The sequence below is a fragment of the Arachis ipaensis genome, chromosome B5 (assembly GCF_059453495.1).
Source record: "Arachis ipaensis isolate K30076 ecotype BB chromosome B5, ASM5945349v1, whole genome shotgun sequence".
In the NCBI taxonomy this organism is placed as follows: domain Eukaryota; kingdom Viridiplantae; phylum Streptophyta; class Magnoliopsida; order Fabales; family Fabaceae; genus Arachis; species Arachis ipaensis.
Window position 1 is genome coordinate 11352211 of NC_142440.1, and position 62475 is coordinate 11414685.

At 34.7% G+C, this 62475-nt stretch overlaps 3 protein-coding genes across 5 annotated transcripts; 2 read left to right on the top strand and 1 right to left on the bottom strand.

Moving 5' to 3' along the window:
* Positions 1-1771: 1771 nt before the first annotated feature.
* Positions 1772-2874, bottom strand: LOC148563377 (uncharacterized). Its single transcript, XM_088487668.1, has 3 exons — positions 2517-2874; positions 1928-1991; positions 1772-1841 (listed from the first exon to the last, which is right to left on the bottom strand). The coding sequence occupies exons 1-3, from the start codon at positions 2872-2874 to the stop codon at positions 1772-1774; spliced, it is 492 nt and encodes a 163-aa protein (XP_088343794.1).
* Positions 2875-9335: 6461 nt separating this feature from the next.
* On the top strand, positions 9336-10916 carry LOC110271753 (uncharacterized). Its single transcript, XM_088486279.1, has 4 exons — positions 9336-9515; positions 9739-9888; positions 10171-10331; positions 10731-10916. Exons 1-4 carry the CDS (start codon positions 9336-9338, stop codon positions 10852-10854), a joined length of 615 nt encoding a protein of 204 aa, XP_088342405.1. The 3' UTR covers positions 10855-10916.
* Positions 10917-55659: 44743 nt separating this feature from the next.
* Positions 55660-60669, top strand: LOC107642885 (ARM repeat superfamily protein). 3 transcript variants are annotated; one of them, XM_021123024.2, is made up of 7 exons: positions 55771-56256; positions 56364-56519; positions 56895-57011; positions 57156-57341; positions 57576-57683; positions 57938-59100; positions 59483-60669. In XM_021123024.2, exons 3-7 carry the CDS (start codon positions 56955-56957, stop codon positions 60222-60224), a joined length of 2256 nt encoding a protein of 751 aa, XP_020978683.1. In that variant the 5' UTR covers positions 55771-56256; positions 56364-56519; positions 56895-56954; the 3' UTR covers positions 60225-60669. The 3 variants fall into 3 exon arrangements, with proteins under 3 accessions (XP_016201867.1, XP_020978683.1, XP_088344460.1); XM_088488334.1 differs by having other exon boundaries at positions 55855-56256; positions 56364-56499; XM_016346381.3 differs by lacking the exon at positions 56364-56519 and having other exon boundaries at positions 55660-56256.
* Positions 60670-62475: the final 1806 nt, after the last annotated feature.

Consider the following 62475-nt stretch of genomic DNA (forward strand, 5'->3'; position numbering starts at 1 on the left):
ATTGCCAAATTTGACGGAAACTCGCCGCTAACATCCGACAGTAAATCTGAAGCTACTCAATGTTTTTCTTGTAGTGATTTAATAGAAATCAATAGCCAAGTATAAATAAGCTTTCAAAGTTTTGATTTTCAATATACTAAAATTATTTTATAATTCTTGTCCAATCAGAATTATTATTTAGCCTAAAATAAGAATTTAATAGATTTTAATTAAAAAATAAAAAAATTTCTATTAGAATTAGGAGTAACAAATCAAAATAATAACTGATAGGAATATAACTATTAAAAATGTAATTATTTATTTATGTGTCTTCTTCTATCAATTTAAACTTTTGAAAGAAGTGATATTATGATATGTATAATTCAAAACTTTGGAGGAAAATCTATGAAAAAAATAACATAAAACAAAATAAAAAAAATCTATGAAAAAAATCAAGAAAACTAAAAAAAAAAATTGAGGAAGCATATTAAAAATATAATTATTAATGTGTATTTTTTCGACCATGCTCATGTGAGTAAAGGACAAACATATATCTTCTCAATAATTTAACATAGATCGTCCTAGAGTTAAAAAATTTAAAGAATTTCAAAACAATCTATATTTATTCCAAAAGAAAGAATTCGAACATGCATGCTAACAGAATGATTTCTGAGCGTATGTATCGGAGAACATGGACCACATTGCATCTAGACATCATGCATGCTCCTAGAAATAAACACAAGTAGTTGTTTCCGCTGTACTATCATGTTTGTCAAGATTCTATCATGAACATAATACAGAGTAGCAGATAGAGAAATTAAAAGAAGTACGAAAGAATTAATTTGGAATTTATTGATCTAGATTGTTGAATGAATACATATTGCAGATCAGAGTTACAGTACAATGGAGAGCTACCAGCTGCTTATTATACAGTATGCCGAAAGTGTTAGAATAGCCTAACAGAATCTGACATGGCAAGTAACTAAAACTAACCAACTTTCCTATATCATAAATCATAACTAACATAACCGTTTTTATCGCCTTTTGTTACATTAGTGTTACTAGTAGGGGTGTTCGCGGTGCGGTTTGGTTTGGTTTAGTTTTTGAGAGAAAAGTCATCCGATCCAATCGTTTAATTAAATTGCGGTTCGGTTTGGTTCGGTTTTTTATCGAAGTCATCCGAACCAAATCAAACCAATTAAAATCGGTTTGGTTTGGTTCGGTTTTTTCGATTTTTTCAATCAATTCAAAAAAGATACTACCATACTATTTTACAAAATCATAATATTGAAATCGACAAACACAGATATATAATAACTAAGAAAATCTTGATCCAATGAAATTTAACGACAAAAGGAATTCAAATACAACAATTAAATAAGTTTAAAAGTTAAATAGTCAACACAACTGAAAATAAATATAAATTTTCATCAAAAGATAGCCAAGTTGTGGTGTCTTCTCTAACAAAACAGTATAGACCATTAGAAAGCTGTATAGAAAAGTTCAGTATAGAACATTAGAAATTAAAACTGTATAGAAAAGTAACCAACATCTACAACTACTCTTAGATACATGTTACTTGTGTAAAATCATATAACCACAATCCAAAAGTTAAATGAATAGATTAAAAAACAAATCACATAACGAAACATCATAACTAAAATTAATTTGACCTTGAAACAAACTACATAGAATTCCAACTTTCAAGATAAACCGGAGGAACAGGAGTAACAAAACACAAAAATATTAAATCAAAATTAGTATCTCATAATATTAACTAACTTGTGCTATACTAGATAAAAGAACTTACAAACAAACAAATCTTTTTCTGCGTCATGAACCGTCCATTAGGTGTAGTCATGCTACAATATAGAAAGTACACACTGAGTCAATATCATGATAAAACACATTTGAAAATGAGAATTGACAAGCATACAAGAAGGATCACCTGATTCCAGGAGGCTTATATGGATATTCCGGAGGAAACTTGATTTTTCCATAGTAATATCCACCTAACAAGAGGAGGAAAACATAAATAGGAATTGATAGCAATACATAACCTTGGACATTTTAGAAATAACAATCCCAAATAGAACTAAATAGTTGAAATGCAATAATCACAATTTGCTAAATTGACAAATCTGCAAAAGGTGTTCCTTTGCTTCCCTCCAACCAACAATAAAATAATTCAACAATATCCAGTTTCTTATGACATATACTAAATCATTAGATACACTGACAGAGATAATCTAATACTTCAAACATGTTTCCATTATCTCATTATTCAAATTTATCTTTTATTATACTGATTTCAATAAACCGAACAATGAATCAATAATCAGTAACAATACCAACAATAAAATAATTCAACAATACCAACATTACTTGACAAACAGCAACAATGACAATAAATAGCAATTGGTAAATAATAAATCAACAAACATCAAGTCAGCAACAATGAATCAACAAACAACAATACCAACAAACCGCAACAATAAATCAATAATTATTGAACAGAAATTAGTTAATTTGCATACCTAACTCGGTGGTTCGGGATCCATATCTGACTTGAATCTGTGGCTGGGTGGGAGACTGGGAGGTGCTGTGTTGTGAGTGGCCAGAAATGCTGCTGGGTGGTGGCGTAGTGCTGTGCTGGGTCAGTGGGTGGTGGCCAGAAACGATGCTCTCTGCTCTGTCCGCTGGGTGGTATTGGGTGAGTGGGTGGTGGCGTGGTGCTGCGCTACTGCTGGGTGCGAGCCTGTGAGGATGGTGCTGGCTGTGGCTGGGGCTTCGTGGACTTCGTGGGGCTTTGTGGGGCTTCGGCGTTGGGAGGAAGGCTTCAAGGTGGTGGGAGGAACGGTCTCTCGCCGGCGCTGGTAGGTGCTGCAAGAACATGGGTTCGTCGCCGGCCTCGAGACTCAAGAACGTGGGTGCACCAGTGCAAAGGCCAGAGAGTGAGACTGTGAGAAGAGAGTGCTAGGTTTCGATAGAAGTGGGGGGCGTGGGGTTAGGTCGCGCTCATTTGGGGAATTGGGAGTGGGGGTGGGTTGGTTTTTTTAGGGTTTTCAACTCACCGGTTCGGTTGGGATTTTCATGATCAAAATCGAAAACCGAACTAAACTGCAAAAAAACAACAAAACTTTTTTTTTTTAGTTTTTTCAGTTTTCGATTTTTCAGTTCGGTTAGTCGATTTAGTTCGGTCTAAATCGATTTTGAACACCCCTAGTTACTAGTATTTATCAGCGCTACTGTTCCAACTTGGGTCCACGTGCTAATATATTTATTTTGGTTTTATTTGCACCATCAAATAAATGTCTTAATAAATGATCCGTTTTTCTAAGGCTGTATATTAATTCCATTCGTGAGTATTCAATTTGACTAAATTTATTTAAATAGGATTCTCAATTTGATTTATAGTGGGTTGGGTTGATAGTAAAAAAGAATAAATTCTTTTAATTTTTTTTTTATTTGAAGAGATAAATTGTGATCTTTTACTATTAATTTTATAAGTAAAATTAAAAAAATATATAAAAAAAATTATTAAAGAGTTAAAAATCACATTTTATTTCCTCAATTGAAAAAAATTAAGAAAATATATTCCCTTAAGTGAATTGCATTGAAAGTAGAATTGGATAAACATTTAAACTTAACCCTACCTTCATCCTTAATATTATATGTAATTAAAAATTATTATACATATATCATGTAATTGATAGAGATCAAGTTCACATCTTTTTTTTGTAATTTTAGCATGGAGTTTACTGTAATTGTATTGCTTTTAATTTTAATATAGACTTAATTTTATATTTTTTATTTTATTAATATATTTATGAACTAAAAAATAATTAATTAAATATTGTGATTGATGGAAAAAATTTGATTATTTGCATATGAGCTTGGATCAGTGTGAAATTTTTAGGTGTGGGTAGAATTAGAGTTCAAAAATTCTCAAATTGCGAATAATGTGAAGTTGAATTTTAGAGAGAATTTAAATTCACAAATAAAATTAGAGTGAAATTTAAATCCTATACTATTCTATCTATTATCAGTCTTATATTTCTCCATACACTCAATATTACAAAAAAAAAATACTAATCATAAATATTATCATTTAATTTGGGTCAAATACTCTATAAGTTACTGATTTTATTTCTATTAATAAATAATTAAAGTTTAGGAAGAATTTTAAATATTTTTAAAACACTGGTGATGTTTTAATGTTTTTAATTATTAATCTCAATTATAAAAATAATAATATTAGAGAGATAAAAAACAGTTAGAATTTATTTTATTTAATATTATTTTATTATCGAAATATATTAATTAAATTAACTCTTAAAATTATTAAAATATGAGTATTTTAAGAGTAGTTAAACATTTTCTTACAGTTTAAACAGTTAAACAAGAACCGTGTTTACAATATGTACACGTAATGCATATTCAACAATCAATATATATAAGCAATCGATCGGATTCTGATTTATATATATTCTATGGGAAGGTACTCTAAATTATACTATAATATAACCAAATAGCCATATATATAATAAAAGAATAATGTGATACTATATACTTCGACAATCGACATGTATATTATATTGAAGTAGAATTATGAAGGAATAATCTTTAAAAAAAAATTTAGAAAGTCAATTATAATATAAATTAATTTAAGTTAATTTTTTTATTTTTAATTTTAAAATTTTAAAAATTAAAATAATATAAAGTTATTATTTTTTATAATAAATTTATTTTTTAATTAATTGATTCTAATTGGCTATATTTTTAATTGATTTCTAACGGAACTCATAACCTTATTATGTTTCTGTCAAATATGCTACTCCAGCGTCATGCATCAAATAAATTTGTTTTATTCTCACATTAATTGCTGCTTTTTCCCTCTTCTTTTGGAACAGTACGGCTCTTTTATATTTCATACCGAGACATTTGATATCTTTGTTCGTAAAGAGACATTAGATATGGGTATATTCTATGCCTCGAAAATTCTTGATTTGCTAGATTTTATTATTATATTTTTTATTTTTTTTTTATGCTAGAAGTAGCTAGCGTTTATTCCAAGTACATATAGTATAAAAAGTAAAAACTAAAAAGAAAGGGGGCAGGGGGAAAGGAGAGAAGAAATCAGTATATTTTTTTGGTGGCTACTCCAATGAAGATTTAATGATTATCATCATGTGAAGATACATCATTTTGACCATTAGATGATAGATTGTAGGACTTGATTTGATTTGAAGTAAAAGTGTTACTTTTATTTAAAATATTGCTAAATAAATAAGTTACACTTTTTGAATAAAGATCATCATGAGAAGATGTTTTTGCCATCTTCATAAGAGTAGTTGCCTATTTTTTTTGTGAAATAAATAGTCAAGTAGGAGAACTTGCAATATTATATTGGTGGATATATACTAGTTTCCACTCAAGAAGCAACTTGGCTGCCTCAAGGTCCTTCCGTAATTGGAAGGGCAATATTATACACTTATTTCAGTAATAATTAATGAACGCAAACAAAAGTAAAATAAAACAAGTTATTAGGGCTATCTTTAGCTCTATACTTTGACCTCCAAATATTTTTGTTAATTAATAGTTATCAATCAATCTTTCATATATGAAAGGTAACAATTCAGAAAAAGGCTTTGCATGTTTGTTGGATCAAATTTAATACTTATTTTTTAAACAATTATATCAAGATATTTTCATATCATTAGAAGTCGTATTACAAAAATTTTAAAAGTTAAAAGTAAGTAGTTATAATTACTTTCGAAACATATCTTAAATATACTCCAGACAGATATATTAGTGTGATCATGTAGTTTAGTATATTTAGAGTCTCTCTAGTCTCTTAATTATTGAGAATCAAATAATACTCTCCTACTTATCTAAGTTAGTTACTTCGTATAAGATAAATTGAACTTTTTCCTTGAATGAAGTTTTTTAATACATCATCATTTAGCTTTCAAATTATATGATTATTAACAAGTCTTGAAGTATACGTACGAACCAGTTTGATTTGAACTCATCTGCTGGTACAAAACTTATTAATAATTTCCTTAGTTTAATCTGCAACGATTTTATTTCATATATGTGTATATATTTAATTTCCTCAGATAATGCTATTATTCTCATTATATTCTTTATGGCAAAACACTAGCACTTAATGCATGGCCTCCAATTGGTCTAAGAAGAACAAATTAAATATTAATTAGGGTTTTGGTTTCAGATGCGCCATATGATTTTGTCGCACACGCACTCTCTTCTACCAGAATCTGGAATCACTTAGGTAATAATTCAAAATTTTATATAATATAATACGCAATAACGCATAGTCATATCCATACATAACCATGAAAAAGAGAAGAGTGTTCCATATGTGTATGCAACGTAAGCTTTCGTCACCATTACCACCAATTAATTATTCTTCTGTTTGTTATTATCGCCAATAATCCTTTTAATTTGGAGAAAAGGATAAATAGGTCCCTGACCTTTTGCCCCGCAGACATTTTCGTCTCTGAACATTGAAAAAATACTTTTAAGTCCCTGACCTTCACAAAATTTGGACGGATCAGTCCCTCCGTCCAAATGCTTCCGTCAGGGACTGATCCGTCCAAATGCCTCCGTCAGGGACTGATCCGTCCAAGTTTTGTGAAAATCAGGGACTTAAAAGTATTTTTCAATGGTCAGGAACGAAAATGTCCGCGGAACAAAAGATCAGGGACCTATTTGTCCTTTTCTCTTTAATTTGTTATAGCCTTCTCTAGAATTTGCTTCGTTCATCTTCTCTTTCTTTCGTTTCTCCTTTTGTTCTAGCGCTGATTCTCTTCACAGGACATGACTAGGGCCGGAAGTGAGGTGAGTTGAGGTCGAATTAGATTAAATTTAAATTCGGCTCACAAAAATTGAGTTTGGCTCACGACTCGACTCATTAACAATTGAGCCTATTTCTTAAGTTCAAGTTCAGTTTATCGAAAGTTTACGAACTAGCTCGAGTTCACGAGTTGGAAGAACATAATCTATGATTCTATATCAATAAATTATAACTTATATATTTTAAAAATAATTAAAAAGATCAATTTTATATATTGTTTATCTATCAATAAATTATAACTTTTTATTTATGTCCTACATTAAAATTATGGTGAATTCTACCCAACCGTCCCTAAAATAACATGTAAATTACCCTCTATGATGTGGCACATTATAATTGGATGCTTATTTTTAATTTGAGTTAATTTAACCTAACGAGAGTAGATCCACATTTTCCCTTCCCGAATCTCCGAGTTTCCATGGCGAAGCAGAAGCATGTGGCTCCTCTAGAAGACTCTGACCGTGAAGAAGAAGAAAATTAAACCATTTTTAAAAGTTTCTAGCCGATTACTTTAATAATAGATGTGGCAGTGTGGTCATATTAGCATTAGCAGACATTTTTGCTGGCATTTTTTTGCACAATTTGGCACTTAAATTTGTTCAAACATTCACAGAATCTGAGGTTGATCTTGACTCCTATGCATATAATGTGGCAATCTATGCATATGGTTATTGCACTACTAGAAAAATAGTTATTACAGACGGATATTTCCGACGGATTTTATCCCACGGAAATACAAACGGAATTTCAGAAGAATTTTTTGTCGGAAAACAAAAAAAATGAATTAGCATAAATTACAGACGGAAAAGAGAATCCGTCGATAATTTCGTCGGAAAAATTAATTTTTTTTTCCGTGAGAAATGGTTACAGACGGAAAATCCGTCTGTAATTAAATAGGCAAAAACGCTGCGTTTTATTAAATTATTACAGACGGAAAAATCCGTCTGTAATTTAAAATTTTCTGTCGAAAAATTTTAATTTAAACCTAAATTCACCCCTCTCTATCGAACCCCTTTCACACACACAAAATCACAGAACAAACCAATTGTTCCTCTCTCCTTCAACGAGCTTCTCTGTCGCACGAGCTGCTTCTTCTTCTTTCCTCACTCACAGCGCCACCACCGCCACCCTAACCACCGCAGCTACCTTCTCCTTCTTCTCCTCTCTTTTAAACACTGAACCAGTAGAACACAGCCCCTGTCTCTCTCGTTCTTTCTCGTTTGCAGAACAAATCAAGCTCAAGCTCATGTTCTCTTCGTCTCAGGTGAGCTCCAGCACGCCGGCGCCACTTGTAGCAGCGTCTGTCCCCACCACCGCCGCGCCTCTCTCTCTCTTTTTATCCCCACTCAGTTCTGACTCGCATATCTTCTCAGCGCCGCAGCCATCATCTCCTCCAGTCAATGCTTCCAGGTTTTAGTTTCAAAATTCTTTTAATTTCTGTTAAGTTTAATTAATTTTGTTTAGTTAGTTTGATTTTAGTAATTAGTTTAGTTAGATTTATTTTCTGATTAGTGAATTTTTAGGTTTTGATTAGATTAGGTTTAGTTAGATTTGTTTTTTTTCTGATTTTAGTAATTTGTTTGATTTAAAATTTGTTGTTGAAACTTTTTTCCTCATGGTTTTTCAATTTTTGGTGTTTCCTTTCACTGCATTATCTTTTTTCTTTTGCTACTGCTTCTTGTTGCAGTGTGATAGCGATCCTTCTACTTGGAGCTACATCAATGATCATGTTCATTTTCATATAGGACAGTAAGTTTGACTTGCTTCAGTAATAGCATATTCTGGTTGTTTAATAATGTAGAACATATGAATCTAGATTCTTTAAACTTTCTTACTTTTCATTGTTATAGGTGGTATGCTTCACTTGGAATATATGATGTGGCTGTCAAGCATAAGATGGAAATCTTGGCCTGCAGTCACCAGTCCAAGGCAACACAGGAATTATTCCTTAGTGACTTTCTTCAAACTGTGAAGGTGATAGTGACTTTATTTCCTTTTCAGATCTCATGCTTAGAACCAGATTGTTAAAATACTGAACTGCCAATAGTTTGATTTAATGTAATTCCTGAAGTAGTGTGCTTTGTAGAATAGGTTGGGGATGTAGGACCCATTATTGATTTGATGGCTGTGGTTTTAGAGAATATTTCTATTTCTACCCTTCTAGCCAAAACAACAATTTCTGCTGTCTATCAAACCACAAAATTAATCAGTTCGGTCCCTAATGTGTCATATCAGAAGAAGGCAAGCATTTCTACATAGACTGGAAATAACATTTCTACCTATTCAGCTTTATTCGTTTATCTAAAGACATAGGGTGTTTTCTGGACTTATTCCAGGTTTTTCCTGATGCCTTGTTCCATCAATTGCTTGTGGCCATGGCTCATCCGGACGTAAAACACAAATTGGAGCACATAGTGTCTTCTCTATGGTGCTTATGCCATCAATGGTTTCTCCTTAGTTGGACCAGAAAACAAAGATGGCTATGAAGGTACAGAGTAATAGCTTCCATATTCAGCATGATAGTTTCTCTGAAGCAGAACACTTAAATGGGAAACTGCTAGAAGGAAACACGGTTGCAGGAGTTACTGGGGATAAAAATGTTGTTCATCCATATCGTGATTATAGCTTTACTCGTGCACTAACTGATGGAAAAGAGGTATGATATTTTCTACTTATCGGTATTAATTGTATTATCTTAATAGTGCCATAGTGGGAGCATATGATATGATGGAGTTCGTGTCGATCATATTTAAATTTTATTGATTCTTCTTGGATTCAATTTTATAACATACATCTATCAGTTAGTTTGGTCATTTATTTTTTATTGTCCAACAATGGAGACCCTTGGTTGTTCCTAACCATGGGGTTATTCTTTTCAGGATTTAGGTTCTCTTAGATTGAGCAGTCACCAAGTGAGTCTGTTGCTTTCTTCCATCTGGGTCCAAGCAACCTCTGTAGAAAATAGCCCTGCAAATTTTGAGGCAATGGCACACATTTTTAGCATCTCTTTATTGTTTACTCGTTCTAAGGTGAGATTGATGTATATCAAGTGTCATGATTGGTTTTAAATATCTGTGATCTGTGAAAACAACAAAGCAATGACTTTGCCATTTTGTTCATCATTCATATATTGTCTAAATTTTGAATTATATGTTTTCTAGTAGCTGGGTTGCTTTTTTTTTTTAAATTTATTTTGCAGATATATTGGTTACCATAAATCCTCCAAGTTCCAATTTATTATGGACTTGATGGACTTGATAGAACTGGATTTTTTAATCATTTTTGCCATGCTCTGCTTTTAATCAAGATAGGTTCTGATTTTGAGTAAAAATTTTTGGATTTTGAGCTCGGCAGTGGCACATGGTTGGGCTCCACCAGAGATGGAAGGGTGGCTTTCCTCACCAATTTCAGGGAAGTTGAAAGCCTTCCGGAACCCAAGACCAGGGGAGACTTGCCCCTCCGATTCCTTCAGGTCACACACTCGCTCCATCTATTTGTTACTTTGTTTCTTAAGATCTTGTTGCTTTGCAAATTTATGTGACTATTTTCAAAAATTGATATATATACAAAAATTGATACTAACTCTTTATACAATAAATTTAAGTCATATTATTTTCTCTAATGATGTCATGTCACAATTCTAAATCACATATAATTTAATCATATATCTTTTGTTATTTTAGTTAAGGAGGAGGAATTGCAGCTTCTATGAAACAATTCCCTATTGTGATGGATCATTGTGTAATCAGTTAAAGCTATAACTTAGAGCATGATATGTTTCATTCACAAAAGAAATTATTGATAACAGTTAAAACCTCCTTGTCTTTTTATTATTCCTTTGCTGCTTTTTATAACTCGAGTTTTTGTGCAGGGGTGTGAGAGAGAGGTTGCTGAGGCTGGGAAGCAATCCGATGAGTTCTTGCAGGAGTGTCTCCTGTAATTATCGTGGGCTCTTGTTCACTCAAAATGATCGCAAGATGTACAACGTGGGATAGCAATGCTTGAAGGTGGCTCCAAATTTTACTACCTTTTGAGTTAAGTTTTCTTCTCTCTAACATTCTTCTCTCCAAATTTTGTTGCTTTATTCTAATTATTTGAATGTGTTCTTGTTTGACAGTTGACTGAACAAAAATTGACGAGAAGGAAGGTATAAGCTTTTCTTGTTTGAGGTTACTTGCTAAGATTAGAACCTCGCTATCTTTCACTTAAAATTTCTGAAGGTTTTGATAAATTTTACCACCAATAGAAGCAATTTCAATTTCCCTGTTAATTGTGTTGTTATTGTTGTTGGAGGAACATGCTTGAGAGATTGTCTCACTTCAGTATTGTTATGCTTGCCATGTGTTTGATGAATTTCCTGAGAGAGATGGAAAAGAGCGAAACTTGTTTTCTGTGCTTCCTTTTCCCAATTCACAAGATTTAGGTACTTTTCCTCTTGGATTGCTTATGAAATTGGGTGTAAGTTTTTTCATGTTTTGCATTTGTGATTGGTAGTATTTTTCCTAGCTTGAAGCTGTTAGTTATTATTAAACCATGTAAAACCATCAAAGGAAATGCTTAAAAGGACTATGGCACGTAATATTATTATATCATGGCATTGCATGCAAAACATGGATAAACTTTGTTGGACAGCTTTCCTTTGTCTCTCTGGTTTTCCATGTACTGCTTAAATTGGTCGGATTATTGAGTGGTTGGGAAGTGGAAATTGAGCTACTTTGCATACTCATTTTAGCTGCAAGCTTTCAGTCAGTCTCTATTTATTAATTCCTTATTTCGTTCTCATTTGTTTAAACTATACTGAAGAGTAATGTAGTGCTTTCATGGTATGAAGTGTTAGAATTCTTTTGATTGCAAATATTCACAATGTGATCAGTCAAATAATAAGGTGGTACTGATGTATCAGATTAACAATACAGTATATCAAAATTTTACTGTTCTTTTACTTTTTTTTCTCCCTTTTCCCTGTATATAGGATTAATAAATCATTATACTGTGGTGTTGATATTGATTTGCTTTAAACTTTGTAGGTTGGATCATACCATGCCTCTTCTTTACTGGTGGCATCCAGACCTCCAACTCCTGGAGTTCTAAGTCGAGGAATTGGTTTGGAAGGTCTTACAAGTGTCTTGGCTGGTCTCTGGGGAACTGGAACTGGGTCGACAACTATAACTGAAAATGTCCACACAATTGCTGTGACTAAAATGGGAAGCCGCAGGGCAGTTCAACTGGGAGCTTGCTTTTTAATAGTGTTGTCTCTTGTGGGTAAGTCTTTTATCATTTTGTTCTTGGATCTAACCTTCACGAAATGTACATTAAGCCATCTCAGAGGCTATTGGTTCTGCATATAAATAGCCTTTTCAGAATAATGTTCTTTGAGAAGCTAATCTTCGAGACTGTAACTATATATATTTTACTCAGGAAAGCAGTTTGTTTTAGTTTGAAATATTCAATGTATCATGTTTGAAATGATGTGCATATAAATATATAATATTTTTTGTTCTGCCACTTGTAGAACTTTTTTTCATGCAATCTGTGTTTACCTATGCTTATGCTATACAACAGGTAAGGTTGGAGGTTTCATTGCTTTACACTCTAAATTATAGTAACTAGATCTCTTTCTCTGTATGTTTCCTTCACTTTTCCAGTTTAGGAAAGACCCATCCTTACAGTTGCATCATTACAACTAGTTCTCCTGGAATTTGGTGAATCTCGTGAAGCGTTGACAAAATGTTATGCCACTAAATGAATGCTACATTTATCTGGTTTTGTTCATATGCATGGTTGTTCTGTTAGCATGGTTTTGATGATAAGCTTGATAGAGATTGTATTTTAGTATTTTACTCTCTTTGTGATCTTTTGGTTTATTTGCTCTCATTCCCTAAGAATTGGATCTTACTCAATCTAACAAATAACTTGTATGCATGTTTGTTTTTATGCATTCTGTGCATGACCATGATTGAAAAGCATGCAAGCATCTCTCTTAAATGTGAGTGTTCCTGTAAAACAAATTAAATGTGCTTCAAGAGCATGCAAGTATCTCTCTCTCTTGCAGTTCTGTTTTAAAGTTGTGTTTTTGTTATCCTCCTTCACTTTTTCTTAATCCTATAAAATATTTCTAGGCTTCTAAAATCTATCCATGTCCTATTTTTTGACACCAGGGAACTGCATATGCTCAGTCCAATGCAAACAAATTAAAGAAGAAGAACTAGATGAACAAATACTTTCAAGTTTCAGCCACACAAGAGTCTATCATGGGGTGAAGAATCATGTAACTCAGATTAGATTGGAGAGTTTAAACTTTAAAGAGAGCATGAGGAAATAGTTTTATAATTTAGGCTAAAAGTCCTGCGCTTCTCTTTTGTAGTTTAAAAGAAATTTTGGGGTATTTTTTTATCGAGACAGTGAGATATTGAATAATGGTGTTGAAAAATAACATTCAATTTTATAGGTATCATGTAATGAATATTATGTTTATCTATGTGATTTTTGGCTTTCTTTTTTCAATTTACAGTGTATTTGATGGAGTAAATTTAAAAAACAAATATAAAGTATTTATTTTGCAATAGAAAAAATAAAAAAAAATTTCTATTTTACCTTACCGACGGATTTACAGACGAATTTTCTATCTGTAATCAGAGTGTGAGATGATTTTCCAAAGTTCAAATTACAGACGGAAAATCTGTTGAAAAATCCGTCTGTAATTATAGACGGAAAATCCGTTTGTAATTACAGGCGAAAAATCCGTCGGAAAGTTTGTCGCCTTTGGAAAATGGATGGAAAATTTATAGAGGGAAAATCCGTCGGTAATTGGTAAAAATCCGTCGGTAATTTTCCGACAGAAAAAAATCCGTCGGTAAATAATTTCTGACGGGGCTTGTACAGAGGGACAAAATCCGTCGGTAATTTCGTCTGTAACTAAAAATCCGTCTGTAATAAAGACTAAATCTGTCTATAAATCTATCTGTATTAATCCATTTTCTAGTTGTGTTTGCTGTGTGGAGCAGAAAGAATAGTGCTTCCTTTAATCTTAATTACACTTGTTTTTTCTTCTATGAAAAATGTAATTCTGAATTGAAATATGTAGAAGTGTAGTTTTTAATATTTTATTAAATTATACATTCATCCTTTTCAAATAATTTTTTAATTATAAAATGGTCTAACTATGATTAAGATAGTATCCAATTATAAAGTGACACATTACAAAGGATAATTTACATGTTACTTCAAAAAAAATACGGTAGAATTTATCTAAAATTATATATAAAAGATAAATATAAAATTTAAATAATTAAGATAATTAATATATATATATATATATAATTATATATTACTATTTCATATGTATATATATTGTTCGGTAGGTCGGGTACCGGACGGATCGGGTGGGTATCCCGGTCAACAAGGGGGGAATTTTCTGGACGTACGTCTCCGGGTAGGAGGGTAAGCGAGGTCCCGAGCTCTTCAGATGTGGAAGGGGGTGTCACCTGCAAAGACACTCCGACGCCCAAATCAGTGAAGTGTGCAGGCGAAAAGGGGGTGATTGGTATGTGACGTACCTTGGGGGAAGGGTAGGTCCTTCCCCATATATACCGTGTCAGAGGTGGGCCCTGCAGGGACAGGCCCACCTTCTTCGAGGCCTCCCTTGCACAGATGTGGCGAAGCTGTCAGGGACGCGTGTCCGGGTCGGAATCTGAGCGTCTCACCCCCGACCGTTTGGGTCGGGTGCTGCTCGGGTCGGGCCGGCCCGTAAACTGCTTGGGCCAGGCCGTAACAGTGCCCCCGACGCGCCAGCAACGACCGTGAGGATAGTTGGTGGCGCGTCATCTCCTTTCTCGTGTGGCGTCGTCAGACCGGCTGTTCGTTGGGTAGACGTGCCTCTTGTGCGCATGTCTGTTCGTTGTTGGAACGACCGTTTGTCGCCTCGTTCTTCGCGTAGGGCATGTAATGCTCATAATGGACTGGAAAACCCCGTATGCAAAGACTATTTTGCCCCCAGGTCTTTCGCGCTTCCTGGGTGGCAGTTTTAAACATTTTTGCTTTGATCTTTCCCTTTACACTCTTGCTCCTACTTTCTCATTCTTCTTTACCCAGAAAATCCCAAAGCATCCCAGAGCTTCGTTCTAGCATCTCTGTGCATCTTTCCTCCTTCCTTTTCAGTTCGCAACTGCTTCAGGTAATCTTTGATCCTCTCTCTTTTCTGCTTTGTTGTCGTACGTTTACTACTTGCATTAGCTCCATATTCTTGCTGTTTTTGTTTGATCCTTGTTGCTAGATGGCTTTTTAGTGCCAAGTAAATGCGTTAGGGGAGGGGTACCATTCCAAGGTAGGCTTTTAGGTGGCTTGCATGATAGGTATAGCTTTAGCCATGCTTGGTCTTAACTGTCGAATAGGATGGACATAGTTTTTGGGTTTTTCCTGGACTCCCGACCTCATAGACTAATGGAGTGGTACCCCACTGTAGGTATGCCTCGCGTCGTTTCCCGGGCTTCTGCTTCCACTGCGAACTATGACCCCTACGCTTGGGTGACCTCCGATGTGAAGGACTCGCCGAATCAGATGGATCTGGAGGAGTTGACGGAGTTCCGGCAAGCCGGGTATCTGTGCGGGGGGACAGACGAGGAGGCCAATTATGACTCCTTCGTTCCTGCCCCCCATGAGCGGCTGTATGAGATTAATTTTCGCTCACCCCAGGTTGCTGACTGGATTTGGTTTTACAAAGCTATGTTCACCCAGGTTGGCGTTCGCATACCATTTTCTGACTTTTAGATGTCGCTTCTTAATCGGATATCCGTCGCAGCTTCATTCGAGATGGTTTGTGAATATCTCGAGCTGCCGGTGTCGATGGATGTCTTTCTCTTTTTCTTCAACCTTACCAACCCTTCCAAACAAGGGAAAGCGAGGAAAGGGTTCCTGTCTTTCCGATCTGCCCAAGGTCGGAGGGTATTTGGCTTGTTCGAGGACTCCTATCATGGGTTCAAAGACAAATATTTCAAAGTTCGTCCCGTCAAAGGTTGCCATCCCTTTTGGTTGTCGCTAGAGGGAGAACGCCTTATCCCGACGTATTGGAGCTTCGGGGCGGGGTCTAACACCTTCATTAAGGTGACCTACAAGGGGATGTCCCCTGTAAACAAGAGAATTGCCGACGTGTTGTTTGCGATTTTTGGAAGGAACCCTGTGAACCCCCACCTCCTTATGGGTGAACGGGAGGCCGTTAGGAATTATATTTGTGAGCTGTTTTGTCTTGTACTTTTGCCTCGTTTATTATTTAATTTGCTCTTGCCGACTTCACGACTAACGTATTTGTTTCTCTGTCGTAGTGGAGATGTCTGCTTCTGTAACCGGGCTCGAAAGTTTAGTCAAGACCTTCTTGGAGGATAGCGACGAGGAGAAGGCTGACGAGAAGGATGCCGGAAAGTCGAAAGGCCCTACCGAGGAGAAGGAGAATCAAGTTGTACCTTCTCCTCGGGACGCCGAGATGTTCGATAAGAACTCTGTCGGGGCGCGAACTTCTCCCGTTCTCGATGAGGCGGCCGTTGTTGGGCACTCGTCTCCTTCTCGTCAAGATGATGATGACTTGAAGCTTATTCCCACTCCTAAGAGGCGAAGGGCATCCTCCAGCCCGGAAGGAACCCTTACCGTGATGGAGAGGAATTTTGACGCTGCCGCCTTCCTTGACTCCCAACTGATACCTGGCACGGAGGAACACTTCCATGGCACCGAATTGGTGGGCCAGGCGAGGTGGATGTATCGTACTCTACTCCGCGGGGCTGTGATAGCTCGAAAAGCCGAGTTCGAGTTGTCGGGGATGCAGGTGCTTCGGAGGAAACTTGAGTCTTCTGTCAAGGCGAACAACGATTTCAAAGTTCAAGTCGAGTCGCTCCAGGGGCAGCTGTCCGAGGCAGGGGAGAAGCTCAAGGCTGCTGAGGAGAAAGCTGCCTCTGCTGAGGAGAAGTTGAAAACCTCTGATGAGGCTGTGTCCCGTTTGGTCGAGCGGGAGATGACTCTTGAGAGCCAGTTGAATGCCGCGCAGAGTCAGGTGGCGGCCTTGGAGAAGGAACTTGACCAGGCCGTCTCGTCGGCTAGGGCCGCTCAAGCCGAGGTCGAAGAGCTTAAGAGGAAGCACAAGGCGACTAAGGAGCAAGGAAAGAAAGCGATCTTCATGACTGAGGAGGCTCTTAAGGCTCAGGTGAAGATCGTGGTTCCAGACTTCGATACGTCGGCTATTGGGGTCTTCAAAACGATTCAGAACGGCAAGATTGATGATATGCCCCGAAAATGAACTCTTGTAACTTCGGTTTTTGTATGGATTTTGTTGAATACTTTGTTGCAACTATTAATTTTTATACTTTAGTGGTCGTCTGGTCGGCTTATGGTTATTGCCTTGTCTTGCTTAGTAGCATTTCCGTTTTTGTTATCGTCTTTCCGGTGTGGACTTATTGTGTGTTCGTTTTTGTTACCGTCTTTCCGATGTGGACTTATTGTTTGTGTCCGTTTTGCCGATTATGTTGGTAACTCGATTGAAACCGTCATGGTCTTATTATCACGGCCGTTTGTTATGGCTATGGCTCAGTTGGCTCCCGGGGTGATCAGTACCGGGTTGCCGTTTAAGAACGCGATGGTGTGGGATACATATCGGGGGATTGTAGATGGAAGAATTCAGACAAGTAAAAATTAGTCGTTAGCTAGACAAATTGGTGCACGAAATTGTGTTGTCCAGGCTCGAACAATCCCTGGTAATGGCTCCAAAGCTTGGTGCTCTGATCTTAATTCATAATTGTCACAACTTCGATACAACTAACCAGCAAGTGCACTGGGTCGTCCAAGTAATACCTTACGTGAGTAAGGGTCGAATCCCACGGAGATTGTTGGTATGAAGCAAGCTATGGTCACCTTGTAAATCTCAGTCAGGCAGATATAAAACAGTTATGTGGTTTTCGAATATTAATTAATAAAATAGGATAGAGATACTTATGTAAATCATTGGTAGGAATTTCAGATAAGCGAATGGAGATGCTTTCCGTTCCTTTGAACCTCTGCTTTCCTGCTATCTTCATCCAATCAGTCTTACTTCTTTCCATGGCTGGCTTTATGTGATACATCACCACTGTCAATGGCTACTTTCGGTCATCTCTCGGGAAAATGATCCAATGCCCTGTCACGGCACGGCTAATCGTCTAGAGGCATCACCCTTGTCAATGGCTTCATCTTATCCTCTCAGTGAATAATATGCTCACGCACCCTGTCACGGCACGACTATTCATCTGTTGGTTCTCGATCATGCTGGAATAGGATTTACTATCCTTTTGCGTCTGTCACTAACGCCCTGCAATCGCGAGTTTGAAGCTCGTCACAGTCATTCAATCATTGAATCCTACTCAGAATACCACAGACAAGGTTTAGACCTTCCGGATTCTCTTGAATGCCGCCATCATTCTAGCTTACGCCATGAAGATTCTGGTTAGGAGATCTAAGAGATACTCATTCTAGCTTTATTACATGTAGAACGGAAGTGTTTGTCAGGCACGCGTTCATAAAGGAGAAGGATGATGAGCGTCACACATAATCATCACCTTCATCACGTTCTTGGGTGCGAATGGATATCTTAGAAGAGAAATAAGAAGAATTGAATAGAAAACAGTAGTACTTTGCATTAATCTTTGAGGAACAGCAGAGCTCCACACCTTAATCTATGGAGTGTAGAAACTCTACTGTATGAAAATACATAAGTGAAGGTCCAGGCATGGCCGTGTGGCCATCCCCCTATTGTGATCTAAGATAGCATACAACTGATCAAAGATGTCTAATACAATAGTAAGAGGTCCTATTTATAATAAACTAGTCACTAGGGTTTACATGAGTAAGTAATTGATGCATAAATCCACTTCCGGGGCCCACTTGGTGTGTGTTTGGGCTGAGCTTAAGTGTAGCACGTGCAGAGGCCATTTGTGGAGTTGAACGCCAGTTTCTGTGCCAGTTTGGGCGTTCAACTCTGGTTTTGGATCCTTTTCTGGCGCTGGACGCCAGATTTGGGCAGAAGGCTGGCGTTGAACGCCAGTTTACGTCGTCAATTCTTGGCCAAAGTATGGACTATTATATATTTCTGGAAAGCTCTGGATGTCTACTTTCCAACGGAATTGAAAGCGCGCCATTTCGAGTTCTGTAGCTCCAGAAAATCCATTTTGAGTGCAGGGAGGTCAGAATCCAACAGCATCAGCAGTCCTTTTTCAACCTCTGAATCTGATTTTTGCTCAAGTCCCTCAATTTCAGCCAGAAAATACCTGAAATCACAGAAAAACACACAATTTCATAGTAAAGTCCAGAAATGTGAATTTAACATAAAAACTAATGAAAACATCCCTAAAAGTAACTAGATCCTATTAAAAACATACTAAAAACAATGCCAAAAAGCGTATAAATTATCCGCTCATCACAACACCAAACTTAAATTGTTGCTTGTCCCCAAGCAACTGAAAATCAAATAGGATAAAAAGAAGAGAATATACTATAAATTCCAAACTATCAATGAAACATAGCTTCAATCATATGAGCGGGACTTATAGCTTTTTGCCTCTTGAATAGTTTTGGCATCTCACTTTATCCATTGAGGTTCAGAATGATTGGCATCTATAGGAACTCAGAGTTCAGATAGTGTTTTTGATTCTCCTAGTTCAGTATGATGATTCTTGAACACAGCTATTTTATGAGTCTTGGCCGTGGCCCTAAGCACTTTGTTTTCCAGTATTACCACCGGATACATAAATGCCACAGACACATAATTGGGTGAACCTTTTCAGATTGTGACTCAGCTTTGCTAAAGTCCCCAATTAGAGGTGTCCAGGGTTCTTAAGCACACTCTTTTTTTTTTTGCTTCGGACCTTGATTTTAACCGCTCAATCTCAAGTTTTCACTTGACACCTACACGCCACAAGCACATGGTTAGGGACAGCTTGGTTTAGCCGCTTAGACCAGGATTTTATTCCTTTAGGCCCTCCTATCCACTGATGCTCAAAGCCTTGGGATCCTTTTTATTTCCCTTGCCTTTTGGTTTTAAGGGTTATTGGCTTTTTGCTCTTGCCTCTTGGTTTTAAGAGCTTTTGGCTTTTTCTGCTTGCTTTTTCTTTTTCTTTCTATATATATATATATATTTCGCCTATTATTTTTTTTCTGCAAGCTTTGTTCTTTGCTACTTTTTCTTGCTTCAAGAATCATTTTTATGATTTTTCATATTATCAAATAACATGTCTCCTAGTCATCATTCTTTCAAGAGCCAACATATTTAACATTCTTAAACAACAACTTCAAAAGACATATGCACTGTTCAAGCATACATTCAGAAAACAAGAAGCATTGTCACCATATCAATATAATTAAACTAAGTTCAAGGATAAATTCGAAACTCATGTACTTCTTGTTCTTTTGAATTAAAACATTTTTCATTTAAGAGAGGTGATGGATTCATAGGACATTTATAACTTTAAGACATAGTTACTAACTACTAATGATCATGTAATGAAGACACAAACACAGATAAGCACATAGCATAGAAAATGAAAAACAGAAGAAATAAGAACAAGGAATGAATCCACCTTAGTAATGGTGGCGTTTCCTTCTTGAGGAACCAATGATGTCCTTAAGCTCTTCTATGTCTCTTCCTTGTCTTTGTTGCTCCTCCTTCATTGCTTTTAGATCTTCTCTGATTTCATGAAGGATGATGGAGTGCTCTTGATGTTCCACCCTTAGTTGCTTCCAATAGTTGTGTGGAAGAAAATGTATCCCCTGAAGTATCTCAGGGATCTCTTGATTTGCAGTCAAATGTTCTACCACTGAGCTATAGACCCTTGATGGAAGCTTTTGTCTTCCCTTTCCTCTTTCTAGAGGTTTCTCTGGCCTTAGGTGCCATCAATGGTTATGGAAAAAAACAAAAAAAAAAGCTATGCTTTTACCACACCAAACTTAGAATGTTGCTCGCCCTCGAGCAAAAGAAGAAAGAAAAGAAGAATAAGAAGAAGATATGGAGGAGATGGAGGGAGATGTGTATTCGGCCATATGGGTGGGTGTATGGGTGTGAGTGGTAAATGGAAGACAGAAGGGATGAGTGTTTATTGGGAATAGAGGATGATTGAGAAGAGAGAGGAGAGTGAGTGGAGGTAGGTGGGGATCCTGTGGGGTCCACAGATCCTGAGGTGATCCTGTGAGGTCCACAGATCTTGAGGTGTCAAGGCATTTACATCCCTGCACCAATTTAGGCATGCAAAATGCCCTTGCACACAACTCTGGGCGTTCAGCGCCAGGTTGGTGCCCATTTTGGGCGTTCAACGCCCCTTTGCTGCCATTTCTGGCGTTGAACGCCAGAACCATGCTTGTTCTGGGCGTTCAACGCCAGGATGCTCCCATTCTGGGCGTTCAGCACCAGAACTATGCTCTGTTCTGGCGTTTGAACGCCAGACAGATGCTCCTCCAGGGTGTGATTTTTCTTCTGCTGTTTTTTATTCCGTTTTTGATTTTTTTGTTTATTTTGTGACTCCACATGATCATGAACCTAAGAAAACATGAAAAACAATAAAAATAAGAATTTAGATAAACATTGGGTTGCCTCCCAACAAGCGCTTCTTTATTGTCAATAGCTTGACAGTGGGCTCTCATGGAGCCTCACAGATGTGCAGAGCTTTGTTGAGACTCTCCAACACCAAACTTAGAGTTTGGATATGGGAGTTCAACACCAAACTTAGAGTTTGGTTGTGGCCTCCCAACACCAAACTTAGAGTTTGACTGTGGGGGCTCTGGTTGACTCTGCCTGGAGAGAAGCTTTTCCTGCTTTCTCTCCATGGTTGCAGAGGGAGATCCTTGAGTTTTAAACACAAGGGAGTCCTCATTCCATTGGAGGACTATTTCACCTCTGTCAACATCAATCACAGCTCTTGCTGTGGCCAGGAAAGGTCTTCCTAGGATGATGGATTCATCCTCCTCCTTTCCAGTATCCAGGACTATGAAATCAGTAGGTATGTAAAGGCCCTCAACCTTTACTAATACATCTTCTACTTGTCCATAAGCCTGTTTTCTTGAGCTGTCTGCCATCTCCAGTGAGATTTTAGCAGCTTGCACCCCATATATTCCCAGTTTCTCTATTACAGAGAGGGGCATGAGGTTTATCCCTGAACCAAGGTCACACAGAGCCTTAAAGATCATGGTGCCTATGGTACAAGGGATTATGAACTTTCCAGGATCCTGTCTCTTCTGAGGCAATGTCAGTTGATCCAGATCACTTAGTTCATTGATGAACAAGGGAGGTTCAACTTCCCAAGCATCAATGCCAAATAATTTGGCATTCAGCTTCATGATTGCACCAAGAAACTTGGCAGTTTGCTCTTCAGTAACATCCTCATTCTCTTCAGAAGAGGAATACTCATCAGAGCTCATGAAGGGCATAAGGAGGTTCAATGGAATCTCTATGGTCTCTAGATGAGCCTCAGAGTCCTTTGGTTCCTCAGAGGGAAGCTCCTTATTGGTCACTGGACGTCCCAGGAGGTCTTCCTCCTTGGGATTCACGTCCTCTCCTCTCCTCACAGGTTCGGCCATGGCACTTATGTCAATGGCCTTGCACTCTCCTTTTGGGTTCTCTTCTGTATTACTTGGGAGAGTACTAGGAGGGATTTCAGTGATCCTTTTACTCAGCTGGCCCACTTGTGCTTCCAGATTTCTAATGGAAGACCTTGTTTCATTCATGAAACTTACAGTGGCCTTAGATAGATCAGAGACAAGATTTGCTAAATTAGAAGCATTTTGTTCAGAGTTCTCTGTCTGTTGCTGAGTTAATGATGGAAAAGGTTTGCTATTGCTAAACCTGTTTCTTCCACCATTATTAAAGCCTTGTTGGGGCTTCTGATCCTTCCATGAGAAATTTGGATGATTTCTCCATGTTGAGTTATAGGTGTTTCCATAAGGTTCACCTAAGTAATTTACCTCTGCTAATGCAGGGTTCTCAAGATCATAGGCTTCTTCTTCAGAAGATGCCTCTTGAGTACTGTTGGATGCAGCTTGCATTCCATGCAGACTCTGAGAAATCATATTGACTTGCTGAGTCAATATTTTATTCTGAGCCAATATGGCATTCAGAGTATCAACTTCAAGAACTCCCTTCTTCATAGGCGTCCCATTACTCACAGGATTCCTTTCAGAAGTGTACATGAACTGGTTATTAGCAACCATGTCAATGAGTTCTTGAGCTTCTGCAGGCGTTTTCTTTAGGTGAATGGATCCACCTGCAGAAGTGTCCAGTGACATCTTTGATAGCTCAGATAAACCATCATAGAATATATCCAGGATGGTCCATTCTGAAAGCATGTCAGAAGGACACTTTTTGGTCAACTGTTTGTATCTTTCCCAAGCTTCATAGAGAGATTCACCTTCTTTCTGTCTGAAGGTTTGAACATCAGCTCTTAGCTTGCTCAGCTTTTGAGGAGGAAAGTACTTGGCTAAGAAAGCCGTGACCAGCTTATCCCAAGAGTTCAGGCTGTCTTTAGGTTGAGAATCCAACCATAATCTAGCTCTGTCTCTTACAGCAAAAGGGAAAAGCATGAGCCTGTAGACTTCCGGATCTATTCCATTAGTCTTAACAGTATCACATATCTGCAAGAATTCAGTTAAGAACTGAAAAGGATCTTCAGATGGAAGTCCATGAAACTTGCAGTTCTGCTGCATCAGAGAAACTAATTGAGGTTTTAGCTCAAAGTTGTTTGCTCCAATGGCAGGAATGGAGATGCTTCTTCCATGTAAATTGGAATTAGGTGCAGTAAAGTCACCAAGCATTCTCCTTGCATTATTATTATTTTCGGCTGCCATCTCCTCTGCCTGTTCGAAAATTTCTGAAAGATTATCTCTGGATTGTTGTATTTTAGCTTCTCTTAATTTTCTTTTCAGAGTCCTTTCAGGTTCTGGATCTGCTTCCACGAGAATGTTCTTATCCTTGCTCCTGCTCATATGACAAGGAAGAATGGCCAGAAAAATGATAATAATAATAGAGATCCTTTATACCACAGTAAGGGGATCCCTGTGTGAGTAGAAGAAGAGGGGGAGATAAAGGATGTGATGTAAAGGAAGAAACACAACTGTACAAATGGAAGAGATGTGAGATGAGATGTTAGGATATGAATGAATAAATAGAATGAGATGGGGGAGGGATAATTTTCGAAAATTATTTTGAAAAAGAGTTAGTGATTTTTTAAAATGGTTTTTTTTTTTTTTTTGAAAAAAATGTTAGTAATTTTCGAAAATTAAGTTTTAAAAATTAAAATAATTAATAAATTAAAAAGAAATTTTGAAAAAGGGGAGAGACATTTTCGAAAATGAGAGAGAGAGAGTTAGTTAGGTGGTTTTGAAAAAGTTAAGAAACAAACAAAAAGTTAGTTAGTTAGTTGAAACAAATTTTGAAAAGATAGGAAGTTAGGAAGTTAGAAAAGATATTTTGAAAAGATATTTTTGAAAAAGATAAGATAAGAAGATATTTTTGAAAAGATATGATAAAATTAGTTTTGAAAAAGATTTGATTTTTAAAATCACAATTAATGACTTGATTCATAAGAAATCACAAGATATGATTCTAGAACTTAAAGTTTGAATCTTTCTTAACAAGCAAGTAACAAACTTCAAATTTTTGAATCAAAACATTAATTGATTATGTTATTTTCGAAAATTTGGTATAAAAATAAGAAAAAGATTTTTGAAAATTATTTTTGGAATTTTCGAAAATAACTAAGAATTTTGAAAAAGATTTGATTTTTGAAAAAGATTTTGAAAAAGATAAGATTTTCAAATTGAAAATTTGATTTGACTCATAAGAAACAACTTGATTTTTAAAAATTTTTGAAAAAGTCAACTCAAATTTTCAAATTTGATGAGAGAAAAAGGGAAAGATATTTTTTTGATTTTTTTTTGAAATTTTTATGAAAAACATGAAAAATATGCAATGCATGAAATTTTTAGATCAAAACATGTGATGCATGCAAGAATGCTATGAATGTCAAGATGAACACCAAGAACACCATGAATGTCAAGATGAACATCAAGAACATAATTTTGAAAAATTTTAATGCAAAGAAAACATGCAAGACACCAAACTTAGAATTCTTTAATGCTTAGGCACTAAGAATTCAAGAATGCATATGATAAACATGAAAAGACACAAAACAAAAATTCATCAAGATCAAACAAGAAGACTTACCAAGAACAACTTGAAGATCATGAAGAACACTATGAATGCATGATATTTTCGAAAAAATGCAAGATGCATATGCAAGTGACACCAAACTTATAATGTGACTCAAGACTCAAACAAGAAACAGAAAAATATTTTTTTGATTTTTTATGATTTTCTAATTTTTTTGTATTTTCTTTTAAATTTTTTTTTCGAAAATTATTGTGAAAATTAAAAAATAAGGATTCCAAAATTTTTAATATGAATTACAGGAATCTTGCCATGTTAGTCTTAAAGCTCCAATCAAAGGGTCAGGCATGACTTAATAGCCAGCCAAGCTTCAACATATAATTACATGGACTGGAGTGATTAGTTGAATACCAATCCCAAAGCAGTTTGGGTATGGCTTTACAGCCAGATAGGATTCAACATGTTTCATGAAACACTAGAATTCATTCTTAAAAATCTTGAAGCCATAGAATAATTTATTTTTAAAAACATTATTTTTATTATTTTATTTTATTTTATTTTATTATTTTTTTTTTCGAAAACAGAAGAAAAATTTTTGAAAGCTTTTTGAAAAATTTTTGAAAACAAAACAAAAAGAAAATTACCTAATCTGAGCAACAAGATGAACCGTCAGTTGTCCAAACTCAAACAATCCCCGGCAACGGCGCCAAAAACTTGGTGCACGAAATTGTGTTGTCCAGGCTCGAACAATCCCTGGTAATGGCTCCAAAGCTTGGTGCTCTGATTTTAATTCATAATTGTCACAACTTCGATACAACTAACCAGCAAGTGCACTGGGTCGTCCAAGTAATACCTTACGTGAGTAAGGGTCGAATCCCACGGAGATTGTTAGTATGAAGCAAGCTATGGTCACCTTGTAAATCTTAGTCAGGAAGATATAAAACAGTTATGTGGTTTTCGAATATTAATTAATAAAATAGGATAGAGATACTTATGTAAATCATTGGTAGGAATTTCAGATAAGCGAATGGAGATGCTTTCCGTTCCTTTGAACCTCTGCTTTCCTGCTATCTTCATCCAATCAGTCTTACTTCTTTCCATGGCTGGCTTTATGTGATACATCACCACTGTCAATGGCTACTTTCGGTCATCTCTCGGGAAAATGATCCAATGCCCTGTCACGGCACGGCTAATCGTCTAGAGGCATCACCCTTGTCAATGGCTTCATCTTATCCTCTCAGTGAATAATATGCTCATGCACCCTGTCACGGCATGGCTATTCATCTGTTGGTTCTCGATCATGCTGGAATAGGATTTACTATCCTTTTGCGTCTGTCACTAACGCCCTGCAATCGCGAGTTTGAAGCTCGTCACAGTCATTCAATCATTGAATCCTACTCAGAATACCACAGACAAGGTTTAGACCTTCCGGATTCTCTTGAATGCCGCCATCATTCTAGCTTACGCCACGAAGATTCTGGTTAGGAGATCTAAGAGATACTCATTCTAGCTTTATTACATGTAGAACGGAAGTGTTTGTCAGGCACGCGTTCATAAAGGAGAAGGATGATGAGCGTCACACATAATCATCACCTTCATCACGTTCTTGGGTGCGAATGGATATCTTAGAAGAGAAATAAGAAGAATTGAATAGAAAACAGTAGTACTTTACATTAATCTTTGAGGAACAGCAGAGCTCCACACCTTAATCTATGGAGTGTAGAAACTCTACTGTATGAAAATACATAAGTGAAGGTCCAGGCATGGCCGTGTGGCCAGCCCCCTATTGTGATCTAAGATAGCATACAACTGATCAAAGATGTCTAATACAATAGTAAGAGGTCCTATTTATAATAAACTAGTCACTAGGGTTTACATGAGTAAGTAATTGATGCATAAATCCACTTCCGGGGCCCACTTGGTGTGTGTTTGGGCTGAGCTTAAGTGTAGCACGTGCAGAGGCCATTTGTGGAGTTGAACGCCAGTTTCTGTGCCAGTTTGGGCGTTCAACTCTGGTTTTGGATCATTTTCTGGCGCTGGACGCCAGATTTGGGCAGAAGGCTGGCGTTGAACGCCAGTTTACGTCGTCAATTCTTGGCCAAAGTATGGACTATTATATATTGCTGGAAAGCCCTGGATGTCTACTTTCCAACGCAATTGGAAGCGCGTTATTTCGAGTTCTGTAGCTCCAGAAAATCCATTTTGAATGCAGGGAGGTCAGAATCCAACAGCATCAGCAGTCCTTTTTCAACCTCTGAATCTGATTTTTGCTCAAGTCCCTCAATTTCAGCCAGAAAATACCTGAAATCACAGAAAAACACACAATCTCATAGTAAAGTCCAGAAATGTGAATTTAACATAAAAACTAATGAAAACATCCCTAAAAGTAACTAGATCCTATTAAAAACATACTAAAAACAATGCCAAAAAGCGTATAAATTATCCGCTCATCACAAATCCATGAACATGGTAGGCGTTTGATAAAATTAAATCACTGGAATTTAATATTTGATAAAAGTAAACATCTATCTAGCTCGCCGGGCCGCTTGGCCGGTGTGCCCAAGCTACGAGTAGAATCTCCTCAGGTTATCTGCATTCCATGTTCTCGGGATTTCTTTGCCGTCGAGTCTTTCCAGCTTGTAGGCACATTTTCCAAGCACCTCTTTGATTCTGTAGGGACCTTCCCAATTTGCCACCAGCTTTCCTTTTCCTGGTGTCGGCAGCCCTATGTCGTTGCGTTGCAAAACGAGGTCATTCTGTTCAAACTCCCTTATGAGCACTTTGGTGTTGTAGCGCAGCACCATTCTTTGTTTTAGTGCTGCTTCCGACAAGTGAGCCATTTCCCTGGCCTCATCTACTAGGTCCTTCTCAACCGCCTCTTCCACTCCTTTCAGAAGTAACCGCGGGCTCGGCTCGCCGATTTCCACTGGTATCATCGCGTCGACCCCGTATGTCAGGCGGAAGGGAGTTTCGCTTGTGGAACTTTGCTCGATTGTGCGGTAGGACCATAGAACGGAGGCAAGTTCGTCGGCCCAAGCCCTCTTTTTGCTATCTAGCCGTTTCTTGAGGCCTAGCAAGATGATTTTGTTTGCGGATTCTACCTGCCCATTCGTCTGGGAGTGCTCTACCGAGGAGAACTTCTGTTTTACGCCCAGGCCGGTAAGGAATTCTGTGAATTTCTTGTCGGTGAATTGCGTCCCATTGTCCGAGATGACGACTTCTGGGATGCCGAACCGTGTTGTCACCTGCCTCCACATGAACTTTCTGCAGTTGGCTGACGATATGCTGGCCAGCGGTTCAGCCTCTATCCATTTTGTGTAGTAGTCAACGGCAACTATGAGGTATTTGACTTGTCCGGGGCCGACCGAGAAGGGTCCCAGTAGGTCGATCCCCCATTGTGCGAAAGGTCGGGGGACGTCAGCAGACTCAACTCGGAAGCCGGTGCTCTGTGGAAGTTGGCGTTCTCTTGACACTTGTGACATTTTCTCACAAATTCCCTGGAGTCTTTCATCATTGATGGCCAGTAATATCCAGCTCGGATGAGCTTCGTTGCTAGGGCTTTGCCCCCGATGTGGTGGCCGCAGCATCCCTCGTGGACTTCTTTAAGTACGTAGTCCGTCTGATCGGGATGCAGGCACTTCAATAGAGGTTGGCTGAGTCCCTTTCTGAATAGTTGTCCCTGTATGGTCGCATATTTGGCTGCCTCCCTCCTTAACGTTTTGGCTGCTTTCTCATCGTCGGGTAGTTTGCCATGTTCCAGGAAGTTTGTGATGGGTCCAACCAGGAGGGGCTTGATTTTGCCAAATGTAGGGCAACCGTTGGCTCCTTTACCATGCCTTGGATGAGAGACCGATTGCCCACTCCCGGCTTTGTGCTTGCTAGCTTAGATAGGAGGTCTGCCCGTGTGTTCCTCTCCCTTGGAACGTGTTGGACCGTGACCTCCTGGAACTGCATGGTCAATTCTCTAACCTTTTCCAAATACTTTTGCAGCAGTGGGTCTCTGGCTTGATAGCTTCCATTCACTTGTGAGATAACGACCTGTGAGTCGCTGCATACTTCCAGCCTTGTCGCCCCGACTTCCCAGGCTAGGGCTAGTCCACCCAAGAGGGCTTCGTATTCCACTTAGTTGTTCGATACGGGGAATTAGAACTTGGTCAACTGCTCGTATATGACCCCAGCCTGGCTCTCTAAGATGACCCCTGCACCCCCGAACGTTTGGTTGGAGGCCCCGTCTACATGGAGCCTCCACCGTGTGCCCGTTTCCTCGGGTGGGTCCCCTGTTACCTCTACTAGAAAATCTGCCATCGCCTGCGCCTTGATCGCATGTCGGGGCTCATACTGCAAGTCATATTGGGAGAGCTCGATGGCCCAGGTCATTATCCTTTCTACCAAATCAGGTTTTTGAAGCACTTGGCGAATCGCTTGGTCTGTTCTCACGACGACACGGTGGCCCTGAAAGTATTGTCTCAGCCTTCGGGAGGAGGTTAGGAGTGTCAGTGCCAGTTTTTCCAGTTTGCTATACCTCAGCTCTGCTCCTTGTAGCGCCCTGCTTACGAAGTAGATCGGTTGCTGAGCCTTCCCTTCTTTTCGTACCAGCACCGCTGCAAGCGCTTCCTCCGTTACGGCTAGGTAGAGGTAGAGTGGTTCTCCAGCCTTAGGCTTCCTGAGCACCGGAGGTGTTGATAGGATTTCTTTGAAGTGGTTGAATGCTTCCTCACATGCAGGAGTCCATTCAAATGCTATCCCCTTTTTCATCAGATTGAAGAAATGCAGGGCTTTTGCTACCGATGCACCGAAAAAACGGGATAACGCAGTCAACCTTCTTGCCAATCGCTGGACGTCTTTGATACAACCCGGGCTCTTCATCTGGAGGATCGCTTGGCACTTTTCAGGGTTGGCTTCTACCCCTCTTTGGGTTATCATGAACCCTAGGAACTTCCCGGTCTCAATGGCAAAGGCGCACTTGAGCGGGTTGAGCCTCATGCCGTGTTGCCGGAGGAACGCGAACACGCCCCCCAGGTCGCTTAGGAGATTGTCGGGCCGTGTGGTTTTCGCGAGGATGTCATCCACGTAGACTTCCACTGTCTTGCCTATGAGCTCGCTGAATATCTTGTTCATCAGCCTCTGGTACGTGGCGCCAGCGTTTTTTAGGCCGAATGGCATTACCTTGTAGCAATAGATCCCCCCTAGCGTTATGAACGCCATTTTATCCTCGTCGGGCCGGTGCATCGGTATCTGATTGTACCCGGAGTAAGCGTCCATGAAGCTCAGATACCGGTATCCTGCCGCCGCGTCGACGAGCGCATCAATGTTGGAAAGGGGATAGCAGTCCTTGGGGCACGCCTTGTTGAGGTCGGAATAGTCTACACACATTCTCCATCTCCCATTGTGCTTTTCACCAAGACCACATTCGACAGCCAAGTCGAGTAGTCTAGTTCTCGGATGAACCCTGCTTCGAGGAGGCTGGCCTTCTGCCTGGCCACCTCTTCTGCCCTTTCTTGTGACATATTCCTTCTCCTTTGGGCCACTGGTTGGGCTTTCGGCTTGACGGCCAGACAATGTGACATGAGTTGGGGATCTATCCCCGGCATGTCGGCTGGCGCCCAAGCGAACAAGTCGGCATTGGCTCTGATCATCTCCATCAAAGGTTCCTTCAATTCATGGGGGAGATTTCTGTTTATGAATGTGAACTTTTCCTCCGCGTCCCCAACCCTAAATTTTTCCAGGTCCCCTTCTGGCTCGGGCCTGCTTGTCGTCTATTCTGGCATCCAGGTCGGCGAGGAACACCCCTGATGCTTCTTTGGATTTTTTCCTCAAGGAGAGGCTGGCGTGGTCGCAGGCGACTGCCGTTTCCAAGTCTCCTCTAATGGATCCTGTGAACTCGTCATCAGTAACAAACTTCATTACGAGCAGTTTCGTACTGATCGCTGCTCCAAGGTCATTGATGGTTTTCCTCCCCAGGATGATGTTGTAGGCTGTGGAATCCCGCAAAACTACGAAATCTGCCATTATTGTCCTTCGCTTCTGTCCTTGTCCCACGGAGGTCGGGAGGGAGATAATCCCATCCGGCTTGATGAAGTGGTCGCCCAACCCTACCACACCATGCTGGTGGGACGCTAGGTCGGCGTCACGCAATCCCAAGGCATCAAATACGTTGCGGAACATGATGTTTGAGTCCGCCCCTGTATCCACGAGGATTCGTTTGACGAGACCGGTTCTGACTCTGGCTGTGATGACCATGGGGGGACTTTCCAGGACCTCGTCAAACCATTGGTCTTCTGGACCAAAGGAGATGGATGGGAGCCTCTGGGAACTTCTCGCAGATGAAGAGGAGACTGCCAGGACTTTGGCGTCTTTCTTCTATGCTGATCTCGACCTCGGGGCCGAATTCCTCGCCATTACTACGTTCACCACCATGAGACCGTGGTCGTCTCCCTTCGGTTCTTGGCGTCGCCTTGTCACCCGGGACCTGTCCTCGCCCTTGTGGTCGCGATTCCGTCTCCTCGGCTCTCTAATGAGGTGGGAGAATTCAGCAAGCTTCCCGTCCCTGATTGCTTGCTCTAGCGCATCTTTTAGGTCGAAACAGTCTTGGGTCTTATGCCCGTATCCCTTGTGATATTCGCAATAAAGGATTTTGTTTCCCCCTGTTCGATCCTTCAGAGGTCGGGGTTTCGACAGTATTCCCTTCTCGGCTATCTGTTGGTAAACTTCTATGATCGGTGCCGTGAGGGGGGTGTAATTGGTGAACTTCCCAACTCGGGGAAATGGCCTTGGTGCCTTACTCGGGCCGCCGTCCCTGGCGTGTTCCTTTTGTCTTTCTCTGCTCTCGTGGTGCCGGGTTTGGTTGTAGGAGGGTTGCCGTTTGTTGGCAGCCACGACGCGGCTGACTTTCTCATCATTAATGTACTCCTTAGCTACACATTAGATCTTCTGCATACTCCACACCGGTTTCGTGGTAAGGTGCTTTCTGAAGTCCTCGTTCAGGAGTCCGTTCGTCAAGCACAAGCTTGCGACGGAGTCTGTCAGCCCGTCGATTTCCAGGCACTCATCGTTGAATCTGTCTAGGTATTTTCTGGTTGACTCGTCGGGTCGCTGAGTCACTCCAAGCAGGTTGATTGGGTGCTTCGCCTTTGCGATTCTGGTCGTGAATTGGGCTAAGAAGGCATGGCTGATGTCCGCGAAGCTGGCCACCAAGCCCTGCGGGAGGTTATTGAACCACCGTATTGCAGGCCCCGCCAGGGTGATCGGGAAAGTGCGGCACCTTACCTCGTCTTCCATTCCCTCCAGGTTCATCCTGGCCTCGAAGGCCGTGAGGTGTTCCAGCGGATCTTGCGTTCCGTCGTATCTCATGTCCGATGGCTTGTCAAAGTGTTTTGGCAGCCGGACCTCGAGTATGGAACGATGAAATGGGGTCGCTCCCATTATCACGGGTCCCCGCGTTTTTGTCGTTCTCCCTTCGTCATCCTCCCGACGAGCGTCTTCGGTTCCGTGATCTGTAGTACGCCGCCTCTCACATCTGGCATAAATGACGGGGTCATGGCGTCTTCTCGTGCATCCTCTTTCCCCAGCGCTCTCGGACTCAACCTGGGGGCTGGGCGTGCATCTGGAGTGGCTCCTAGAGTGAGAGCGGGAGTGGCTTTGTTCTGGGGTGTGCTGGTCATGCTCCCTGTCTGCTAGCCGGCGTTCCAAGTCTTGCATCCTGTGGCGTAGCTCTTGCATTATTCTGGTGTGGTTGTCGCCAGTTCCCCCGAAGGGGCGTCTCTCGTGAGATTGTGTTGTGCGCCTTGGAGGGGATCTTGTACGTTGGTGGGAAGTAGTCGCGGCAGCGTCCCCTCCGGGCTCGGCCTCGTGGCCTGTTCCACTTTGGACTAGTACGAAGTCCATGGACGGTCCCCACAGACGGCGCCAATGTTCGGTAGGTCGGGTACCGGACGGATCGGGTGGGTATCCCGGTCAATAAGGGGGGAATCGTTTGGACGTACGTCTCCGGGTAGGAGGGTAAGCGAGGTCCCGAGCTCTTCAGATGTGGAAGGGGGGGTGTCACCTGCAAAGACACTCCGACGCCCAAATCAGTGAAGTGTACAGGCGAAAAGGGGGTGATTGGTATGTGACGTACCTTGGGGGAAGGGTAGGTCCTTCCCCATATATACCGTATCAGAGGTGGGCCCTGCAGAGACAGGCCCACCTTCTTCGAGGCCTCCCTTGCATAGCTGTGGCGAAGCTGTCAGGGACGCGTGTCAGGGATGCGTGTCCGGGTCGGAATCTGAGCGTCTCACCCCCAACCGTTTGGGTCGGGTGCTGCTCGGGTCGGGCCGGCCCGTAAACTGCTTGGGCCAGGCCATAACATATAATATATATATATATATATATATATATATATATATATATATATATATATATATATATATTTATATAATCGAACCAGCTTACGAGCTAATGAGTTGAGATTATCCAAATTTAAACTCGACTCATTTAATTTATGAGCTCAATTCCAGGTTCAAACTTGACTCACCAACTCACGAGTTTAGCTTATTAAACTATTAATGAGTCGAGCTCAAATTGACTCATGAACTAACTTGACTCACTTCCAGCCCTAGATATAACCATGTTATATATATAAACATATGAAATATTAATATTGATCTACATATAGTACGTACATGCTAACATGCCTAAGATTAGAATAAAAACCATGTGTGTTAATTAATTAAGGAAGCTAGATAAATATATCATCTTTTTCGGTGTTTAATTTTCTTGTTGAATTGGACTCACATTATGCTCTTGTTATTATCCATCAGGTTACTCACATGCTTCTCATCTATCTGTATGCGGCTTTGATTACGATGATTAAGAATTAAATTATTATTGTTGTTTCAACAAACATATATTATGTAAACATTTTTAATTTGTTAGATATACATATGTTCCTCAACTTACAAATGTAAGTTTTAGTGTTTTGAATAAATAATTTTATATTAAAAATTTTATGATGTTTTTTTTATGGTATCCAGCTCGACAGGCTAATAATTAATTCGCCGTGGATAGGAGTTTTATCTAAAGATTTGTCACTGGTCAATAAATTATTGTATGTATAAAATATAAAGTAAAGGACAAATCCGTCCCTAACCTTTTTTTTCGCGGACATTTTCGTCCTCGAGGATTGGAAAATACATTCATGTCCCTGACCCTCCGAAAAAGTGGACATATTTACCCTTCCGTTAGAGTCGCTCCGTTTGGCCTGACGAAAAACGGTGACGTGACTCCCGTGGCGCTGACCTGGCCGTTACGGGCTGCCACGTAGGATGGACTTTTGAAAAGAGGACGTATTAGTCCCAGGAACCCAAATGTCGCCGTTTCTCCCTCACCCCTCCAAACAAACTTTAATCCCCTTTTGCATTTTCAACCAATATTCTAGATTTCAGATGAAGAACAGAGCAATTCAGCGACATATTCACCAACAACAGAGCACAAATTCAATTTCACAGGCTCAATTCACAATTCAACCAGTCCAGATTGTGCAATTTATGAAGAATCAGCAACTTATAAAAATTGCATATGGAGGAAACGGCTCTGGCCGAGGAGGAAGTTGCCATCCAGGGCGGCGGAGCAGCAGCAGAGGGGTTGAATCTCCCATCGCAGCAAGTGGCGTTGGCGAAGCTGCAGTTCTACATCGAGGGCTGGATCCTGAGCGGCGAGGAAAATTGGTCTTGGCTTTTGGTCTCCGGAGTGTTCTTGCGGCGGCGTCGTAAGCGCGTCCGGCATCCTCGGCAGAATCGAAGGTTCCGAGCCAAACCCTTGCTTTCTTCAACGGGTCTCTGATTTCAGCGGCGAATCTTCCCCACGGTCTCTTCCTCGCGCCACGGTATCTAACTTCCTTTAATACTGGCATCGGCCCTGATCCATTTACCTCCGCCGCCGTAACTGCCGCCGTGGGTTTCAGAGCCGCAACTCCTCTGCCTCTTCCCATGGCGATGGCTTTGGTTTTCAATATAAAAAAAAAAGTAATTTGGTGATGTTTTAAGGAACAGAGCGGAAATCAGATTGGGAAACGATGAAAAGAATCAAGTTTTGAAATCAAATAAGCATTTCAGTGTGTGAAATTTTGATGGGTGGTTCACACTGATTTCCAAGAAAGAAAGAGAGAGAAAGAAAGAAAAGCAACACATTCTTCTTCTTCTTTTTCTTTATTCTTTGTTCTTGGTAAACGGATTTATCCTTTACTCTAAAATATAATTAAAATCTCTAACACTTGACCAATTAAACTTAATTTAAAATTTTGTATTTATTGATAAACGAATCAACATAACAAGTAAAAAGAAAAAAAAAGGACCTGAAATGTAAAATATATTTTTATATCTTTCTCTACTGCTTAATTTTTAAAATAAATAAATTTATTTTAATATTCAATACAAAAATATTATTTGTATATAAAAATTAACTCTTAAAATTAGTCACTAATGTAGTTATATATAAATATGTTGTTTAATTTATTTTTAATATATATTTATATTATATATTTTATATTAGCACTTGATTTTAATTTAATGGCTAATTTTAATATATATAATACAATAGTTTTCAATAAGAAGTGAGTTTACTAGTACTAGAGTAAATGCTCAATCATTCCCCATCTCTTCATAGTGCATCTACTAAATGGATCAGTTTTTTATAAAGGCCCAATAGGTCCGTTTTGTAAGACTTGAGAAAAATAGATAATATAGATTCCAAAAAAAAAACAAAAAAGAGAAATATACATAATATGATTTAAAAAAAAACACTTATCAACAGACGTCACGGAAAAAAACATGGTTGGGATTTAGGGCAAACCTGAAGAAAGACAAAGGTATAAATGTATAATAATAAGGAATAAATTATTATATTTATCTATAAAAATTTAATATACTAACAAATCTGTTTATGAATAAACATATTAATTCCATATATAGAACACACTTTTTTAATCATATAATGGTTTTTATTATAACATAATTCAGCACTATTAAAGATATGGAAAAAATAATTTTATGCAGGAGTATTTATGGGTCGCACTGAGTTTAAGTAGATTCGGATTCAGTCTTAAAAGATTACTAGATTTATTTGACTCATTCTAAAGAAACCCTCAAAAAATAAAACGGGTCGATTCGATATAAAATTAGTATATATAAATTTGTAAATTTTATATATTAAAATAATAAAATTTTATTTTTATAAATTAAATTTAATAAATATTATATCATATTTATACTAAAATAAATTATTTTAAAATAAAAATGATATCGTATAATATAAAAAAAATTAATTAAAGTATAAAAGTATAATATAACATTACTAATTTTACTTTAAAATATATATTTTTATCGTAAAACACAACTTTAAACTAGACCGAGCCAGATTTCGAGTCGGGGCGAATCTTAAACACCCCTAATTTCATGATATAGTATTTGAACTTCTATGATTAGAATTTGATTCTTGTTGACTCCAATAAAAGAAATAATTTCAACATATATAAGACCAATAAAAAAAAGACAACTTATGCAAAAAATAAAAAATTATACAAACTCAAAAAAAAAAACACTTACAAAAAAAATATATTAAAAATATATTTATTCATGTGTCTTTTTTCATCAACTTAAATTAAAAAATAATAATTTCATGAAAAGCACATTCATAATTATTGATCACATACAACTTAATATCACACATTCTATATATAATAAGACTAATTTTATAGTATCTATTATTCATAATTTTTTATAATAAATTTTAAATATTTAAAATTCATTTAATGTTTTTTGAGAATGAATTAAAACTCTACATTTTTAAGCACTATAACAAACATTTTATAGTAAATTGAACGAAACATTAATTATATCTTAGTAAATTGAACGAAACATTTATTTATGGTCCACTTATCATAAAAAAAAAGTAACTCTATATCAGTTTTTGTGTCGTAAACAGTAAATAAGAACTCAAAGTATCTCTTTCTTTTTCATTAGGAGAAACTAACTTTAGTTCTTATTGTGACTCCACTTAATTAATTAATTAAAATTAATATAGTTATTATTTTTTGTAATAATATTATTAAAATTTATAAATTCAAAAATAATTTACTATTAAAAATATTAATATTAAAAAAAAATTAATAACTTCATATATAATAATAGTGCACAATATATAATTTGAGATTAAACTAATTTGTAAAATACGCAATATAAAAAAATATAATGGAACTCTATAGTTAATGCCAAGTATCGTAAAATTGCCATATGTATTTAGTTAAGTATTCTTTCAACGGTCGATGCTACCGCATATTTTAAAGTTGGGCATTTTTTTTTAGAGAAACTGATGGTACAGTACAAAATTTTTTTCTCCTAACTGAGGTAATTATTATAAATTATTAATTGAATAAATATATAATTATTTAATATAATTAATTATTATAATTATTAATAAATTAAATAAATTTAATTATTTAATATAATTATTTAATTAATTATTATTTAAATAATTTTATTAGATAATTAATATAAATTAAATTAAATAAAAATATAATTATTTAATATAATTAATTATGATTTAATTATTTAATATAATTATTTATTAATTATAAATTTATATAATTATTTATTTTTATAATAACTTGCCACATGACAAATTATTATTGGATGATGAAAGTCCCTCAGAGAAACTCTCTTCTCTTGAAAATCACGTTGGAACTCATTTTTTTCTTCTCCAATGATTAGTCTCTATTTTTGTCAGAAACAGGACCTCATATTTTGGCCATTGGAGTTGCTCTTACAAGTTATACATTAATCAAAAGAAACAGGACCTCATATTTCAGAAGTGCACCAACCTCATCCCATGCAAGATGATGTGCGAGTAGCTAATGATTTGAATTATGAATGTTGGAATCTGAATACTCTTTAATTTTTCACTGTCATAATGACTTTTGAGATATTTATTTATAATTTTTCATTTTGGTGACTTTATCTGTAATTTACAGTCATCGATGCACTGAATTCAAATAACTATTATAATGATTCATTTTTGCATATATTTTTGTAAAGTTTCTTGTGTTGTAATTTGATTGGCTGTTAGTTATTTTAATAAGTTAAAGCAACTGAGTGGAAGAACGTATAAAGAATAAAAGAATTGGCATATTTTAGTGTAAATTCGGATTTTTTTTTTAAAGTGTAACTCTACATTTGGCAGCGATTTTAAATTCGCTACTATATCTTAACAGAATAATTCAACGGCTAGCATTTTGCAGCGATTTACAACCGTTGACATCTCCAAGCAGTCATATTCTTACGATTTTGTAGCGGAAAGAACCGCTACACAATTATACCGCTACAAAATACCATTTAGCAGTGGTTGTTCCAGCGGTTGCTATTAACCGCTGCAAATGGTTTAACCGCACGCTATCTTTCAGCGGATATATCAACCGCTGCTATCCGTTTGACAGCGATTAAAAACCGCTGTTAATCCTATGCATAACCGCTACTATTTGTCGAATATAGTGTAGTGATAGTCTTTAAAAGTATGAAACAATATTAACTTTTTAAGCTGTTTTAGAATTGAGTAGGCTCATTCAATTTTAATAAGATGTTCATGTTCATTTGAGTTAGGTGGATTTATAGTGCAATTTGTTGTATTGAAATTGAATGATTCATGCTAGTATAATAGCTTTTTTTTTTTAAAATGTGGTAGAAGCATGTGCATGTTTAATTGATGTCTGAGATGTTAGGAAAAGTAAAACTATTGGGAAACTGTGATTACATTACAAATTACAAATTAAAGCCGATCGATGACGCAGGTCAAATTATTCTTCTGATGGTAAATAGATTAATTATGCATGAACTACATATAGAACAAATTAAAGTTTGTTGGATTATATCTCTAGTCGTTCTATCAGGAAAACATGTCCATATATATCCAACACTTTCCGTCGTATTCAAGACTGAGTATTTTAACGAGTGGTGGGTTCTATATCAAGAATCAACATCTCTATATATTAGTTAATATGCTTCACTTAAAATATAGTTGCATTCCTATATATATATACACTTTTTTTATTTTTCTATTGGCCATGGGCTACCACAAAGTAACTCTTGCAGGATTTTTTTAATTGTTGAGTATATAACAAGTATATATTTTTTGAGAATTGTGAGCCTAATATTTTTTTATTATAATAAGTTAATAATATGTTCTTTTTCAAAAATAATAGGATCAATATTTTTTATTAATATTAATTAATATTTTAGGTCAATATTTTATTTTTATACCATTAGAATTTAAAATTTAAAATTTAAAGTTTAGAATTTAGTCAACACTATATTTTTTAGATATTACGTATAAAATTATTTTTATAGGCTAAATATTAACAAAAAAAAATAAATTTTATTTATCATTTAACAATACTCAATAAAATAAAACGACTTTGGTTTTTAGATTACTCTAATTCTTCGTCCACTAGCTTCTTCTCGTTTTTTCTTAAAGAAGAAACTAAACTAGGGATGCATTTAATTTATATGATGCAAGAAATAATTACTTTAATAAATTTGCAACTTGTTTTAAGATGTGGAATCTTTGAAAGCGTTTTGAGGTTGGAATGATGGTGGAAGTAAATATCAGCATAGGGTGATGAGCGACTTTGTGTATGTGATGAAGAATCTACACCTAGTGGTCCTTTTAATAATATTGTCCGAATGAAACATTATTATTTTATATGAGAAAGTATAGATAAACAATGATTAAGGTAAATAATATGAACAACGGTTTAAAAAAGAAAAATAAATTAATTCAAATTTTAATTAATTAATATTAATTTTTAAAATTCAAAAAATAAAGATGTATGTAACTCCAATCCATTGTCACTCATTCGGTTATTTTATTGCCTCACGTCTATTATTTATTATACACCTTCTATTTCCGGTCCACCACCACAATTTGGAGTTGTCGCTGGAAACAGCCGTCCAGACGCTGCCATTCCCCTCACCCTGTTCAGACGCAATAGAACGCCGTTGTCTCTCTTTCTCGCAATTCGTATAGACGCAGCGCAGCCATACTTGTCCATTTCCATCAATTTTCTGTGCTGCTTCCGTCTCTTCCATTCATGTATACAGGAGTGTCGCTATTGCAGTTATTGTCTTGATGTTTTTTTCGTGCCACTTTTTTTTTTGCGGCATTGCTAATAAGGTGTCGCGCTGGGAGTTGTTGCAGTGCTACTGCCACACGAGTGATGCCATCGTGCACGTTTCCCATGCGCCACTGTGGTTGTCTCGCACTGTTTCGTCACCGTCCTCCTTCTGCCGCTGTGCTTCTCCTCCTCCTCCTCTTCTTCTTTTCCTTTTTCGGTGTGGATGTTAATTTTACTAGGTATGTGAATGGTTATTTTCATTCTAAACTAGATGTTCATTAATTTGGAATGGATTTAAGTAGATACAATGAAATTTGCTGAATGTTCATTTTATTAGGTATGTGGATGGTTATTTTCATTTTAAACCAATGGTTTGATGGAGAAGAAGCTCTACAGCGTTGAGGCTGACCGGTGAGAGAGGGACCGACAGCGTAATGAGAGTTTGGAGAGACAGTATACAACGATAAAAGTGTTAAAAGGTGAATGATTAAAATGTAAAAAATAAAAATAAAATTTTTTAAAAGATAATTTATGATTTTTTTTTTTTCATTTTCTATGAACTGAAAATATAATCTATATTGTTCACGTTGTTTATAATTTCTATTATCTACCTAATGGAGTTGTATTTATTTATATATATGCATCATTATCACCTTTTCTTCCACTTTCCAATAATAAATAAATTATGTGGGCTATGTATTTCTATCTTTTTCCTTATATCCGAGATTGTGATATGCATGATAGTATATGATACGACATGATCCAGTTGGTAGTGTTCTGAGGTCTCTATTATTATTGGAGGGATATCCACATTAATAATTATTATTGACCCCTCAAACAAGCAATTCCTAAGTCAAGTTGAATGGCGGATGTTATTTAGGGATACATCGGAGGATGATGAGTTCATAGCAAATTAAAGTGTGTGACGACGTGCTCTGTAAACAATTAATTTTCTACTACGTTATTATTCAAGTGAATAAATGGATGATAGAAATATATACATGGGAGTAAAAAAAATAGAAGAAAAAAAACTAATGACTGAGATCACAACTAAAAATCACATATTTTATAGAAATAGCTAGTAATTAGAAAGTTAAACTACCTGGCTCTTCATCATCATGTCCACAAAGAAGGAGAAAGAATGGACCCATACACCTAAAGTTTGTCTGTTGGTAACTTGGTATAAGCTCTAAATTTGTATTCTAGCTTAAATCAGAAATATCAAGAGCCACATTTGGAGGAACTGAAGAAGAATGAGAGAGGAGAAGTAGTGGGGAGAAGGACCATAGCGCTAATTAAGGAAAAAGTGGATTGGAACACTCTGGCTGAGATTTAAGGTTAAAGATTAGGGTTAAGAGTTACTGTATATTAATATTTATTAGATATATATTTTGTATTTTAAAAAATAAAAAAATATTAATATAAATTTTTTTTATTTGTCTTATATTAAATTTTTTTAAAAATTAACAAAAATTGAACATTAAATTATTTAATTATAAAAATTTTAGTATCATATCATAAAATTAATTATTTCAAAAATTTAAAATAATGATAGGAAAAAAATATATAAAGATAAATAATTGCGCGCAAATCCTAACTCATTTTTTAATTATCTTCCTAATTTCTAAATAAAAAAAGCTTTGAATTTTTATTTTTTAAAAAATAACATATATATTTAAATTTTTACTCTCTTAAGTATTAGGAAGATAATTAAGAGATAAATTAGTACTCCCATTCATTATATTATATATAAATAGTTATATCTTTAATAAAATTAATAGATATATTTTTTTCATTTCTCATGGTATTTTCTTTTTTGGCAGGTCCAATTAAATTTTTGCGGATTTAAATTCCATTTAAGAGTTTGTCGTTGGCCAATGAATTACTACACGGGAGTCACTCGGATAAAGATGCTTGAGACGTCTTTTTTTAAAGACATTTTTTAATAATCAAAATTCAACCTATATAATCCATCCAACTGTGTTATTTTTATCAAAATTAGACTAGACAAATTAGTTTGACCGAAAAATCAATAAACTAAATCTTAAACCGATCTAAAATATTTTTTTTTAATAGAAAATGCAAAGTCCCCAATGTATCAAGCGTGTACAAATACAGAGTCCCCAGTGTATCTGAAATTTTATTGACTTTATAAGACATGTGTATGCTAAGACTGTTATTTTGAATTGTTTGATCAGGAATCTACCAAGTGAGTTGGCTTCTGCAGTCCATATTCTCTTCTGGGGTGACAGTGATGGTCTGGAGCACTGCAGAAGCCAACTGAAACAGGTTGCGCGACGGCAGAAGCAGGTTGCGGCATCGTCTGAGACGTGTTGCGGCCACGAGATTAAGCGAACGAGAGATATAGCAGAGGAAGATGATTAGAGAATGACTGTGATTGAAATAGGAGGAAAAATCCTAATAGATCAAATGCTTCTCTTCTCTGAAACTGAAATTAAAAAAAAATATGTAAAAACCAAAAATTAGAAGGATCAATATTTAATTATTAATTTTTTTAAATTAAAAAAATAAAATATATTTTATAATTATTTTGATGATGATTAATCATACTCCTACATAAAAATAGGGGTAAGGAATCCATGACCTTATAAATAATATATAAAAAAGATCTTTTTAGATTATTGACTCTACTCTATTATTACTATTTAACTATTAACCCCAAAACAAAAAAATTGAGGAGTTAGGTTGATATGTGGAAAAGGATCGTTGTATGTTAGTTTGTTACTACTTACTACTCGAAGTTAAAGAAATCAAAGCCATGCAGGAATTACTTAGCTTGTACGTATCGACCGTTCGTCAATGTCCACTTAACCAAATCTTATGTATCAACAATAAGTCAAAATAACTACTGCTTCGTTCCCATATATACATATTATTGTTCGTTCGTTGTAGCCATTCAATTACATACATGTAGTCATTGGTTTAATTTTTGGGGTGCAGAATCTGCGGAGCCATGTATTATTTTCACTGACGCCAAACACACATGATGTGATATGAATCAGATATGCTATTTTCATTGGCTGGTTCTGAGAAAGACGATTTGGGAGCAAGTTTCTACCAAGCTTTTAATTTTAACCAAAAATGAAGTTACATTGTCTTATGACGCTTGCATTGCCCAGTTTTTCAAACGCGTGCTTCTTTGTTTTGGACTTTATGTAGTGTCCTCATTCAGCAATTGATATGTATGTGGCATGCATATTCTCTAGCCACTTAATTTATATATATGTGTAGTAAGTCTTTTAGCTACTAGTTAGCAAATCCAAATATGGTTACAAAGGGTCAATATCTTGCCATGAACTAACGGTTTGCATCTCTTAGCGTATAGTATCGTGTGTTAAATATTTGTGAAATTTGGGACTTTAATTTATTGATGTTTTTGGAAATGAGAGTTATCGTGTAATCATTCAAATGCATGTGTTACATGCAATTTTTGTTTAGGGTTAAATTAGAGAGTTAATCATTTTTACTAATATCGATCATTTTTTGTTTTTTTGTCTTTTTTTATTTTAAATTATAATTTTAAATCATTAACCCTAAGTTCTAACTTTTAAAACATAAATTTTAAATTTTTAAAAAAATAAGACTTAAAAAATAATTTTACAATAAAAAATATTGATTAATATTCACTAATTAAAATTTTATTTTTTTATAAAAAATATTATATAAAAAAATCACCAAATTAGTTATTATATATTTATGTATAAATACGTGTTGTTTAATTATTTTTTAATGTATATTTTATATTCTAACATATCTTTTGTAAGATAATTAATTAGAAAAGTATATGGAATCAATTCTAAATCAACCAAAAATGGAACAACTTAATTAATTATAAATATAGTAATTAGTTTTATTTATTTATGATTTAAAATATTGGTTATTAAATGTTTCACCACATTCAAATTAGGAGGAGATACGTTCAATATCATTGCAACATAAATCACGGAAACTAATTCAATTAGCTTCCGTCTCTTCATCCTTCTTCCCTCTCCAAATGCTTAAAACATGATAAATCAGAAAATAAATTCAAAACCATCCAATTTACAAAGAAAAAAACATCCTAATACCTAGCATAAGTACCATCTACGTAGAGATTTTGGATTCACCCATAAGTATTTGGCTGGAACTATCTTGGTTTCCTAGCATTATTGTAATTAATTTAGTAGTTGACTTTTTATGTATACATTATATATGATCATATTTCTATTTTCTTAAAATTTAATTTGTTTTTATCAGTTCAAACTGATCCGTGCATATTCCTGAGAAGTACAAGTTCTTGATTTGGCTCAGTTTTCATAATGCTATTCCTACGGCAGAGTTTCGTTTGGGTCGTGGTTTAACTTTATCTAGCACCTGTCATCGGTGTCAGAATGGTTCTGAATCAATTCTTCATTGTCTTCGGGAGTGCCCTAGTGCCAAGGAGGTCTGGAACCTTTTAGGCCTGTATTCAGATAACTCGAATTTACATGATTGGCTCTACAGAGGTGCAAAGAGTGAAAATGTTTTTCTTTTCTTTTCGACCATCTGGTGGATTTGGAGAAGCAGGAATCATGACTTATTTAATATAGATGATTCGTGGAGTGCTAGTAAAGTGGTGAGTTTGATTCGTAGTTCAGCAAGGGAGTTTCACACTATTTTTGTTATGCATCAATCTCTGTCTCCTCCTTCACTTTGTTTGCATTGGGTTCCACCTCCAGTTTATTCTGTTAAATTGAATTGAGATGCTAGTTGGTTTGCTCCTTCTAGCTATGCTGGTTTTGGTTGTATCATTCGCAATCCTGATGGATGTTGGTTGAAAGGTTGCACTGGGAAAGTCACTACAACAATATAGATTATTTTTGAGGGTTATAATGTGTAAAAAAAAATTAAAATTTGTTAAAAAAATAAATTTTGACACTATTTTAACTATGAAAATATGTTAATAAAAGTTTTGTCAAAAATAGTATTTTTAACATATAAGTGATTGTGGAAAAAAATTAAATCTTATTTTGATAAATATTGACTGTCAAAAATAATTTGTTAGAAAATTTTGAGAACATATTTTCTGTGATACTTATTAATTGTCAAAAATTTTGAGAACATTTTTGAGAACATATATTCTCAACAAAAAATTTTAACAAAGAATGAGATGAGATCTTGAAACTAAAGAATAACTTGAGATTTTGAAGATAAAGAATGAGTAGTATAATCCTAAACTGAGAGCAGTGTGATGTCAAAATTAACAGAGCCAAAAAAGAAGAAAAATAGTGGAGTAAATTGAAAACAAACGAGTGTCAAAATTGATGAGTAATTTTCTACGGTCAAATTATTCATCAAGAAAACATAGAAAATTTGACATTTATGATATTTGTCAAAAATATATATTAATTTTGACATTTAATTATGGTGTTAAAAAATAAAGTATTAAAATAACTCTATTTTCTTGTAGTGAGTCGAAGTATGCAGTGTTCTTTTTGCTGAATTGTATGCAATTTGGAGAGGTTTACTTCTTGCTTGGGAGAGTGAATTTCGTGAGGTTATTTGTGAAACAGACTGTTTAAAAGCTTTTTTCTTGGTAAACCAAAGAATGCTTGGTAAGGATATTCCGGAATGGGATTTGGCAAAGCATATATAGGAGGTTATGAATTGGAATTGGAGAGTCTCAATTCTTTTAATTCAGAGGACTGCAAATAGTGTTGCAGATTGTATGGCTAAAGCAGCTGCTTCTGTCGCGGATATTTACTCGAATTGGAGCCAACCATGGAGTGAGCTTCAACATCTAATAGATTTAGATATGACCCTAGCCAATTAATTTGGTTTTGTCTCTTTTTTTTCTTTCTTTTCTATTTAGTCAAAAAAAAAAACTGATCCGTGCAAATAGGTTAATTGCACATTTATTTGCTATAGAATAATACAATGTGGATTACTTAATTTATTTTATAAACACATAATCAAGTCTTTTATTGTTCAAAAAAATATTAAAATGGAGAAGATGGCTATCATAAGAAAAAAAAAAAAAAGAGAAAAATACCAAGTGAAATACGACAAACTCTTCTAAAAAAAATTACAACTGCGGATATATAACTTCTCATATATTCAAATTTAATTTGAAAATATGTTACCATCTCCCATTATTTTCAAATTTTTATGGACATAGATCTACCTAAACTCTAATTTAACAGCATCTATATCATATTCATACCTAGGATAGAAAATATAAAATCCAAATATGTCTATATCAAATATATAAAGATTTTGGAGATTAGATATTTTGAGTATTAGAAAAATAACTCATACAGCACAAGATTGATGTGAGAGGTCGTAAACATCACAAGTCAGTGCATACTTCCAGTAGTTTCCTTTGAAAGACTTCGCTAATATTATATAATCTACGAATTAAAAAAATGAAATTATAGTGGAGCAAGAATAATACTACAAATTAAAGAAGGAAAAAGCCAAAAACACACAACTTAAACAAACACGAAGAAATTGTCGCACGGAGATCACTCACTTTCGTATCATTTTCTTTGATAAAAGCTCTATTATTATTTTATTTAGTGTTAAATATAATTTCCCCACTTGCGTTTTTCATGTTTAAAGGCAAACGCAGAAGGAATGCGTTTATAAATTAGACACTGTCAACAGATACCGGACCTTAAGCTGTAGTTCTGGTTTAATTTATTATTATTATTTTGATTTAATTATTATGTTGGTGTTTATATTTTTCTTGAATATGTCTTTTTATTCTGAAATCTCTTTTTACAAAATAAATATTCTTAATATTTGACTAACTATTATATTTTATCTAATAGAGTATTCTATTAATTTTAACGTTTTTGTTACAGTAAAAATTTAATTACAAAATTTGATATGATATAAATATTTAATTAAAAAAATATAAAAATTTAATTAAAAATTTGATAAAATTATAAAAATTAGAAAAATAAATAAACTTATTATTTTTTTATCAAATATTTGTAATTTTCAGTGATGATAAAAAAGTACAGATCTCAGATTCCACAACAAAATAACAAAAATAATTAGCAATAAATAATATTCTAAGATGAAAGAAAGGAAACTAAGAACATAACATAACCCAAACGGCTATAAAACAACCAAAAAATTCCTTAGTAAAAAGGGATTCGGCTCTTTTTCATTGTGATGGCAGGAATGAAGAGGGACAAATTCTTTTTTCTTTTTTTTTGTTAATAAATTAAAAGAACTCAATATAGTGGAGTAATTTGTGAAAAATAACAAAATTTAAATAAATAAAACAGAAAATAAAAATTTATTATCATTTTTAATATTATCATCAATAATAGAAAGGATCCATACAACTTCATTTTTTATAATTAAAAAAAGATTTATTAATAATTTCTTTCATACATGCTTTTTTTTAGAATATCTTTTCGTTTTTTATTACTTAAACATTTTAAATAATTGTAAAAAACCTTATCAACACTTCTTACACTCTTCTTTTTTAATAGAAACTCTTGTCCACTTTTTAAAATAGGAAGCTACTCAAATGATGATGCAAAAAACATCTTTTTATGAAGATGCTTTGTATAAAAGTGTGATTTATTAATTTGGTCACACTTCAAATAAAAACAACACTTTTATAATATATCAAAATTTAACCCTATAATCCATCATCTAAGGGTCAAAAAGAAAAATCATCACATGAAGACAATTATAATATCTTCATGGGAGTACCCACCTTTAAAATATTACTTCAATGTGTCTGGAATATACTATAGCCTACAAAAATTGGACAACTATACAAACTATACATGGCAACTAAATTTACAATAAAAAAACAAGTGATAAATATAGACATTTTTTTACAAAAAAACAAGTAATAAATATATTCTTTTCTGAATTTTAATTATAATTAACTTTCCAATTTTAAACTATTATTCAGCATGGTCATTCAAGTTATTGTTTTTCATATTTTTTTTTATAATTTACTTAGTCTCTCTTTAATATTCATTCTACTGATCAAGACAATCAAATAAATAATTTTACTCTTGATATAACTTAATCTCTCTAAATTATTCTGATAAAATTATAGCTTGTTATATTTTTTGAAAACGTTTTTGACCAAGTTGATTTTGATCAAGTTCATTTTTTTTTAAAAATAGATCTTTAGCCATTCTTAACTCCTTTTCTTGTATAATACTTATCGGTCATGTCATCACAATAAAATACTAGTTAACAAAAAAAAAATTAAATTGTCTCTTTTTTACTCAAAAATCGTATTATCTTTCAAAAAATAAACAATAACTAAATTAGATATTTACTCTTAAAATTTTGATAACATCATCGTCTTTCCATATTATTCATGGTTAGTGCAGAGACTGTTTGAGGATGAGACCATATGTGAAGATAATTAAGAGTTTATTTTGATAGTTGATTAATTGAAAATCTTCCTTAATGAAAGTACGGTTAAAAACTTAAAATCCCAACAAACATCAATATCGCCCTAAAATTCAGGTGTACAGTACAACTTAAAGATCCATACCGAGGAAGCACAAGACTCTTTAGCAGTTACATGGCAGTTACGATTCTCAAGAAAATGTAACCACGCCAGGGGAAAAAAAATGAAAAGAGAAAAATCAATCATCTAATTTATAGTGAAAACTTAGTATAACTTTTACGTGAAGTTAAGAGCTAAAAGTCAATTTAGTCAAATTTATTAAATTATTTAATAATTTTTAATTATCAATTTCACACAAAAATTAATTATACATGTGCTTTTATCTTACTTTATTTAGTTGCTAGCATGGTATATTGCCTGGACACTAACGTCGTCGTTGGCATAAAAAAATGAACATCAAGTGGGTTAATTCATAAAAATTTAGGTTAATTAGTTACGAAAGAAACAGCAGATAACCAAAGAAATGAAATCATTTAAAAATATGAAAAATAAAGAAGTTAAAAAGAAAAAACTGGCCTCGGCTTTTGGGTTAATAAAGTCTTAAAGTAGTCCGAGGTCCAATTATTTAATCAACTTCATATCACTAATCGGATAAAATAGTACTATTAAACTAATTAATTTAGATTGATTTAATGGTTGGTTATTTAAATAAATATTAAAAATTTAAATTTTATCTTGTATATGTAGTAATTTATTAATTAATTTATTAACTAACGATAAATTTTTAAATAAAATTTTGATTTCCAACAAATTAATTATTAATCTTTAAAATTTGTTTTTGTAGGTTTATTTTTGAATGTATTAAAAATATTGAATACTTTATTTAATTACTTAAAGACAAAAAGAAATAATGATTCATTGATTCTTCAAAGTTGTGAGTAATTTATTTATTTTAATGACATTGACAAGAGACAACAACTTAGATATCACACCACAAGCATTTAATTTGACAAAAGAATATAAATTCTGTTATAAAGTTACACTTATTTAAAATTAGAGATAATAGAGTTTATAAGAATCATCCAGTATATCCAACTAATTGATTACCACATAAAAATTTGTCTATGGGGATTTATTTTTGAATGCATTGAAAACATTTAATACTCTAATTAATTAAAGGCGAAAAGAAATAATGATTCTTAAAAGTTAGGAGAAATTTATTTATTTTAATGACATTGACAATTAGAGACAACAACTTAGATACGATACCACAAGCATTTAATTTCACAAAAGAATATAAATTCGGTTATAAAGTTACACTTATTTACAATCAGAAATACTATAGAGTTCATAAAAATCATCCACGATATGCAACTAATTGATTACCACATAAAAATTTGTCTTTTGTGGATTTTATTTTTGAATGTATTGAAAACATTTAATATTCTAATTAATTAAAGTCAACAAGAAAAAGTCGTCCTTTTTGTAAAAAAGGAACACGATTCTTGCAAGAAACTAGCATATAATAATATAATAATATAATATGGATATGGAATGATGTTGATTGTAATTAAATTTATATATTAAATAATATTATAAGAGTTAGAATATATAATTATTTAAATTTAGTATGTATTTTATTTTGTTAATTATTTAAATTTAATATGTATGTTAATTAAGTATATATAAATTGTTAGAGTATATTTATTACGGTAAAGATATATATATATATATATATATATATATATATAGATAATAATAATAATAAACGTAATAAAATTTTTTATTCTTCCGTTATTTTTTTTAACCTTCTTCTCATATGGTGTTTATTTTATTATTTTATCATTTAATTCTGTAGATTTAAACAAAATTTTATTATGATGCAATGAGTATAAAATTTGCGATAAAGTATAAATCTTTTACCACATATGAGAATTTATAGTGAGGGTAGTTTGTAAAAGATAGATTTGATCGATTTATTCATCAATGGCAATGAATGAAGTAGAAGAGGTAATGAATTTAGATATACAAATTTTATTACAGCAGATTTTTAGAATTTTGCAAGGATGATGACTCTGTTTCAAATTTTTTAAATTCCTTTCAGATCTAACACCAACTTTCTTTAAAATTTTTTAAATTGTTACTATATTTATTTAAGGGAGACATCTGGAATCGTTCTTACAACCACTCTACTGACTACATTAAACTACCATACTTAGTCTAAATTTGTGCAGAACTATCTAAAATTGAAGAATAAAATTATATTCATCAATGGCACGTTCTCAAATAAGCTCCAACAAATAATTTGTATGATACTTGGGACTGTTGCAACACATTTTTGCTATCACAGCTACATAGATCATCGAGCCCAAAAAATTTTACAGAGTGTACGAACTAGAAAAGGATCTCAAACATCGATTATGAGGATGATCTATTTCGAATTGCTGAGCTTGGGGAGAATTTGTTCATTACAAAACTAGGTGAGTTATCCATCACCTCTTATTATACAAAACTGAAAGAAATCTGAGAAGAACTAGACGAATTTAGATTCATACCGACTTGTACTTGCTTGAGTAATTATAGCTATGGATTAGACATAACGAGGCAATATAGGTTGCAGTCTTATATGATTAAGCCATATTTCTTTTAGTAGATTACAACAATTAAAAAAAAATGCATTCATTCATCTCATGTCCAAACAATGATATATCATGTGATCCATGTCATTTTACAAAATAAAAGATGTTACTTTTTTCTAATACTTTGAATAAATCTAAATTTCTTTTTGATTTGATTCATGTTGATATTTGGAGGCCTATTGTCACACTATTTACTTATGGATATAGATATTTTTTAACCATTGTTGAGGATAAGAATAGGTTTACTTAGATTTTCTTTATGAAAAATAAATCTAAAATTCGTTCTCTTTTAGAGAATATTGTTGAAATGATCTACACAAAAAAAAAAATCATGGTAAAAGCCATTAGAACTAATAATAGGCAGAAATTTTTTATGACTTCTTTCTATAAAAAAAAAATTAGATCAAAGAAGCTGTGTGGAAACATCATAGCAAAATAAAATTGTTGAAAGAAAGCATCAAAAAATTCTAAATGTAGCTAGCTAATCTTCTAAGTGGCTCATGCTATTTACATAATTAATAAAGTATCCCAAGTTGTATTCAAACACAAGCCATATCAGATTCTTAATGGCAACATTACAGAGTTAACTTATCTAAAGATTTATTTTGTTGTTTAGCTTTTATTTCTACTTTATATGCTCATCAAAAGAAATTGGATCATATAGAACAAAAGTGTGTCTTTCTTAGATATAAACCAAGGACAAAATGCTATATTTCGTTTGGTATTAAAACCAAAGAAGTTGTTATTTTTTGAAATGTTGTTTTTTATGAATTCTATTTTTCTTTTAAAGAGATCTTGTCTTCAAATGATCAATTCTTAGACTTTAAAAATTCGTACTCTCAAAATTCTAATTCTTCTCACCTTGAAATGAATTTTCATTTTAATCATTTTTGCAATAGTGAAATATCAAATACTTTGTGTAATTTGGACATTCTTTCTAATTTCAAAAACAATTTACCGATAAGATTAAGGGACTTGTATTATAATAAGAAATTCTCGTTTCTGAGCCTCATGCACCAACATCTAATTCTCATACATCATTCTTCTCCTCATTTTCACTCACTTGAACTTGCATCTCATGATTTTTCTCCTGGCTAACCTTCTATTTTTGAAGCAAATAATTTGAATCCTGTTGCATTAAGTAATCCAAATAGTACATCTGAAGTTAATGAACTTAGAAGATCATGCAGGCAAAGAAAACAACCATCCTATTTGCAAGAGTACCATTGCATGCAAGTCAATGTTTTGGCTCAATAATTTTCAACTTTTTTTTGAAGTGAAGCATCTAATTTTTAACTATATATCTTACACACTGTCAGGTATAAAATTTTTTCATCTACTATATCCTCCACCACAAAACTAAGAAGTTATGAAGAAGCCATCCTCTATGATTGCCAACGTAAGGCAATAACTACTGCATTGAAGGTTCTTGAAGAGAATAAAACATGAAAACTGAGTTCTCCTCCTTTTGGAAAGAAGGCAATTAGTTACAAATGAATTTTCAAGGCCAAGTTCAAACCCAATGATGAAGTAAAACGCCACAAGACAAGGCTCATTGTTAGAGGCTTCACTCAAATGACAGGTTTAGACTATTTTGATGCCTTTAGACCAGCTATCAAACTCACTACTTTAAAAAAACTTTTGGCTATTACTACTATTAAAGGATGGTATGTCCATCGGGTGGACATCAATTATGCTTTTTTTCATGGAGATTTATTAAAAGAAGTGTATATGAAACCTCCATTAGGATTAGCAGTGCCAGCTGGTTCAGTTTGTACGTTGGAGAAATCATTATATGGCTTGAAACATGCTAGTAGATAGTAATATCAGAAGTTGTGTTGTGTTCTCGTTGACGATGAATATGCTTAATCAAAATTAGACAGTTGTTTATTCACTAAACTATCTTATTGAGGCTTCACATGTATCCTTGTTTATATGGACGACCTAGTTTTAGCAGGGATGATTAGAGAGAAATTACAAGGATTAAACAGCTCCTGGATACAAACAACAACAACAACAACAAAGTCTTGTCCCACTAAGTGGGGTCGGCTACATGAATCAAACGACGCCATTGTGCTCTGTCATGTATCATGTCTACAGAAAGACCGTTTACATGTATAACAGCTCCTGGATAACAAATTTAAAATTAAGTATCTTGACAAATTAAAAGTTTTTCTTGGTTTGAAAATTGCCAGTCAACCGGACATTGTCATGTATTAACGTAAATATACATGTGACTTGCTTGATAAGTTTGGGTTGATGAATGCAAAACTAACCTCCACGCCAATAGATCATACAACTCATCTATCTAAATCTCCAGAAAATTCTCTTGATGATGTTACTCCTTATAGATGGCTAATTGTACGTTTAATTTACCTCACCAATACACGGCTGGATATATGCTTCGCGGTTGCCAAATTCAATCCGTTTCTAAATTGTGTCACAACAAAATATTTTTAAACCGCTTTGCATGTACTTCGATATTTTAAAGGTGCTCTAGTTAAGCGAGTGTTAGTTTCTACAACAATCTCACACTCACTGCCTTATGATTTTTGTTTTTTGAAAAGTCGTTTATTTCTTGGCAAAGTAAGAAGCAACACATTATAGCTCGTTCCTCGACTGAAGTTGAATACAAAGTCATGGCTCTTGTCACTTGTGGAGAGTGTGACTCTCGTACTTGTTGAAAGATTTTAGAATATCTCTCTCATCCTATCGTTATGTATGATGACAATCAATTTGTTCTCTATATCACTGCAAATCCAGTTTTCCACAAAAGAATTAAGTATATAGAGATTGACTGTCATACTAATCATCATAGAGTCCAGAAAAAGCTGAATAAGCTCATTTCAGTTTCTTCAACAAACCAAATTACTATGTCATGATGAAATCACTTTCACCTAAAAGTTTATTCTATTGCAATGACAAATTGGATCTCATTAATTTTCATATTTCTCAGTTTGAGAAAATATAATTAAGATTATATATTAAATAATATTATAAAAATTAAAATATATAATTATTTAAATTTAATATTTATTTTATCATGTTAATTAAATATTTTTAAAGTAATGTGGTGTATATAGATTATTAGAATATATTTATTAAAATAAAAATATCTAATATTCGTATATATATGGATAATATAAATAATAAAGATAATGAGATTTTTTATCTTTTAACTATTTTTTTTGTCTCTTTTCAAAACCTCTTTCTGATATAGTACTTACTTTACTATTTTACGGTTTTACCACTCAATTTTATATATTTAAACAGCGATCTATCATTGATCATAGAAGAAAAAACAAAATAAAATGCTATATATAATTTTGCCTCTGAACATGTTTAATAATAATGAAACCGTAATCATTCTACTACAGTAAACATGGAGATTCGGACCTACAAATTAATATGAGAGAATACTTTAGTAAAATACTTTAAGTCAATTATAACATACAGATATAAATTCATACAGACAATACAAATATTTATTTTAAATCATACAAATTATTATTTAATAATGTTAGTGTCACTGTTGATATACATGTGTAGTTATTTTTAACCATAAAAATTTAATCCGTACAAAACAAAGCTTTACAGTAATACTTCCCCTTTATTTAAGGGTTGAAATCAAATCGATATATTATCAACAGTAATATATTCAAGCTCTAAAATTTGTTTGATCTCGATGAAAATGGAAGCCACAAAACTACTGGGGATTATTTATCCTTATCCCAACCCTAATGAATGCACAACTTTATCAAATGGATAAAAAAGTGAATACAATAACAGGAGCCCCAGTAGTGAACTAATACAGTAATACCTATACATTTCAACACTGCTAATAAGTTAGGATTTTGACCTTGGGAAAATAAATATTACGAAACAAATAGCTTAATTGTAGTTGTTATTGTATTCAAGGGAGTCCGCGGGTAGAAACGTCAGATATTTGTCCCAGTCAACCAAGACAAAAGCAGCCACCCTTCAACGCTTCAATGGGACCCACTTCCCCTACTCGGTCCTCATCATCAACGCTCCACATTCCACAATCATCACCAACTACAAATCATGCATCTTCTGTTACTATACAACACCTATAAAGCACTCCACGGTGAAATGATGACGAGCAACGAATATTAAAATTAACAAAATTTAAAATTAGTCATTAAATTAATTATTATATATTTATATAATATTTTAACATATATTTTATATAAATAATAATTTAATATTTAAATTTTAATAAATACATAATATAATTATAAAATTAAAATTAATAAATAACTATTCATACACAAATATTTTTTTATCTAAAAATAATAATTAAAATATAAATATGTATTATGTTAAATGGTTTATTTAGATACATCAAATTATTTAATATTTTTAGCCATGACTACATGTTTTAAGTAAATAGTTATCAAATTAGTACGAATTTTTATTATTTTTGTAATTAAATGTGGTATCTATTAAAGTGATCGTTTTCTTGTGTATTAGGGCCGGGGTTGGTTGACTCGGTCTTTGGTGGAAAAGGCAACATTATGATGGACAGAGATACACTGCTGCTAAATATACAACTCGTTGCGGAAAAGAATCCTCAGGTTGACCACTCGATCTTTTTGTACCACCTTCCCTGAAGCTGAGGCAAACTACTTTACCTACAGCAAGCAACATTTTTTTCTCATACCTTTCTTTCCCTTATCTTAATAGAATAGAAATATAGCACGCTCTTGGTGTATGTGGAGCTGTTGTTTTATGACTCCTATTCATATCTTCATTTGTGGCAACTTTTTCTATTTCTATTCAACTTAGTTGGGTTTGTGTTTGGGTTTTTAATCTCTGCTTGTTAGATATTATGAGCTCGGACACACGCTTCTATTTCTTCTTCAAATCGCTCATAATTTCGTTCAACCGTTGCTTCTTGTTCACCTTTCTTATCTACGGTACTGCTGCAAGGAAACTCCTTGCTTGTTCCTTTCAACTCTCTGCTTAGTAGTGTTTTCGTTATTGCTTGGAGCATGGAATTCTTCTTTCTCTGGTAGCAAAGGAGGAAGGTTGCTTGCTTAGTTACTGTTTTAGTTCAAGGTAACCAAATCTCCTCTTTTAGTCTTTTATTCCTATGGAGCTGTTGCGATTTACTTTAAACCTTCCGTTTCATCCTTAATTACTGTTCATCATCCCTAATTGTGCAGGATTGTGAAGCTATACCACTGTCACTTCTTCGAACGTCTTTAGATTAATGAATTATTTCCATTTCCATTGATCGAAAAAAGTGACAGGGACAAATAGAATGGAATAGATGAGGATCAATCTATCTGTTTCATACAAGTTAATTTTTAATTTCTACGGTGACAAACTTGCCTTTCCTTTAACTCATATGCTGAGTGTTTTGCCGTTTAGTCCCTCTTCCCTTAATTTGAATTTATTGCAGACTTCAGGTTGAATCTGCAACCTGTTAAATTTTGTGTAAGAACTATGAGGAGAATATTTCATGCAAGTGTTTTGTTGAATATAGAGGCTTTTTCAGATGGTTGATCTCTTCTAACATAAGCAAATCTATCACTTTTGTAAAAGTAACAGTTATAATTACTAGTGGAATTTTTCCTTGAGATGCATATTACTGCTTATACATATACTCTAAAAAGGTCATTTTGTGGCAAGTTTTATAATGTCAGGCATATAGCTTTTCCATTTTTTCTGTCTGACCTGTGGTTTGTTCTCAGAGTAATCATACTTGGTGTTCAAAGTGTAAATTAACGGAACATCCAAGGAACTCTACCAGTATGGGAACTGATAGTGGTGAAGAAGCGGAGTCATTACCAAATCCGCGCTCCTTCAAGGTAAAATATGTGATTCACTTTGACTATATTGTGTGGATTTTCTCAGACATTGTACTTCAGTGACTATCCTTGTCCTTTAGGTCTTTTCAACTATACTTGGATGCTTGAACTTAGCATTGTTTTTATATGAATTCAATTTAACAGGTGCATAGTAAACTGTGCGTGGAACTCATGAAAATACTAGCAAGAGTTTTGAGGATATTTCCGGCAATAGAGGAGGCTCGGCCTCGAAGCTCGTCAGGAATAGAGTCTCTGTGTTTGCTGAACAATGCAATCGATAAAGCCAAACTACTACTGCAGCATTGCTCTGATTGCAGCAAACTCTACCTGGTATGTAACTCCTTTTTTTAAAAGATGAAAAAATAAAAATAGCTTTCTGTGACATGCATCAGTACTCAGTCTGTTAATATCAAAAACTGCTCAGAGAAATAAGGCCACCATTCGTTACTCAGTTAATATCACATGAAGAAAAATATTAGTGACTTAATTAAATATTGATCATCAGTGGATTATACTAGGAGGGTGCATGTGTCAGAGTTTAATTGACTTGAATGTTCCTTTCAGGCTCTGACAGGGAATGCAATACTTCAAAGATGCCAAAAGGCAAGAAAATCATTATTGCAAAGCTTGATCCAGATTCAGGGTATGGTTCCAGTTATTTTAGCTGCAGAGGTTAGTGAAGACATCTTCCTATTTCAATTATTTGAAAGGCATTACACCCTTAAAAAAAATTGTGAATTTGTTTTATAAGATCTAAAGATTACAGACAAAATCCACCCAATGTGAAGAGTTTATTCTCTAGTTTTATTAGAAGGGGGAAAAAAATCTAATTAGCCTCCGGTACTACCCTTTTTAATTTGTATATTTTTAAGCTGAAACTTCAATTTAATACTCTCATTGGTACTGAAATGTCTCTCGGCTTGCAGGTTTCTGGAATAATCGATGATCTTGAGTGTGCCACATTTGTCTTAGACTCTGCCGAAGAAGAGGCTGGAAAGGTTGTTAAGGAGTTGCTTGAGCAAGATACAGATACAATGGACGGTTCTGCAGTAAAAGCTCTTCAGTTTGCAGCACCAAGACTTAACATTACATCCCAAAAGGCCATCTTAATAGAGAAACGATCTATTAAGAAGTTGCGAGATAAAATTGGAACCAATGACCAGAAAAAGAAGGCCATTTTGAAATTTCTTTGGTATATACTGGACAAGCATGGAAATCACATCATTGGGGAAGAAATGGAGAAGGTCTATTCCAATAATGATGAACCAATGGCCACTGAGAACTCTAGTCGCCATTCTCAACAAAGGCATCAACCTGAGTCTGATCCATGCTTGCACTATGACCAATATAGAAATCAGACTGATGAGTTTGGTAGAGCTACACCCCTTGAGGAGTATAAGTGTCCAATATCGTCAAGATTGATGTATGATCCTGTTGTCATTGCATCTGGTGTTACATATGAAAGGATGTGGATACAAAAGTGGTTTGATGAGGGTAATGATACATGCCCGAAAACTAAAAAGAAACTAGTTCATATGGGAATGACTCCTAATATTGCTATGAAAGACTTAATATCAAAATGGTGCAGAAACAATGGAGTCTCCATTTCTGACCCAAACAGGCTAGTAGGAGGTTTTCACTCTTGGGAAGCTTCTATGACTTCCATCAAGAGTTTTGGAAGTTACATAAATAATTTTAACTTGCCACTGGATCTTAGTAACATGTCTCTTGGATCATTGGATACTAGTTACAATTCAGATGTCTTGCATTCTAAGACCACTCGTGAGTCAAATTTGAGGTCAATAATGACTAATGATGATTCTCACAAACGTCAAGCTCAAGAACAGATACGTGAAGCAAATTTGCAGCTCTTGTCCAAACTGCATGATCTCCAATGGGATTCTCAATGTCAGGTCATTGAAGATGTGAAAGAAAATTTGAAAAGCAATTACCAAGCTTTTTCTTCTGTATCACCTCAGAATTTCACTGAACCACTCATCAGATTTCTGAACAGTGCTTATGATCTGCATGATGTAAAAGCTCTCAGAGCTGGAACTCAGCTGCTGTTGGAATTTGTCAACAACTGCAGGCACAATTTCTTTTCCCTTTCTCATTTTTTCTTCTTATATTTCTAGTTGTTTTGATTTGGTTACATTCATCTAGTTTAATATTCTGTTGAGCTGTGTCAAAAAGATTTGATATTTATCCTTTTAAAACAGCAGCCAATAGTTTTAAAAAGGAAGTAAAGCTTGTTTGCAGTTTTCCTTGTAAGCATAGCCCTTTTAATATTCAAACTTGACATGTTTGCTGGTTTGCACTTTAGAGCCTGCAGAATCTTATTTCTTTTTTCTTTTTTTTTTCAAAAGAAAAAGTTTTTCTTCTTGAACTAAAATTGCTGGCTTGATTGTTTTATCTGTGCAGCTACTTTTAACCTGGAAATTCATTTTTACTTTTTATGTGATTTTATGCAGAAATGGTCTGAGTAATTTCAGTGAAGATGTATTCACACTGTTGGCCAATTTTCTTGATTCAGAAGTGACAGGAGAAGCTCTTGCCGTAATGGAAGAACTCTCTAGTTATTTGCATGGAAAAGCTAAAATAGCAGCATCCAATGCACTCACTTCTATTCTAAATATACTTAATTCTGATAACAAAGAGTTCCAACGACAAGCCATTGTAATATTGTATAATTTATCCTTCAATGGTGAAGTTTGTCCCCTCATGCTATCTCTCAAGTGCATCCCAACGTTGCTTCCATTTTTCAAAGACAGGTCCCTTTTGAGATACTGTATAGTTATATTGAAAAATCTTTGTGACACTGAAGAGGGTAGGAATTCTGCTGTTGAAACCAAGGGTTTCATAGCTTCTGTTGCCGAAATACTCGAGACAGGAAGCAATGAGGAAAAAGAACATGCACTTGAAGTCCTAATTTCTCTATGTTCTCAACGCATGGACTATTGTAGATTGGTTATGAGTCAGTATGTTATCTCTCATCTTTTCTATATATCCAAGAATGGAAGCGACAAAGGACAGGCAACTGCATTGGAACTGCTCCGTCTTCTGCAAGATGTGGAAGATGTGGAAGATGATGATTCCCTTGAACCAAATCTCAACAACACCTCCGGAGATTCAAACAGCCAACCTCAAGAGAGGAGATCATCAAAGGGATCAAAATTTCTGAAGAAACTACCCTTCTTAAAAACCAAGAGATGAAACTGAATTCTTCGGCTTTCCAGATATGTATGTTTGTTAGATGGAGCCTTGTGGATATGTCCCTGACATTAGTTGTGTCTTTCTTGCATTCTGTAGCATTTATTAGCTCTACATATTCATTTGAAATGGGTCTGCTGCTTAATTTTGCACCCTAACCAGCAGGTTGTATGATGATGTATAGTTCTGCTTATGATTTTGAGGTATTCTTTTGACATTTCAATTCAGGGCTTATTAGTTGTTAAAGATAGCAGGTAGTTTTGCCCTTTTTCCCTGAAATCAAGTGTCAATATAATTGAGACCAATTGACCCCCCCCCCCCCCCCCTTCTCCTTTGTTTTTCCTTAGTAATTCTTATTGTGTATATGTATTGAACACTTGCTGTATCTTCAGCACCCATGTAAAATAGATATTAATTATTGTAGGCTTTTGGTTATTGCATGGTGAAATATTCTGTGGTTCTCTTTCTTTTATTGATTTGATTATTTTGTTTAACTGGAAGTGATGTTAATGTGGAGACAAATCTGGCTTGTATTTATATGCTAAGCCAGGTTAGTGGTTTATTGATTATTGGTTAATATATATCCCTGACATGGATAATTGTAAAGGTAACTTCCAATTGTATTGACTCCTATTAAGAATTACTAACGTTGATAAATTTGGTTAATCTGGTCACCGCGACAACGATAATTTTTTACTGTTAGAGAGATAATAAAAAATTAGTTTAAATAGTTAAAATTTTTTATTTAATATTTATTAATTCTAGTAATAATTAATAAAATTTAAATAAAGTAAATTTTAGTTATTTTTAGTTATTTACTTAATTTTTTTGTTAGTAAACATTTTCAAAATTTATTTTTTAATGTGCCTTTCTCGTATAGTCATATTTGATGGTGTAATTTTTTTTTTAGTTTATCTTTATCAGCGTGTTTTCTTAGTGGGCGCATATGTTTAGAAAAAGTCGAAAAACCCATATTGTCTTAACTTTTAACCCTGTTATGGTTAATGTTTTCCTTTGAATAAATAATCATTTACTCATTTTTATTACTCGAAAGATTTAGATTTTGACAAAATAAATTTTAAAAATAATAAAAAGAAGATTTCTAAAAGATTATTTCACTTGATAAAATGTTCTAAATATTTGGTCAATAATTAATTTACTAAGTTAACTATTAATTATTTATAAAATTACTAATATATCTTTATATATTTTTTATGAAATTTCAAAGAATCTTGTTACTTACACAAATATTTTTATCAATGAGTCTAATCAAACTGATCCAAATTCAATAAAAATGGTGACGTGAAAATAGTGCTAAAGTTTTTTAACTGTGACACAGAAATTTTTTAATTTTGACACAATTTTTTATTGTTTTGATACGAAAATTTTCAAAATTCTAAACTTGATGTTGCAGTTTCTTTTTTTCTCTTATTCTTTTGCTTTCTTGGTGCAGAATTTCTCTATTTGTATTTATAAAATTACGCATTTTTTCTTCAAAAATTTGTGTTTATTGTCAAAAAAGATAAACTAAAAAATAGTATAATTCTTTCTTTTCATTCCCTTTTTTCTTTGTTTAATTTTTTTTATTCTTCTTAAACGATAAAATAATAATAATTATGTGAGTGCGAAACAATAAGATTATCAAAACAAAAAGAAGGAGGAGTTGTTTGGAAAAAATATAAACTAAAAAAATAAAACTGAAATTTTTTAATTATGACGCGTATAAAAGAATGTAAAATTTTTTTGCCTCTTCTCATTCTTCTTTTTTCATTCTTTGTGCATAATTTCTGTGTTTTTAATTATAAAGTTATGAGTTTTTTTTTCAAAAATTTTTGTATTTATTGTCAAAAATAATAAATAAAAGAAATAAAATAAAAAATTACATAATTCTCTTTCTTTTATTAATTTTTTTGTTTTTATTTTTATTAGAAGGTGAAAAAAATAAGAATTATGAAAATATAAAACAGGAAAAAGAGTAAACATCTAACTCGATTTTTATCCATTTTCTTGAAGGACAATGCGAAAACAAAAGACATTTCGGTCCCTAACCAAATTATTTTGAACAATACAATCCTTTATTTTATTAATAAAACCGTTAAATAATAATAAAAATTAGTATTGTGAGAATTTTATTTGTAATAATTTTTTTCTACAATAGGATCAACTACCATCATCACCATTACCATTTTTTTCATCATCATCTTATAATTTCTACTTTTATTATTTCAATTATACAATCATATTTTGTCTTCAT

Coding starts and splice junctions, on each gene's coding strand:
- LOC148563377 (XM_088487668.1), bottom strand. CDS start 2,874: ATGTTCTTGCAGCACCTACCAGCGCCGGCGAGAGACCGTTCCTCCCAC. Junction 1,992..2,516: donor ATCCCGAACCACCGAGTTAG/GTATGCAAATTA, acceptor TCCTCTTGTTAG/GTGGATATTACTATGGAAAA. Junction 1,842..1,927: donor TATAAGCCTCCTGGAATCAG/GTGATCCTTCTT, acceptor TCTATATTGTAG/CATGACTACACCTAATGGAC.
- LOC107642885 (XM_016346381.3), top strand. CDS start 56,955: ATGGGAACTGATAGTGGTGAAGAAGCGGAGTCATTACCAAATCCGCGC. Junction 57,012..57,155: donor CAAATCCGCGCTCCTTCAAG/GTAAAATATGTG, acceptor TCAATTTAACAG/GTGCATAGTAAACTGTGCGT. Junction 59,101..59,482: donor GAATTTGTCAACAACTGCAG/GCACAATTTCTT, acceptor GATTTTATGCAG/AAATGGTCTGAGTAATTTCA.
- LOC110271753 (XM_088486279.1), top strand. CDS start 9,336: ATGGCTATGAAGGTACAGAGTAATAGCTTCCATATTCAGCATGATAGT. Junction 9,516..9,738: donor CACTAACTGATGGAAAAGAG/GTATGATATTTT, acceptor TATTCTTTTCAG/GATTTAGGTTCTCTTAGATT. Junction 10,332..10,730: donor TGCCCCTCCGATTCCTTCAG/GTCACACACTCG, acceptor GTTTTTGTGCAG/GGGTGTGAGAGAGAGGTTGC.